General features: G+C 40.3%; 2 protein-coding genes across 2 annotated transcripts; both read left to right on the top strand.

Annotated features, from left to right (window-relative positions):
- The first annotated feature begins 7,353 nt into the window (after nt 1–7,353).
- Nucleotides 7,354–28,745, top strand: RIPK2 (receptor interacting serine/threonine kinase 2). The gene is made up of 11 exons (XM_082307149.1): nt 7,354–7,580; nt 10,953–11,106; nt 12,281–12,436; nt 15,328–15,485; nt 18,393–18,442; nt 18,793–18,954; nt 22,096–22,181; nt 22,352–22,441; nt 23,057–23,162; nt 26,613–26,789; nt 28,021–28,745. The coding sequence occupies exons 1-11, from the start codon at nt 7,393–7,395 to the stop codon at nt 28,344–28,346; spliced, it is 1,653 nt and encodes a 550-aa protein (XP_082163275.1). The 5' UTR covers nt 7,354–7,392; the 3' UTR covers nt 28,347–28,745.
- Nucleotides 28,746–33,806: 5,061 nt separating this feature from the next.
- Nucleotides 33,807–58,279, top strand: LOC309589277 (Y+L amino acid transporter 2-like). The gene is made up of 12 exons (XM_082309254.1): nt 33,807–34,132; nt 35,725–35,959; nt 36,037–36,125; nt 42,598–43,117; nt 46,198–46,323; nt 49,116–49,260; nt 50,217–50,340; nt 51,107–51,210; nt 51,512–51,608; nt 53,028–53,177; nt 55,052–55,235; nt 55,972–58,279. Exons 4-12 carry the CDS (start codon nt 42,616–42,618, stop codon nt 56,061–56,063), a joined length of 1,524 nt encoding a protein of 507 aa, XP_082165380.1. The 5' UTR covers nt 33,807–34,132; nt 35,725–35,959; nt 36,037–36,125; nt 42,598–42,615; the 3' UTR covers nt 56,064–58,279.
- The last annotated feature ends 13,810 nt before the right edge of the window (nt 58,280–72,089 follow it).

Below are 72,089 nucleotides of genomic sequence, written 5' to 3'. Positions count from 1 at the left end.
AATGATTCAAGCGTGGTATGGCTTGGTTAAACTGCTAGTGCTGAAAGGAAACATCATTTGCCTTCAAGAGAGCACCAGAGTTTATCCTGACATTATACTCACGACGTGTCATCACCACATGGGCACCACCACAGCTGTAGCACACGATGGAAATAAAATCCCAAGTGACTCAGAAGTATTGTACTCCCAAGCGCTCCCTCCAAACTGCTAGAAAAGCTCCTAGCAGCTCTGCCCCTTCATTCAGTCAGCTGGGTAGTGTCAACATGTTCCAATAGCTGCATACAAGTACTTTCACGCAGATCTCTTAATGCAAATTTGTGTTAACAGTCATCTAAAATAATAGGTAATAATTTCGAAAAGAATTCAGATGTTCAGGAACAGCCCAGCTAGTGTGTGGCACACGCTAATAAGGAGGGGTTGGTTAAGGTTGGCAGGAGACTACACAGATAATTGCAAAGGGTGTTGGTTTCCACGATGCTCCTCCGTTGTAGCCTTCATTATCATTAGATCTGAGCAAGTGTATTATTATATCGCCAGGGTGGCAGCAGGCAAAACAGGATCTCAGCCAGAATCTAAACATCTGACTTTTTTTTTTTTTTCCCCGGAAAATATCAGGACTGGAAACGATTTCTCACTAGTAAGAACAAGCACAATTGAAGAGGTTACTACCAAACTTCTTCATTCCTGGTCTGTAGATAGTACAAAATATTCAGACAAAATATCCCTTTTAAAAAAGGTATTATAAACCAAATATCCATTATCATTTCATTTAAAAGCTTGGAAAATCCACAACAAAAGCAAGGGCAAAGGCATTGTGATTACCGAATAAAAACTCATTTTCTAAAACAGGTCCTTTATACAACTCCAATATACAAATAAAATTCAGGGACTATCAAGAGTTAAGTGATGTCTTTTCCCCAAATGTTTCAGAATGTTTAATAGGTAACAGGCTCTGACATGTTTACGTCCAACAGAAAAAAATATAGTAAAGCTGTACGAGAGGTATAACGGCTAAATACGTAAGTCCATGTTCTGACTATTGCCATGCTTTTCTATTACTTCATATGACAATGTAAATAGTTTCATCTAAGTGATACAGATTAGTGTATTTAAGATTAGCATTTTCCTGTCCTCAGGTTAGTCATATCCAGTAAATCTTGATAATGGATATTAAATCTTGTATGTTCATAGAAAATTATATTAGTGACCTGAACAAATGTTCAATTATCTTTACAAGACATAACCACTTCCTGTTTTTGATTTTAATCACTTACCATTTGCTTTTTCACTACCTTGCTAAAAATATGGCAGCTTGCTATACAGTCCTCCCCAAATTTTGCAAGCAAGATAACAACTCCATTTTGCTGGGCCTGTCATTTTAAATCCTGCCATAAAAATGATCCTACTTGCCAAATACCTGTAAATATCACCAAGAAGAAAAAAAAAGTAGTCTAAAAATCCAAGGAAGGGCTCTGACAGAGCCCAAGTAAGTCTATACTTATGAGGCAGTTCAGATGGCGACCATCACAGCCCTGGTGCCACTGTTTGGAGGGAGCTATGGGTAACTGTCCTCTCTGAATATTGCATCACTTTGTATGGGAAGCACAGCACAAGAAGATGAGGCAACTGAGGAGGGAGAATACAATGCAGAGGCAGATCTTCCAGCTCTTTTCCAGACGGGTCACAGCTAGGTGCCACATCCAGACTGAGATCCACCCTCAATCTCAACACACAGTCATAGCCTAAGTGTTTGATATAGCCCACTGGTTTTGATAGCCCTCCAGCTATTGAGATCACAGAGGATCATTCCATTGTGGTCTCTGATTTTCAGTGTAATTCCAGCTGTTCCATTAAACCCAGATATATTTATAAAACAAATCACCAAAAATGCCAGACGTAAGGCACATAGGCAGGATAAATTACACTTTCACAACTGAGAACAAACCAGAAAGATATTCTTTCTAAAAACTGGCATACAAGGAGAAACTGAACTGAAAGGAACGTATGTGAAACCATGACAAATTGAACCTGATTTATTTAGGGAGAAAATTACCCCTCTTTGGCTAGGATTAAATGAGGTTTTAAAATTGCATCATGAAACCATAGCTTCCTTAAATCTGAACATCTTGCCTCAACAACAAAGAGATCTGCACAACTTTCTGTGCTCTTGGGGAAACACAGTCAATCTGGTGAATTTTAAAAACAACACAACTGGATTTGGTGTTTATTGTCCATAAAAATGAAGGCACTAAAATTCTTCTGGATGGAGGGACAAGGCTGCAACAAATTATGTCAGAAGAACAAGTCTTTCTATTAGTAAAGACATGCATTTAGTATGCATGTTTATACACATAGATATGAATATAAAAGGGTGCATGCACATCTATACATGGAAGACCTGTCTCTTAGAGAGCGATGAGTTCCCCAGATGCACACTTCTCAGAAAAAAAAGCACCTTTCTGTATTTTATACCCTCTTCTCAACATCTGTGTGAATACCTGTTTACAGCAGAAAACTAAAAGCTCTTTCCAGCCTATGCTGCCCACAGGGAAGAATGTCAGAAAGCAAATACCACCTCAGTCTGGAAAATGTGTTTAATTTTAGTTGTTATTTTAGTTGATCTTTTGTACAGAGATACAAGACGTGAAAAGCATTTCACAAGTCCATAGCATCATGTACTGAACACACAGTAGCTGCACTCCTGGATTTTGCAAGCTGAAGACTAAGCTCATCAACAGAGCTGCCACACTTTCAAAACCAGTTTTGCCAAAGACTTCTTAAATTCAAGAAAGATAATTACATTCATTACAACACTAATCAAACCACGAGGAATATTACACACAAAAAAATATCCTCTTTGCTGTGGACCTTTGCTTATCTCATTATCAACATGGACCTCCAGAAGATTCCCAGGTGAAGGGAAGAGTCAGACCAAAGACTTCTTAACCATTATGGAAAGGTCAATGTGGGAATTCTCACAAGTTAAAAAATCAAAGAAGAAACCAAGAGGCAGCTGTTTATCTGCCACATCGTCTAAAAACCGTTTCCATCATTCAGAAACGGTATTTAACAAAAGCTTTCGTTTTACCAAAAGCCTGATCTACCTTAGGAAGCCCACATGAAGAGGGATCTTGTCTACAATCATAATGAAGGACTTTGAAACTTCTCTTTGAGTATGAAGGGTACTTTTTTATTCTTCTGTCCATTAGATAACAAGCAATGTGAAAGGCACAGCTTTCTGTACCAGGTCGTTTAGCACCTGACACAGTGAGACAGATGGCAAATTACAGATTACATCACCTGCTCCTTCAAAGGTAGCAGCAGCACTGTCAGAAACAGCATGGACTTAATTAGGCCCCAAAAAAGTTTATTGCATAAATAACACATTAAAGGTGATTATCAGATATTCTACCCATTGTTTTTATTAGTATACTATGCATCTTCTCTATTGTCAACTGCACATTTTCAAAGTTTAACAGGTGTGTGCTTTGCTAAAGGGCTCTGCAATAACAAGCAAAGCTGTTCTGACGTGGTCTGACAGCCAGCCCCAGGAACAGGAAGAAAACACAAACCTACTCTTCTTCCCCAGTCCTCTGCTCAGGCCCTGGGACCTAGATTCTGGTTTTCTGACTCGTATTCTTTCTTTATCCCAGGATTATTCAGGTAGAAATAATCAAGTTCCTTTATCCAGAAAGTCTACTTCCTCTCTGCTTTAGAAGTTCCTACAGATTTAACCCTTCAACGTGATTCCAGAAAACTGGGGTGGAAAATGTGCTTTGAGACACAGATATGCTCAGGTTTCTTCCAGGTGACCATTGTGCCCCACTAACGCCACCAGACAGGAACGCACAAACTTGCACTGGCACAAGCAGCTTTGCTACACATTGTCTTCATCACTCTTCTCTTCTCGTAACTGATACCATAGTTCCAAGTATTAGGCTGCAGAATAAGGCATGTATTGTCCTATTCAGTAGATAAGAGAAAGATACATGGCTAGGACAACCTTGTTTCTAGAAACTATGTAAGCTTCAGCAAGTTTTAACCAGTTCTGAGGATTTGCAAGAGTTGCCAAGCATACAGAAGTTAATTGAGTCTGCACAGAAACAGGGTTCAATCAAAGGACAGTGTGAGGAAGACTACTGAAGACCACCAGAGGACCCCCGAAGACCACCCAGAGAGTCAACTGCGTATGCGAATCACTTATCAGTTTATATGTAAACAAGTTTTTGGAAAAGCAATGAATATGTAAATAATTTACGAGAAGTTATATGAATATACATGTTCTGAGTGTATATATGTTGAATCAACAAGGCGCTCGGCATGCACGTTAGGTGGAGATATCCCCTGTGCATCCAGTGCTGCAGTAAAGAATGCCTGCTTTTTAAAACTCCAAAACGAGTCTTAGAGAGTCTTGTCTAACCGTTTTGCAGTACCATAACGACCACACCTTTAGGAAGTCCATCACGTACTCTTCGCTGATGAGGGAGCTGCACGTCCTCTGTGAGCGAAGTTCGAGGTGTCACCATGATTGCATAGACAAATAGAGGGAGTTTTACAAGAAAATGCTTCTTTTCTCCATCTTCAGCATACTGAAAGCGTAAAAACTAATCAGAGTTCACCATTTAGTCACTGATGATCCTTAAATCTGCTACTGATTTTTCCTGCAGGTCACTTTGCACTTATGACAAGAAGGGATCCTCCTTACATTTAGAGATACCAAAAGGATTTTAAGTAAAAATCAGTAACACTGAGAACAATAAAGTTTAGATTTTTTTTACATGTGGTCAACTGCTGAAACAAGTTATGTCTTATACTAATTGAGAAATACACTTATGAAGGTATTTCTCAAAAATTGTTAAAAGCAATTAAAAAGAAAATCAGCTGCATGCCCAATGAATAAGTGTAATACTCAGATATGAGACTGTGACCCAATTTACAGTTGGAAACAGAAAGTCAAAAGGTGGTGTTACATGGCTTTCCTGAACGCCATGACAGCATTGATTTAAAGCCAGTTATAGTTGATCTAAAAATCAGAACACCACATATAATACTTCAACTGATGTCATGTCGTATTTGAGTTTTACAACAGTTAGCACTTTCAACACAATCTCAAAGTAATATTTTAAACTTTAATTTGCACTGCAATGACTTTGTATTTTAGCTGCAGTTGATGCCAGATAACTTCAACAAGGAAACCTTAAGCCAACTGTGATGCCACTTATGTCATTTGAGAGAATGTCTTTTAATATACTAATGAAAAAACAGGGGGGGTTTCCAGAAGCAGGAATGATTTACTCTATTTTTTTCCCTCGGAAGCCCCTCTTTGTCTTGGGAACTCCAAGTCACCGATTTATCTTTTTGGAACTTCCGTTTTCGTGTGCCAACAAAGCACGCGGCTTACCACGGCATTACAGCCACAGAACTCAGATCAAATGGAGCATTCCTCTTCCCTTTCCACCCATACTAGCAAGCTTGCCTTCAAACTCTGACAAAATTCCTAAAGATCTGTAGAAAGCAGCAACTAACTATGTATCCCTATTACTCATCCTGTACTCCCTTAATATGATGAAAATGGCAATATTGCTTCCACTCAGCTAGCAGAAACTGGCCCAGTGCTGTCTTAGCGTGGTCCAAAACCCACTGACATCAACAGAAATGGACAGGCTCTTTAGATAATATATAAGGTTTGAAGCCACTAAACCTCTCTACCTTTTATAACAAAACAATTACTTAAATAAAAGACTGTCATAATACTTTTGACACTGTTACCAATCTGCCACTTTTTATAATCACAATAGTTTGCTTGGTTTTTAAGTTAGTATACTTAAAATTATAAATATGCATGAAATCAACACAACACATGGCAATGAGATGCACAAATAACTTCTTGTACAGCATCTTAAAATTTTTAGTATAGTGGCATTCATAATCTCTTAATGGGAAATACCATGAGTACACATTTACACAGTGGGTTTGTAGTACATGCTCACTGTGTACGTCCATTGCATATTATTTTCTTTAGGAAACAGAATCTTTCTTATATAGCAAAGTTGAAACGGTATGACAAACAGTACTACCGACATGGTAAATACAGAGAGGGATATGCATAAACGGACACCCAAAACCTGCATATTGCAAACACTGCATCAACATTACACTTCTGGGAAACAACCTAGTGTGTCTGACGAACACGGGCTACATGACAACTGAAAACAGAGTAAGCCAGCACCTGCTTTATATGGCTGCTCAGTACGTTAGCAATGCTGCAGCCTTTGGAGGATATAGATCGTGCAAGATCGAAGAAAATGGGAAAAACATAGCAAAGCTGTCTAAAGTGCCAGCACCTAGCCAGAACTGAAAAATTAATTGCCATGCTTTAAAACACATGCTGTGAAATATCGCATAAGATCACATTCTGAAAACTTAGCTCCTTTCCCTCATTCTCCGGTCCCTGGCCACTGCTGGGAGAAGAGAGGAGAGGTGAACATCCACAGACGTTTAGCCCAAGATCCATACACATGGAAAGGCGGGGGATTTGCTCCGTTTACCTCCGTTTCCTCCTGCAGAATGTCACTCCTTGTGGAAAGCTACAGACTTCTAACTTTAAACTAAAGCATTCTGCTAGTCTAGGAGAACTTGACTCGGTGAACAGGCCTTGCAAAACCTTCCCGCCTAACCCTCACGTAAAGCTATCATAAACACATCAGCAGCCCATCAGGCAGCTTGCCCGGAGTGGGGGCAAGGGCGAACTTGCACTTTCTGGAGATTTCGAAATTACCTTTTCGAAACGCCGCTATCCTGAAAAACCTTCCCGTGACAGACACGGAGGAGCGAAGCGAGCGCAGGAGCTCGCTCTCCTCTCACCTCACCCGCGCAATGAACGCACGCCCGCAAACGCACAAACCACAGCTCCGGAGGGCGGCGGGCGGCGCTCCCGGCCGGGCTCGGCCCCGGCAGCCCGCCTCGTCTTTCGGGAACAGAAGGACCAAACACATCCCCCGCCCGCCTCCCGGACGGAGGGGGATGCTTCTCCCCTCTCCCCCACCCCCGGCCCGGGGGATGCCTCCCGGCACCACGCCCGGGCTCCCCCGAAGGAGGAGGCTGCCGCCCCGCCACAGCTGCCCCGGGGGACCGCTGGGACCGGCGCCGCGCTGCCCCGGCTCCCTCCCGGCTTCCTTCCTCATGGCGGCGGCTCCGCCTTCCCCGTCCCGGGAACCGGCGGGAGGCGGCTTTCCGCGGGGAAGGGCAGTCGCTCCTCCGTGGGGCTGAAGGAGGAGCAGGCTGCCGGCGGCCCGGAGAGGAGGCGGGCCCGGGAGCTGGTGGGGAAGAGGCGGGGAAGGAGGGCGAGAGGAGCGGCGCTCTGGGACCCGTCCCCGGCGGCGGAGTGCGAGAATGAGCGGCGGGGACGGGGGAGGCCGGGCGGGCGCCATCAGCTACGCCCTTCCCTCCATCCCCTCCAACAAACTCCCGGACTTGCGTTTTCTCAGCCGTGGCGCTTACGGTACCGTGTCCGCCGCTCGCCACGCTGACTGGAGGGTCCCGGTGGCCCTCAAATGCCTGCAGGGGCCGCTGCTAGACAGGTAACGGGGGTGAGGAGGGGGAGCGCCGGGATGGGGCATCGCGGAGGGGGGCGATGGTCCCCCCGTCACCCGGCAGCCGCGCCGCCCCCATCATCCCCCCCCCGCCCCGGGCCGCCGCCGTGGGGAAGGGCTGAACTGAACCCGCCTTTCCCCTGCACCAGGAGAGGGGTCGCAGGCTCCCTCCTTGCCCGGGCCACTCCGTGGGTACGTCCCGTCGGTGGGTAAAGCGGCCGCGGGTGGTGGAGCCCGGGCTGTGCCGGGCGTGGGGCGAGCGAAGGTGCCGGCGTGGGCTTCTCAGGGCGGGGGATCAGGGTGGGGGTCTTGCTGGGCAGCGCTGCTTTAAATGCAAGGGCAAAGGAGGTCCCACGAAGCCGGATTCAGCTTGAGCCATGAGAAAGCCCGTAGCGGCCGCGGAGCTTCTGCTCTTTCGGGCATTGGAAATGGGTGGTTTCAGTTTCAGCCTGGCAGAGACTAAGCAGGTTGCCTCTTTTGAAGGTTGCACAGTTCAGCTTCTTTCTGGGTCTGTTGGTTGCCAACCGTTTTGCTGAAGTAGCAGTGGGATATTAAAATACAGGGACTACTATAGATTTACTATAGAGTCATCATTTAGAGAGAGAGACAGAGAGACTGTAGAGATTGCTTCTGGGTCCTAGAAGCAGCTTCCCTGAGACAATGTGCGGTTGATTTTTTCTTTTTTTGCCCCAGATCTGAGAGAAGCGAATTTAAAATACTAGGCTTGTAGTCCCCCATGTACAACTGACATTTTCCATTTGCTCTTCAACTTGTAGCAGTTATGGTTCCCCATTTTCCTGGGGCCCAAGTGACAGCATGTTTTTTGCAGGAGCTGTCACTCCATGTAAGGGTGCAGTGGGTAATAATTTTTCATCCATCTCTGCCTCATTGACTCTCTCTAGTGCAAATTTTTTATCCTATCAATGCAAATCTGTCTCTTCTTAGGCTTCTGAAGCCTGCCTGACTGTAAACCTGCCTCTTGTGTCTTACATAGGTGTCTTCAATCTTTACTGCCTCAGGTTTGGTCTAGTATTAGGCATTTAGGCAGAATAGCTTCACTCAAAATAACAAGGCTTCTAGTCTTGTGACCCAAAATGCTAGAATATGAGCTAAATTGTTTTAAGCTGTCTCACCTCTTATTCCCCAGGTGTGTATACACAGGCTTTATCTCTGAAATCTTGCCAGAATGAAATGGAATCTCAGTTATGTTTTTAAGCAGGAATATTGTGTTTTCTGAGAAGTTTATTGTTGGGGTTTCTTTCTTTAATTTAAATCTCTGCTTAAATCTCTGCTAATCAGCAATACAGTGCTTGTCCTCTGAGCTCAGTTGGGAGAAAACAACAAATATTATTTTTAGCCTTGCAAGGATGTAGATTAGTGTGACATCTAACCTGTGAAATTATGATGAAAAGGGCAACTGAGGTAATCAAAACAATTCCACCACCTACCATATATCATGCAAAACTTGGAAATGCTATTAGAAGACCGAAAGCTGTAAGTAATCTGTTCTACCCAAGTCTCTGCAGCAAGTGGTTTGTAAGTTGTATAGTAGGCAACATAAAATGCCATTCTGTAAATGCTGTCAAGAAAAGGGAATAGTTCACGGTGCAGTTAGTTCCTCAAAGAGGAAGCCTGCGCTGTGTGTCCCAGCACTTGGTGTGTAACCAGGCAAACAGCAAAGCCAGGTTGGAAGCTGTTGTGGGCTTGTACTAATTTAGGCATTACTCAATGCCCTTCTGGTATGGAGAAGACAAAGGTGAATTGACTTACAGACACAGGAATAGACCTCGATGTGTTGCAACTTGTTTCCCGGCTACAGCTGAATCCCATGCAGATGTGCCTCACAGTCTGGGAAAACCCCTAGCTTTCTCAAACCTAGTCTTTTCTGGAGAGAGGGAGGAAGGGAGGGAGGTGTGTCTTTTGTCCCATGCTTTTCTTGAAGGCTGCCTTTTTACTTTCATCATTTCCTAGAGCTTCCTGTAATAGAAGCCTTTTTCCATCACATAAATAAGGACTAGCAATTGCCCTTAATTTCACATCCCTCTAAATTCGAAGTTTTCCTGTTGTAAAAGCAGCAGGCTTTAGTTCTTCAGGCTTTCTCTTTTCCCGATATACTCGGAGGGCCTTTTCTTTGTGAGGGCTACATCTACGTGGATGGGTCCAGACTGACATGAGCTCTGCAGTGTGTGCCCTGAGATTGATGGACGCAAGCCGGCTCTCACCCGGGAGCTGTATAGCCACATTAACATGGCGCTGTGCTGAGCAAATCGTGATGGGCATAGCCCTGGCTTCTACGCAGCCGTGCCTCAGCACAGCTGTATTGCTTCTGAATCAGACTGGCTCACATCCAAAGGATCAGTCTTAGATGTGCTGTAAAAGTCCTGTATTTGGATATCCTAGTCACATACTTGTACCTGTACCAGTCTCCGCTGATATAACATCTAAATCTTTTTTCCTTAGAGTTATCCTTCATGGTCCAAGTATGCTCACTGTCAACAAACCCATTTTTTTCCAGAACATTTGCGATATAAGGCATACCAAAAGGTTTCTCATTGTTAAGGGCAGAAGCATAGTCATTCTTAACTAAAAGTTGAGCTTCTCGAATCCACGTGCTGCAACATCTGAATTTGTAAAGATGCATCAAATTCACATTTCTGAGGAGGTTTGATGTCACAGAGAGCATTCACACAGCCAAATTCAGGTGTCCAAACATCATGAGCCTGATCCCTTCCTGCTTCCTGTGCAGCCAGGGAATGTTTTTTCCAGAGGGTGATTCAAGGCAGGGGCCCAATTTGAAGGAAGAATTTATGTGAAAACAAAACATATTTGGTCATTCCTTTTCCTTCAGAAACTGAAGGTGCATTCCTTTAACCCATATTATTTTAGTGCACGTCAATGTCCACTAAATGTAAATGATTGGAGAATTGTGAATATTAAAATTTCCACTCTGTAGGAGATTAATATTGGGCCTCAGTGAAAACTCAGAGTTTGAAGCTGGGCAGTAAAATAGGACAAATGTAGTTGGTAATAACCATTATGGTGATACAGGATGGTGAAAAGTTGGAGTTCTGACTGTATCTTTATTTACTGGAAACATGGATGAAATGTGGGATGGAAACAGAGAGATTTGTGTGGTATAACAAAACTGGGGAAGCTATCTTGTATTTGCATTTGCAGATTCTCATTTGTCTTACAGTATCTTATCAAAATAGCGTAGTAGGAAACAAATGGTGAAAGGTGGTGGCACTGCATATAGCTACATAATTTTTTTAAGAGACTATAGGGAACCTAACATTTGCTTGGAGTTTCCTAGTATTGGTATGGTAACCTTTTTTGTTTGTTTGCTTTCTTTTCTTTAAGTGATAGAAACCACCTTCTGAAAGAAGCAGAGATATTACACAAAGCCAGGTTTAGTTACATTCTGCCAATTTTGGGAATTTGCAACGAGCCTGAATTCCTGGGGATAGTAACAGAATACATGACAAATGGGTCATTAAACCAGCTTTTACATGGGGTAAGTGCACTTACAGTCTTTAAATACAATCCCTGGTTGTTTCAAATAGATTGTGATTTCCATACTTAAGGGAAGCAGTACAGTAAAGTGTATTATTAGTAATATTTCAGATTAAAGGACAGTCATTCTCACTAGTAGTTTTTGGTGCTCAGACAGACGTCCTGTGTCCCAAAAAGACAACCAAACTCAGCAGACTTTAGTTTTATTTCACTTTTCCCTTTAATGTTGTGATCTATAACTGGCTTCATGTTGAATTATTATATACAATAACTTTAAAAATCTCTGTTATTCTCTAATTAGAAGCTGAAATACTTATGTTTATTTCAGCCTGGGTGTCAGAATTATTGCCAATGTAAATATCACACAAGGATGAGGGCTTTTTCCTGAATCTGAATCTTTATTAAAAAATTGAAGATTTTGACTTTAGTTTATATAAGTCAATATTGGTAATCTAAACAGATATGGATATTTCTACCAGATCTTACTCTCAGGAGTAAGTTCTCCTGTGCTGAACTCTCAGCTGCTCCCAGTAGCTTGGTCTGAGCACCCAGTGCTGCTACTGTAAAGCTACTGCAGATGTGTCTCAACAGCACTGCAGTCTTGTGTGTACCTTTACTCAGTACATATCTCATGCCTTAGAGAGCTCAGCTGTTTGTTTTTTGTAAAGGCATTTGTGTCAATGTAACTTTTAAGATTTCAGTTGAGTTTTACAGCCTTTTTCTTGGTGTATTAATATTTATAAAGGTAGTATTTTGTGCTTAGTTTCACGACAGCTTTTTTTTTTCCCCAGTTTCAATTGAAGATATAATTCTTGCCTTCCTTTGTGTAGTACTTATAATCTCTGGGTTGCAAGTTTCATACAGGAGTTCATCTGTAAATCATATTTCCATATGAATGAGTAATATAGTAAATGGCCTACATCATGTATACCAGTCATGAACTATTATGTGAATGCTAGGGAACAGGAGCATAACACTGCATGGTTAACATTATATATTTGTTTTAACAGCTAACAAGTCTTAATGTTCAGATACAATTTTTTAAGGAGTTAATGTATGTTTTAAAAGATTACTGCTTGTCCAAGTCACCTTCTTCTTATTATGGAAGTCTTTGTGTTGTGCTGTTAGATCAGAACAGAGGATTATATTCTGGTTTTGTGGTTTTATTTCGGCAGAAAGATGTATATCCTGACATTCCCTGGTGCCTGAGATTCCGCATGCTTTATGAAATCGCTTTGGGAGTAAACTATTTGCACAACATGAATCCTCCATTGCTGCACCATGACTTGAAAACTCAGAATATTTTGCTGGATGATGAGTTTCATGTCAAGGTAAATTATTTAATTCTTATGTTCATCAGCATCCAGAATGAGTGAAAGTGTTTTAATTATTGTAGAGGAGGAAGAGTGAGGATGTGGCCATACAGAGAGGACATAATTGTATGCCAGATGTTTTCTTCTGTCCTTGCAGACAGAACTTATCGACTTCTTTTGAAAACTCTGCTTTGCTCAAGTGTGGATTTGATCCATCTGAAAAGACCAGAAAGCCAGAATTCGGGCTGTTTGTGCTATAGCAGTAGCTCATACTCAATAGTAGTGACGTTCTCATATGGCAACATTCCAAGGATAGCTACGTCTGGCCCTTTCTGAGGAGAAAGTAGAAAATGTTCCTGTCTGGGATGCTCAGACAAGTTACTTCTGGAAGACAGTAGATCAAATTCAAACGTTAATACCCCATTTGGTATTTGTCATGTAATATGTACATATATGTTCTGTTAGTGTAGTATGAGCACATGTAAAACGTAACTGCGAAATCTGAACATGTTGGAAGATGGTTTTTGTGAAGCTCCTTAGAGCAAGCAAACATACATAGAGAAGTAATATCAGTCTAAAACTTTAATTCTGCCTTTTAAAATATCACTGCCATGATGTAAAAAAGAGACTAAGAGTACTTCTGACAAAATAGTTAGGTGCTTCCATAATTGCAAGAGTTGGGTTTTTTTTTTTTTGTAAAAGATCCTCTGTATTTAAAATTGGTAGACTATACTGTTCAAGTAAATGAGAAATAAGAGATATTTTTTGCATTTAATTTATACTTGAATGGCGAACGCTTCAGTTGTTACCATGAGATGAATCTTTTTGTGCAAAGATCAAAGATCCAGTTCTGATTTCTTCTTTCTCCATTGCAAAGACATTTTTCTTGGCAGCAAGGCACCTTACACAGCTTTGTCTCTGCTCACACCCTCAGCAGGTCATACCTCCTCCCACTCAGTTGTGCTGGTATTGCCATCTCTCGAGCTTCCTGATAAACCTGACTGGGGAACTGGTCCGAGTAATTTTTTTATCCACTCTTTTTTTAATCCCTAACAGCATTGGTGTGGTCTGGTGCTCTGCCTGACCACATCTAAACAGTTGCTTTGCTGGAGCAATAGAAGGGAAGAGTTTAACTCTTGCATACCTGTCCTGCCTCCTGTAAGGAGTGTCTGGAAAACTGTCCTAGGGATTTTTAAGTATGCTTTTGGGGTGAAGCAAGATTCTCTAGATTAGGACAGCTGGCAGGAAATGCAAGGAAGGTTATCATGCATGCCAAATAGAAGAAGTATTGCGTATGTATAAAAGTAGCACCATTCATAGGGTGCTTCTTGCTGTCCCAGATTTACTGAATGAGCAAGATAATGCAACCAGTTACAGTGAGGAAGGCTTGATGAGAGTGAGTTGTAGAGAAAAAAAGATTATTTTTTCACTGTGGATTTTGACTGTATGCTCTTCAGAAAGCTTATTTCTGTTATCTTAGTTGCCACGGTGCTCGCATAGGCATCTTTGTTGAAAATGTTTTTGCTCTTATGCAAATGCTGGACAAGTGGAGAGCTGCTAGCTGGCTGCTTATCTTTCTCCCTTGTATGCCAACACTCTGCAGCTCAGCCAGCAAGCTTATTCTAATGGCTGTTTGTCTCTCTACCCATAACCTAGTCTTACATCTTGCTTCCTGGCTCGTGGATGTCTGGGAATGTAAACTGAAGTCAATTAAGTCTTTATGTAGATGTACTGTAAACTCTATAGGAAGGGACAAGGCCCCAGAGTGCACAGTAAACAAAATATTCAGAAACTTTTTGCAGCACAGAATTTCAGAATTTCAAATTTATTAATTCAAGATTAATATTTCATAGTTTCAGGGGTGAGGTGGAGTGCCCTAAAATTTTTCTGTGAGACTGTTGTGGTTTAACCCCAGCCGGCAACTAAGCACCACACAGCCGCTCGCTCACAACCCCGCAGTGGGACGGGGGAGAGAATCGGAAAGGTAAAAGGGAGAAAACTCATGGGCTGAGATAAACACAGTTTAATAGGTAAAGCCACAGCTGCGCACAGAAGCAAAGTGAAACAAGGAATTCATTCACTACTTCCCATCGGCAGGCAGGTGTTCAGCCATCTCCAGGAAAGCAGGGCTCCGTCACACATAGCAGTTACTTGGGAAGACAAACACCATCACTCCGAACATCCCCCACTTCCTTCTTCTTCCCCCAGCTTTATATTCTGAGCGTTATGTCATATGGTATGGAATAGCCCTTGGGCCAGCCTGGGTCAGCTGTCCTGGCTGTGCCCCCTCCCAGCTTCTTGTGCACCTGGCAGAGCAGGGGAAGCTGAAAAGTCCTTGACCAGTGTGAGCACTAAGCAACAGCTAAAACATCAGTGTGTTATCAACATTATTCTCATCCTGAATCCAAAACACAGCACTATACCAGCTACTAAGAAGAAAATTAACTCTATCCCAGCTGAAACCAAGACAGAGACCAACTGTCTTGGGATATCTGCAAGCTAAGTTACATAGAGCTGTTATGATTTATACTAAATTTGTGCTTTCTTCACAACCAGGGAGTTAGAAGTACTCAATGGTTTTTTGTTTGCTTTTTTTAACCAAAGAAAGCGATTTTCTTCATACAGGACAGATTCCTATAGCAGATTCTTCAGCCATAGAGTATATGAGTCCTTCCTTAAAAGAACAACAGGATAGGGCAGTGCTACAGGGATAGCATGAGTCATGACCTGGGAATGCTTTCCGAACTGGAGCTAGTGTTTCCTGTTGCTAGGACAACCGCGTGCTTTTTGTGCGTCATGTCAAGGACTTTTAGTGACCCGTTCTTTCAGGCATATTTCAGGAATTTCTAACAACGGTCAGCAGATAAATCCAGCTTTTCTTCTCAGAACAACTGATTTGTCCTTTCCAGATTGCAGATTTTGGCATGTCAAAATGGCGTGTCATATCCATGTCGCAATCACGAAGTGAAACCTCTTTGCCAGAAGGAGGGACGATTATCTACATGCCACCTGAAAATTACAATCCCAGTCAGAAAACCCGTGCAAGTGTAAAACACGATATCTACAGGTAACTCATGTTGTTCTCAAGTGGGCTTTGCAATCTGAATTCAAATTTGATTTACTGAACTTAGACTTTAACATATTTTCAGGAATTTCATTATTTTCAGAAGTGTCACAAGTGCATAAGCAAAATGAATGAGGAAAAATAGAATTGAGTGGTAGCTGTATTTGATCACCTGTTTCTTTAGGAAACACTGTGACAAGTGTAATGCTCCAGAAATTAAGCTAGAACTACAGAAACAGACAGAGGAGACTGGTTTCTACAAATGAGTGTACACATAGAGACAATGTAGGGAGGGGAAAAACTGTTCACACCATTATCTCAATGCACATACCCTTATAAGTTGTGCACATCATTTAACATCATTTGCAGAATGTACTGGGGGGAAGAAGAAAACATATTTTTGGAAAGGCGTTAGGAAAAAAACAGGGTAATGGGGTTGGAGGAAGTATTTAGAGAGGTGTCCTTAAGGGATAACTTACTTTATGAAAGCTGAGGTAGATTTGCGTCAGTCAGTTCTGAGTAGAAGTAATAGAATAGGAAGTAGTAGAGTGGTGGCGACCCATATAATAAAACAGCAATTGCTCTTAGGATATTAGAGTTACAATTAGCTAATCTGAAAAGGCTTGGAGAGCTCAAAGATTATTTGAATGATCGTGGAGGGAATTGTCATGTGTAAATGGAGACTGAGGAGGCATGAAGAGGCATATCACTGTGACAAAGTCCATCTCTCTTTTGCACTCTACCACCTTTACCTTCAGCTATTTTTAACAGGGTTGTATTTTGGTGAGAGATGAATCAGTCTCAGAGAGTCTTACTGACTTCCAGGGAGACCACTATTTCTCTCAATTATCCCTTACCCTTAAGGGGCACACGAAGTTCCTTGACATTCCTGTCCAAAGAATAGAGATGGTAACATACCTGCTTTCCTCACCCTTTGATGAGAAAATCTGGACTAGGAAGACATTGAAAAGGAATAATGGTATATTATGGGGAAAGAAGTAGCAGAGTGACATTATCCCCTCTGGCTTCTGATTTTAGGGGATTTGAAAGTGTGGCTGGTGGCTTACTGAGTGAGTAGAGATGAGGAAGACAAATGTTTGTTAGAAAGAAAAAAAAACTGTGCAGAGGAATAAAAACCAAATTGGAGAAAATAAGAGAGAAAAGATCAGCAGAGGAGCTTAGAAAACTGATAAATTAGGAAGGAAAGAGATTATGTTGTTGAGATATTGAAGCTAATTTGTGAGGAAGGATCTTTCTTAAAGAAACAAATCATTTAAACAACACTCAAGCAGCATTAACTTTTACAAGAGGAACAATTTGCCACGCCAGAAAAATCGGCCTGCATGAATTTCTCAGGAATGCATCAAAAGCAGGCTTTCTAACAGGGAGGACTGCTTTTATTAAAAGTTACTTGAATAAATTTTATCATTGATGAATGCTAAAATGTGAACAGAATAAGTAGTTAGGAAAGCTCAATTTATATGATTGATTTTAAGCATCAGTTACTTTATTCTTACTTAATTTTTTTGATTCTTCCTCATTGGTATCTGTTAGATGATATAATGCTTAGAGGCAGTTAAATGTAACCTGTGTGCAAAATTTGGTACTTCTTAGTGATGTAGGAAAATACTGTCTTTGTGTACAGTTATTTGAATACTTGAGCAAACATTTATTCTGATAAGGTTAATTCTTCTTTAGCAAAAAAATAATTCTTTGCATAGTTTCATTTTTATTGCTTCAGTGGAAATTAGATTTCAGGGGGTTTTTAAGTAACATTTTAAAAACTTTTCAATCCATTTTTAAATTTATTTACTGAAAAAATAAAGGGGTAGAGGTAAGTTTATAAGGATATGTTTGACATTGGAAATTAGGTTCTTACGCAGTGAAATATTCTTGCTTTCTCATTTTAGGTTTAGAGCTACTATATTTATTCCTCACACCAAATTCCTATTCTTAAATAGGAAAACCCAATTTGCGGTTTTTACATTATTTTGTTTTCTTTTATTTGCTTTAACTGCATTGATTATTTTTTTATAAATTAAGTGAATGCTTCATTTAAATGAAATAATCTAAACCAAATTAAATTACAAACTTGTTTAAAGTTACCTCTTTTTTAATATATCCTGATGATTGAAGAGAGTGACTAGTCTACTAAAGATGGAGCAGATTTGTATTCACTGAGCCACTTCCCTTCGTGTTGATGTGAATGGAAAAAAATTTCACCAGGTTGAGTAAGCAGATGTGTGTTCAGTCTGCTGGATGTAGTTCAGGATGGTCTTCCTGAGAGTTTCTTTCATAAAATGAATCTTGTGTGTAAAAATGACATCTCTCCCTATAAGAAAAGATTGCATATGTTGAAAGTATGTATGTCCGGGGGGGAAGCTGGAGCATACTTCCCAGATGCAAGTCTGTACTTTACCCGACTCTGACTTTGCGTTGAGATAGAGGTGTGGGTGAACACCGTCCTCCCTGCTAGCACCCTGCTTCCCATGGGAATGTCAGAGAGTGTCGAGCCAGACTGGGGAGATGCCTCAGTGTTGCAGTTAGGACAGAGCAGTTAGGACTCTGGGGCTCACTTTAATTAGCGTACTGAGATTTAAACTACATGTATGTAATTCACAGTGTATAAGTAAAGCAGAGCTAATACAGATTTGGAACAGGAGTTGATAGGCCATGTACCTTTTCTGTGTTTAATATTATTAACTAGTTCTAGTTGAAGTCACTTGTTAAAATTCCTGCTAGTGTTCATATGTTCAGGTGATCGTTGTAGTTAGCTATAGTCAGTCCCATGTGTGCATGTGGGATCATTTTAGCGAAATGTTTTTAATAAAATGTAAAGCTGAACGCATTGTGTTATTAAGTGTTGGTAACCTAAAATAACATCTTCCATACTTTTTATACTTTAAACAGTTATGCAATTATTATGTGGGAAGTGATGTCAAGGAAACAGCCATTTGAAGGTAAGGCCATGTCTTCCTTTAATTTATTTTTCCAGCCTTACGTAAGGCTAAAGCTGAGACCTGGGTACCTGGGGACTTCATTTTAGGGGTTACTTTTTAATAATTCAACTTGTAAGCTTGTTGAAGAACACTTTGAGTTACTTTTCAAATTAGACTCTTTTTCTATATTTTTTTTTTTTAAATTACAGTGTTGTTTGATAAATTAAAAATCCATTTTTCTGTAAAAAAAGAAATTTAATCTTATTTTGGTGAACTATAAACACTATGTCTGCAAACTAAATTATTCCTCCTATAGTAAGCTATTTATATTGCATATATTTCTAATGAATGCACGATGTCTATTTTGACAGAAGTTATAAACCCCTTGCAGATAATGTATAGTGTGTCACAAGGACAGCGACTAGACTTAAGTGAAGAAAGTTTATCAATGGACATTCCTCATCGAGTGCTTATCATAAGACTGATAGGAAGTGGATGGGCACAAAACCCAGATGAAAGACCATCGTTCTTAAGTGAGTTTACCTTGCATAATGAGAAAAGATTTTTTAAATTGCCAGATTTCTGTTGAACATGGTACTTACAGAGCAAGGTTATAGTCGCAAAAGGGAAATGGTAAAGATGTCAAGAGATACGTGTGCTCAGTCTTGTTGCATATAATAAGGTGCTTGCCTGCTTCCGCCATGTCTGTAAACAAACTTTTATGAATGCAACTATGTGTGTGCCATAAAACCAAGTTGTTAGTTGGAGTCTTTTGCATTTTCCATCTCTAATTTACCTGTAAAAAAGCAGCATGTTTTGTTTAACTACTTGCACTTGGATTTTTTTGTTTATTGTTGAAGGGAAGTGAAGTGTATAATGACTACTGTGGGATTTATGAGCAAGCTGGCAAACACACCAACAAATCATTGCACATCAGATAAGCTATAGTGACTTCACCTTGTGTTTGCATCTCAGTATAAATCTTTTTCACTGAAACTTTCTTTGACTGTTCCACCTCCCAGATTGAACAGGAACTGGTTGAACCTACACACTTAACTTTCTCTTTCTATCTGTCCTTTGTTCAGCTTTTTGTCTATGAGACCAAATATAGATACTTTCAGCCTTTTTACAGTGGATTACAGAATTTAGAGAATAAGACTGAAGTGTGAGCTTCTAGACATGAGAGTGGCATAATGTGAACTGGAAAAGTTTTGTTTTGATTTTTGCAAACCTGTGTTTGTCGCACTTAACCGACATACTTGGTGTGTGTTGAGTCCAAGTTTATCCCCCATAACAATTTCTCCTTAACATGATTAATTTTGTGGTGACTCTTGGCTCTCATTTGGCCGTTGTGTAAAGGTAATTCCATCAAAATTAGCAGAAAGTTATTACCTGTTTTCAGCTGCAAAATTTGCCCTTGCGAGTGTTGCTGTGGTCACATATGTCAGTGTGGTGAAGCCAACAGTGGTTCCTGCAGCTGCCTCATTGTGCTTGTTTAATTTGAGTGTGCTTTAAAAACTTCCTTCCTACACCTTTAGAAAACATGATCCTAATTCTGTAGGGAAAGCTGAATCACCTTGGCAAAAATGTAGAATAAGAGAGTTACCGAAAGTATTAAAATGTAGAACAGTACAAAGAGCTCTGGCTTAAACAATTCTACATTTTAAGTTTCTCACTGGTTAGGTTGAGGATGCAATGACTCAAACCTGAAACACTAGTTTTTTTTTCTGGTGGGTTTTGGTTTTAGGTTTTTTTTTTTTTTAATATTACAAGAAGAGAGGTCCGCAATCTTAATGTTTCATTTGTAGCTTCTGTGAACAGAATTCTGTTTATTATTTTGAGAACCTTTATAGGCATACTTCCTTTGAGCTGAAAGTTGCTGTTCAGATAGCTTAGAAAGAAATGTTCATAACTTCATTTTTTTGGATCAGTTTGGCAGAGGACAAAATGAGGACACCCAAAGACATACAGCATCTTCATGTTCAATTTACAGTCCAAAATGAATTACATGACCTTTTTTGAGGCATTCTTATTTTTGCATTAGGAACATTTTGAAATGTCAGGTTATTTTGGCATCAGTCTGGTTTGTATGATTGTAAATTGTGGATTTTTTTTTCCAAGCAAGGAAATGTATCTATTTATAATATTTTTTAAATCAAAAAGAATAGACACATCATGATATTTCCTTATGTATTCTTATTTTCCTATGTCAATTAACCAAAACAAAATAGCATTCAAAGTCTATGGTCATGCTGAAGGGATAATTACCTGAGATACGAACTAAAGTGTGAGCTAACTTGGGTTCTGTTATTAGAGCCGTGTCTGTAGTAAGATGGTCTTTGAATAAAACATGCATTGCTTTTTCCCCTACTTTACTATCATAAAAAGAAAGAGGAAGTTGCAAAACTGTTGCAAAATTAAGGGAAGTAAAGCTCACTGATTGGGAAATTTTGCAATTACCATAGCACGGAGTGGGGGGAAACCAAAACACCCAAACCTCCTTTTTGTTAAATAAACTCTAAATAGAAAAGCTCGGTTAACCTGTCTGTTCCCCTTATAAAGAAAGAATTAAGACTACTTATCACCAAGTTTCTACATGTACTTGGAATGTGTACCTACAATTTAATTATAATCAAGAAAAATTAACAGTGCTAGTATTTCAGTGTGCAAAATGGAATGCCAAACCTGTAAAACTCTGGTTTAGCTGATGCAAGAAAATAAGAATCCCAATATTGAATGTTTGTCTTGAAAATGCTAGTGGAAAAAAGTTAATATGGGAGAACTGTGATAAAATTATAGTAAAAAATAAAAAAATATGTTAATAAGGATGCAGTGTCATGGATTGCTAGTACAGTAAATGGGTCTTGCTGAATGACTGGAGTCCATAGAAATGCAGTACAATTGTGATATGCCATCATCCTTTCCTGAGGTTTTGTTGTACTTGTGCACAGTTTCAAAGAGACATTTTTATAATATAGTCATCCCAAAATTTGAAATACTTAGTTTTGTAAACCTTTCAGTATTGGAAAGCAAGGGAGCATAGCACAGGTTGTCACTTGCTTACTGGATTGTTGTGTGTCTCCCTATGTGATCAGATTATTTTAGCTTCTTTGACTCGCTGCCTTTGGTGAGCATGAGGACACTATCATTTGGATTCACTGGATGTGATAGGTCAGTGCCTTGACTACCACCATCTTCTCTGGCCCTGCTGCAGAGCATCTATTGTGGATTTTGCTGTGGTGGGGGGTTGTTTGTTTATTTTTCTCATATAAATCTTTAACACCTCTGCTGGAGTGGGAAGACAGCGACCCACTCTGAGGTCTTGTGCTGTTTGGTCCCTTTTAGCAAACCAGGCTTGTTGGGTCTATCTTGAAATATAGCAAACCCACCAATCTATCCATTCCAGGAATGCAAGACTTGTGGTCAGGCACAGTCCTGGATCTCTTTTGATACAGAGTGCTGAGGTGGCCAGATCAGGACAGGGTTTGCTTTGGTGGTGTGAAACTGTTGTGTTTGTAACAGGTGAAAGCAAGAAACTTCTGTTGAGCAGCGTAAGTAGTTTGATATGTGTTAATAAACAAATTACTTTTTTAAATGTAAGGCAGTAGCTTCAGCAAAATTAAAACTTAATTTCCACCTTAAATCCTTCAGCAAAGTACTCTTTCTTTGTTTAGAATGCTTAATAGACCTTGAGCCAGTCCTGCGCACATTTGATGAAATAGCTATGCTGGAAGCAGTAATTCTGTTAAAGAGATCAAAGGTAAGTGGCTTTTGTTACAGTCATGAGTTGGTCAAATAAGTTGGTAACTTTTACTTGCTAAAAGAAATCTCATTTAACTAATCTTGTATCTGGCTGAAGCATGTGTTGGTACGGAGCTGTCATCTTGTCTTATAGCAGAAATTTAATACAGATAAATATGTCTCTTCCAGTCACTATATGAATCACGATGTATTTACAAAAGTGGAAAGAAAGCAGATGTGGAGCAGATATCTCTAAATATACCTCTGAATCCCCAAGAGGTAAATATTTACATATTGCATTTTGTATGTCGGCATCATTAAAGATCCTGAAAGCTTTAAAGGGGAGTTAACTAGTAAGGGGGAACTGTTCTGCAGTTTACTTTTCTATGCAGTCAGGAAAGGCGTAAAATGCATTAGTTGAGCCGGGGTGTAACAAATGCATAGCCATATAGGTGAAGATAGTAAAGGGTGGGTAAGCAGAAATAAGAAGGGCATGTTTGGTATATCCTCTAGGTGTGGGAAAGCCAGTCCCTCAAGGAGGAATGCAGCACACAGTGTCTACAACTTCTAAGAGACTGTCTTCTGCTCCCTTACACCTCTAGGGAGCTTGCTTATATAGGGTCATAGAGATTTGCTTTTACATTTTGATTCTTAATGCTTCTTCTTTTGATTCTTACTAATAATTAAACTTACATACAAAATTGCTGTCAGCTTTGGAAAAACACAAGTATTAGGTTTACATAGATTTATTCTGTTTTACTGCATTTTAATCTTGCTGTCTATTGAGCATTTAGATAGTAGGGAAAAGACAGTGATGGGAAAGTACTCTGTAAATCATTGCAACTTTGTATTTATTTAATGTGCATTTTCATTATACAACTGGAATCATTTCAGGAAACATATTCTGGCTCCATACAATGTGATGCACTTCCCCTTCGGAGCATCTCTCCAGATATATCAAGACTCAAGTCTATTCCCGCATGTAATATCCTCTCATCAGGTAGAGATAATAATGACTTCATATAAATTTAAGTTGCCGTCACAACCTTACACTCCCACTGTAACATTGCATTTGCATAGTAGATAGTTGGATCTCTGTGTATGTCAGAAAAGAGATGTGTTTTGTAAACTTAGTGCTCTGGGTAAAAAAATAGAGTATTTTAGTTCTGATTTTCTGTTCCTGTCACTTGAGAAATCCCCAAGCTCACAGCTTCAGTTTTCCTGTTCAGGGTCGCGAGTGCAGAGATAGCATTTACTTGTCCCTCCAGACTCTTGGCAGTTTAGTTAATCATTTGTGAACTACTTCTAAAGATAAAAAGGCTAAACATTTTGAGGCATTCCTAAAGCTGAGTAAACTGAAAGTTTCTAATGCAGCCTAACCTCTCGATCATTTTTGATTCAATAAATAAGACGGCTTTAATAAATAGATTGCCTTGCAAAAGTATCTGCAAAACTATCTGTAGCTGTCACCTTTTCTGAATAAAAGTTGGCAAAATTCCCAGACAAAACTCAATTTTGAGATTTTGCTGACATCAGAAGCCAGAAAAATGCGATGGGACCCAGGTGGAATAGCAATACATTGTGAAACTAAAACTGCACTTGAGCTTCTTCTGTTGAAAGAATGCAAACACATATTTCCAAATAATGGAGCATGCTTTGGTGTGAAAGCAGGCAAGACGATTGGCTTCACTGATATAAAGTAGGGCATTAAAAAGTGTGCTGAGGTGCTGCAAAACTGGAGATATTCTGGAAGAGGTAGGAGGGCACAGGCAGTTTCTTTTCCAGCTCCTGTTTGAATACATCCACAATTTTGGGCTTGTACTCAATGTACTAGAAAGATACAAATACAGCAGGAATTCCAGGGAAAATAAATTACAGGAGGCTTAAGGAATTTTAGTTACTGGGGAAAATGGCAAAAAGCAAATGTAGTGTAGTTTGGCTGTACCTCAACCCAAGCATTTATCTATACACATAAGATAAAGGTCTTGAAGATGAAGAACAACTTGTGGTTACCAAGCTTAATAGGAATGTTGTGATGAATTTTAGAAAATGGAATATTAGACTGAAGATGAGCATGGACTATAAGTGTAATCAGATAAGATAATGATAAATGTCAGCCCGTCTTGCTGCTGGTTCCTGTTAAAAATTATCATATCTGCCTGTGGAGGTCATTGATGAGATTGTGGTCGTACTATTAATCTGATTGATCAGTTGGTGGTCCTTTACAGAGTCACTGCTTAGACTTTGTTGCGTGTATGTATAGATACTGTAAAGCCTGTGAAAATAGTGTCTACAAAACTGTACTACAGCAGAAGCGTTTGTTATTACTTTGCCAATATCTGCATCGGGTAGTTTTATAATGGAAAGCAAGATTGACATTCTTCTTACTTTGCCAAAATTAGGTGCAATTGTTTCAGGTGAAAATCTGTTCCCAGGTAACTGTTGGCAAGAGATGAGTTTGGCATGGCACCAAGGCAGAAGTTAACGACTATAGATTTTAGTTGAGTTGTTTCTTCCACCAATACAATTAGAAGATTTTTTTCATAAACTTGCTCTTTCACAGTTAGGAGCCGTGTTCTAACTTTCAGGCTCTTTAATTTTTCTTCCCTAGCCAGCTTATACACACACTTATTCTTGGGCATTGCTTTAAGCTTTTCCTTCTTTTCCCATTCTATTTCTGATATAGAGAGTAGTCCTTTAATACACTTTGTTTTGCTAGACAAACAGGATATGCTCTTTTGAAGTCCATTTGTAAAATAAGCTTCTTCATTCTCCTGGTATCCTACTAGTCCTCCTTGTGAATGTTCTAACTTAAGTCATTGAACTAAGGCTACCAGACATCTGTACTTAGTATTATGAAAGAGGCGTGACAAATGTTTTCTGTCTGAAAAAAAATGTTTACTTAATATACTTTAGAATTTTATTTTTCCTTTCTCACAAGATCCTTTGTTACAGAATAGTCTGCTTAGGGTTTTTTTTCCCCGTCATCTCAATTCCAAATCATTAGCCCCGGCTTGAAGCAGAAAGTCTAGATTTCATATTTTTGCTACTGAATTTCCATTTCTATTACTCCAGTCTTCTAGGTCAACTAGGTTCTTTCTGAATAACCTGGGTCAACGCATTCTTTCTGAATAACATCTGAATAACACACAAATTTCATTAGCATGTTTCTATTTTTTATGCTATGGTCACTGGTCAAGGTCATTCTCATACTACTACAATCCCAATAGTTTTGTCTCTCATGTTATTAAAGGTCTGTGTGTGCCTAGAGGTCTATAACAATATATCCCAGCAGAGCTGTTTAAAATCCTTTTCTAAAATGATCTTTCACTCACACTGGTTGTGTCCTAATCCTTTCTCATTCATGCAGTAGATAACATCTGCTGCTTCATGCTACATAGCTCTGCCCAGCTTACTTTCTCTCTCTTTAATGAAATGAAATGCTAGTTACTATGAGTACTAGTCCACCATTTTTTAAATAATGAGAATGTAATTTCTTTCACATTTTCCTATTCCTGCTCCTTGTACTTATAGCCATATTCTTCCACAGGTCAACACTCTGATCTAGGAATACACCTTCAAATACCCCCATTGGATGGGTATCTATAAATCCTTCGCTGTCCAGGGGGCTACCTGTTCTTATTATATCTTTAAATGTTCATCTGAATTCTTACATCTGCATCTCTGGTTCTTATTTAGCATCTCTGAAGCTCTTTATCAAGTGGCACCACGAAAGTCTGTATTGAAAACTGTACACAGAATTAGTCATATGCCCTGTAATTGGTTTCTCATCAGCTATTTGTCATCTCTTCTTTGAGTCATTCCTGCTGCTGGTTTCATATCCTTTATCTTTTTCTGCCATAAAAAATCCTAAAAATAGAATCTATTAAGCTTTCCACTGATAAGCCCCCTTTTTTCCCCCTTTCTTTGCAAATGTTTACAGGAAGCTTTCTTGAAGTCATATGCTATTTTGACGGACTACCAAAAGCTTCCATTGGCTTCCCACTGAATGTCACCATAGGTCATGTTCTTTCCCTCCACCTGAATCTTTCTTTCAATCTTTCCACCTTTATTACGCTGCCAAACTTCATCAAAATAAATTAGTCAGCTTTCATGCTGAGTCCTAGCTACCTCTCCAAACACTTGAAGGAGTTATTTTGTTCTTCCAGTCCCTACAAAAATTTTCTGTCAAACAGAGCTTTTTTAAAGTTCACATCCACCTGAGTTATTCTCTCAATGTTCTTTTAAAAGAAAACAAGACCCTGGTAAAAGATAAGGGACATAAATGTACTCAGAACCTGAGTGTAAGGAATAATGTGTTGTATTTGCAGTGAATTTAGGTTGTTTATGACTTGGTTTATGGAATTGTTCTAAATAGTCTAAAATAGTCTCTGATGGCTGTATTTTATTTGAACATAGAAGTAATACAGCTCGCTTTTTTTTTTTTAAGATGGAAATTCTGGGGGTCACTCTCTCAGCAGTCAGAGCACGGATGAAAATATCTCTGTAACTCAGGGTGCCAAACTTCTTGTGCATCCATACAGTTATTGTCCCTCACCTAACAAGAGTATTTCAGATGCCTCAAATTCTGCACCATGTATGCTGCGGTCATCACCAATTCCTTCAGGTACAGCAAACACTGATTTCATTCCAAGACCCACAATAAGTGTCCTAATATCAAATATATGTGTGTATGAAATGGAAACTGTAACTGTTGTTCACCTGTAAAATGAAAACAAAGCATTCTACAAATTAAGAATGCAAGTAATTCTGTCCTTGTAGCCTTATATTATAAAGTAAGTAAAACCAATGTAAAATGTGACCTAGTGCATGTACCTGTAGCTCCTAGCTTTTTGGTCTCCTTTTAAGCAAACTTAATTCCTGCTGCCTTGGGTCAACTTTATCCCATTCTCTTTGCTCATATTATTTCTCCTTTCTCCTACTGCTGTAGCAGTGCTGCAATCCAGCAGAACAGGAACAAAAGTTAGCTCGAGCTTAACTCATCTTGTTGCCTGTCACTTCTCCTCACTTCTTAGGCTTGTCAGTCTTCTTCCTAGTAATGGTGGGGCAAAGAGAAGCAGCAGCTGTGTCAGCATCTAACCTTTAATGATCTTCTGTGTTAGCTGAGAGCCCACTGCATGATATTCCTAAGCATCAAATAATTGTTAAAAGTGTGCTTCCAAAAATATGATAACAAAAAGAAAGATTAATGCATGATGAATTATTCAAAGATTTTTTTTTTACGGGCCACACAATAACATGCAACTTTATAAAGATCTGCTGTATCATCCCTCTTCTGGAAATATGAGAATCGGTACCTTTTCACTGTATGAATCGTCAGCTTGAGGAAAATATGCAGGAAACTACAGGGATGTTTTCAGTAAACTTCAATAAAAATCCCACTGGAAAGTGAAGTTACCACCTCTCTCTTTTTAGTACCAGGTGAGGTTGAACACTGGAACAGGCTGCCCACAGAGGCTGTAGAATCCCATCACTTGGAGATGCTCAAAATTCAGCTGGACAAGGCCCTGAGCAACCTGAGTTATCCCTGAAGTTGGCCCAGCTCTGAGCAGGCCATTAGACCAGATGAGACCTCCTTGAGGGCTGCTTCCAACCTAAATTATTCCATGATTCAGATAAAATAAATACTCTAACCACCAAATCTGACAAATGGGTACATTTTAAATGTGGAATAAAATAGTGAAATGTTAAAAGCATGTTTAGTTGTCTAGTGTATTTCTGACCAAAACTGAGTTTTAAACAGCTCTTTCCCAGCTTGTTCTTTGTTCTATGGCACTGTTTATTGACAGATAGTTACAATGCTAATTTTTTTTTTTTTTAATCCTCTCCAATCTCAGATTTTGTTTTGGAAACCGTACAACAGAATGTAGCTCATCAATGGATCCAAAGTAAAAGAGAAGAAATTATTGATCAGATGACTGAAGCATGTTTGAATCAGTCACTGGATGCTCTTCTGTCAAGATTTTTACTCATGAAAGAAGACTATGAACTCATAAGCACCAAACCTACAAGGACATCAAAAGTCCGACAACTTCTTGATACCTCAGATAGCCAAGGAGAGGAATTTGCCAGAATTATAATACAAAAGTTGAAAGATAACAAACAACTAGGACTTCAACCTTATCCAGACACTGCATCTAATTCTCTAAGACAGCATCTTTAAATTTATTCTTTCTGTATGAAGCCATGTGAATATTTCTTACAACCGGATTCTTGTTTCTATATAGTAGTTTTATATATGTACTGCTTTGTCTTTACTGTGCCTTTGCAGAGTCTCAGAAATGACACTGTGTTCATCTAGACTGCATTTGGTGAGTTACAAATTAATCAGTTGGAGTGCAGTCATAAAGCCAAACACTTGACACTTACTGACTGAATTCATACAAGTATTTTGTTTATACATGACAAAGAAAAAACATTAAATGTTCCCTGTTTTACGTATTTTCCTTTTATACATATCCTTTCCTTTCACCTCACAGGACTGAGGCAACCCATCTCAACTTGGCATATTGGTTTTTCTCCCTCAGTCTGGTCATTCCCATAGAGGGAGAAAAAAATCTAGGTGCTCTATTTCGGGGCTTGTATGCTGTGTTTATAATAAATTTTCTTCTTTCAGCCATACTGGTTACTCTTCCTGAGATGCCTGAGAAGAGTGATAGGTGGGAGGAAGTTTACATTGCAGTTTTACAGGATTTTTATTATGTTTTGTTTTGGTTTTCCCATTTTGTTGCCAGGGAAAGTGCTTCAGACCACTGCATAAGAAGAACATCAGTTCAAAAAGGAGCCTGGGAGCAAGGAGGACATTCTTTGTTCTGCTAAGAACTGATACATTAGAAAGGGTGCAGCTATAGCCTATTACATTATTTGGTTACACTCACTTAAATTCCTCTTGAAATTGTAGTATGATGAGCTTAAAGAAGGGAACCCTCAGTTAATGTCTGTTTTACATTTCCTTAGTTAATGCCTCCCTTACCTTTGTCATCTGCCATAAATACTTCTCATGTTATGTTGCTGGATCAAGCTTCTAATTCAATTTTATTTTTAGTATTTGCATGGTGAGCAGTAGTTGGGGTCTGTACAAAGATCAAGCATGCACTGTCCTGCCAGGTTGGAAGTGATGTGCATGCGTCTCTCCTGCCATGACCTGCCTTAACCTTCTCTGGAAGACATCACTGCCATCCTTTTTTGTCTGAAGGATGGTGCTAACAGGTTGACGCACAAATGGGGCCATCTGAGAGTAAAAGGTATGTGGTATTGGTTTTTTTAGCTCATTTCAGAAAGCCTTAGTGATTTTACCTAGGTGGCTTTAAACCCAGTAAAGAAATTACTGATTTTAATTTGTCAGAAAACAGCACAGGCAAATTATTTTCACAAGCACTAATAAATAATTACAAATTCTATTAATGCTATCTAAAATTTGGGAAAGTCCAAACTTCTGATACAAGAAAGCTGAAATCTACCTAAGCTGCTATATAAAAAGGAGCAGATAAATGAGAAATCCTAAGTGATGTCTGTTTGGAAACCAATGGAGATGTGAGATCTGCTCCATTTCAATGATTCAAGCTGCAGCTTGCTTAAAGATTCAAGCAACAGCTTAATTTTTTCAATATGTCTTAACTTATTTTGTGAACTGAATCACAAGAATACAGTGTATAATTTATTGAATACAAAAGGGTTATGTTTATTTTTTTAAAGTAAGTTTTTGGCATAAACTGGGAATTTGAATTTTATACTGCTTCTCTCTGAAGGCTGTAAAATTCAAACTAGATATCTGAGACCAGGGCAATGGTTCAATGTATGGCTGTGCTTTTTGTAGAGCAGACCTGAAGGTGTCTAGCAGGGACAGGCTCTGGGAAAAGCTGCCAGCCTTGCCAGTGGGAGTTTGGTGCCAGAACTGTGTGTTTCACTGCATGTCACATTTTAAGCTACATTTGTTCATTATTACTAGTGCCTAAAGAAAGATTTGTGTCATGCAAGGTAGGAAAATCACATTTCTTAGACCTGTGTCCCAAATTCATCATGTATTAAGAGCTTTCCTGAATTGTGGCTTTAGTAACTAGAAGAACAGAGGCTTCTTTAGGGGTATCCTTTTACCAGCTGATATGTTGTTCTTGTCAGGTCTGCATGAGTTGCAAACTTTGTAATTTATTACTTTAAATTAGATGTAAGAAGGTAAAGGCAGTCCTGCTATGTGGAAAAAAAAAAGAAAAAAGGAGGAAAAAAAAAAAAAGGCTGAGGGTGGTCATTGGCCTGCCAGGTGGCATCTGATGCCTCATGTCTGGGGGTCTGCACCTTCTTCCTATTTCCCAACTCACTGAAAGCAACTTCTGCCCTAGAGCAAACAGAACTTCAGCACAGCACAGATGCTATGCCTCCTAGCTCTACGTGCTGTGCACAGTACATGATGATGCCTGTACAGGCTGGCAGGCTCTGTTCTTTATTTGTGATTTGTGCTGTTGATCCTTCCTGATGCTGCTGCTGCACCTTTGCACTCACTTGCCTCTGACATGTTCTGCAGCCTGCCAGTATGCCTGCTGCAGCTTTTCTGCCAGTGCCCCATGAGCTGCTGTTCCCCAGAGGTCGTGTGGATGGGTGAAGGAGGCCTGGGGACCAGATGGGACAGATCCCAGAGTTGTTCCAGGTGCCGCCAAGGCAACTGTGGTAGTTGCCCACCCTCCAGTCTCTTCATAGAGGAGAGGAAATTTTGGATATAAAAGATGAGGACCCACTGGTAGGACACCCAGCTGAGGGAAAAGAGTGTCCTGCTGCTTTCTGAAGTCTTTCTGCTGACTCTTGCCTGTCAGTAGGGAACTAGCTTGGGGTCAGTTAATAATAATAATGTTAATGATAAAGCTGGCCTGCAGAGTCACATTCAGGAATGGTGCTGTAACACTACTGCAATCACAATGGGCTGCCCATCTTCATCTGCCATAACCCAGAGGTGGCCCAGCTGCAGGAAAAGTAATTTTCTACTCCCAGTCCTGAATACACATGCATCTGTAAGGCCATGAGTGTTGTTCTAGCCAAAGTTCAGCCCTCCAAGGAGACCCCGAGGCCACTTGGTAGAAGAACTCAGTCCTATCTGCTTCTTCTTTCCTTGGACCCTGAGCATCCCTCCATGAGGTAGTAGAATCCATAAACCTGCCCTCTCCAACATGTTAAGCATGCACAGATTTCCTCAAGACTGAAATCGAGGAGGGGGCAGCTGCACTCAGGACTTGAGTGATACAGAAGAGGGGGGTAAGGAGAAAGCTTTGGGGTAGGCATGGGGAAAGGGAGGTGGAGGCTGTGTGCCTGAGCCACTGTTTTGGGTTTGCGTGGCAAGGTTTTGGTGGCAGTGGGGGCTACAGGGTGGCTTCTGTGAGAAGATGCCAGAAGCTTCTCCTATGTCTCGACAGAGCCAATGCCAGCTGGCTCCATGACAGACCCGCCACTGGCCAAGGCCAAGCCCATCAGCAATGGTGGTAGCGCCTCTGTGATGACATATTTATAAGAAGGGTGAAAAAAAAATGTGGCACAGCAGCCAGAGGAGAGGAGCGAGAACATAGAATCATAGAATCGTTAAGGTTGGAAAAGACCCTTAAGATCATTGAGTCCAACCGTTAACATAGCACTGCCAAGTCCACCACTAAACCATGTCCTCGAGCACCACGTCTACCTGTCTTTTAAATACCTCCAGGGATGGAGACTCAACCACTTCCCTGGGCAGCCTGTTCCAGTGCCTGACTGCCCTTTTGGTGAAGAAGTTTTTCCTAATATCCAACCTAAACTTCCCCTGGCGCAGCTTGAGGCTGTTTGTGAGAGAAACAACCCTGCAGACACCCAGGTCAGTGAAGAAGGAGGGGGAGGAGGTGCTCCAGGTGCTGGAGCAGAGATTCCCCTGCAGCCCGTGATGAAGACCATGGTGAGGCAGGCTGTTCCCCTGCAGCCCATGGAGGTTAACAGTGGAGCCAATATCCACCTGCAGCCCGTGGAGGATCCCACACAAGAGCAGGTGGATGACCGAAGGAGGCTGTGACCCCGTGGGAAGCCTGCGCTGGAGCAGGCTCCTGGCAGGACCTGTGGACCCCTGGAGAGAGGAGCCCAGGCTGGAGCAGGTTTGCTGGCAGGACTTGTGACCCCGTGGGGGACCCACGCTGGAGCAGTCTGTTCCTGAAGGACTGCACCCCATGGAAGGGACCCACGCTGGAGCAGTTGGTGAAGAACTGCAGCCCATGGGAAAGACTCGCGATGGAGAAGTTGGTGGAGGACTGTCTCCCGTGGGAGGGACCCCCTGCTGGAGCAGGGGAAGGGTGTGAGGAGTCCTCCCCGTGAGGAGGAAGGAGCAGCAGAGTCAGTGTGTAATGAACTGACCGCAACCCCCATTCCCCATCCCTCTGCACCGCTTGGAAGGAGGAGGCAGAGAAATCAGGAGTAAAGCTAAGCCTGGGAAGAAGAGAGGGGTGAGGGGAAGATTTTAAGATTTGGTTTTATTTTTCATTACCCTACTCGGATGTGATTGGTAATAAATGAAACTAATTTCCCCAAGTCAAGTCTGTTTTGCCCATGACAGTAATTAGTGAATGATCTCTCCCTGTCCTTATCTCGACCCGTGAGCCTCTCATGGTCCCCCTTTTCTCTCCCCTGTCCATCTGAGGAGGGGAGTTACAGTGCAGCTTTGGTGGGCACCTGGTGTCCAGCCAAGGTCAACCCACCACAGCCACACAGGGTGTGTGAAGTGTGTGTGCAGGTGACAATTAGACAGATGAGCCAATATGTCAAAGTCTGATGCTTCTGTTGTTTACCTCCAGTACTATGAAAGAGGAAGAGAGTTTCTGTGCAACTGGAACACTCAGCACTGATTTTGACTGTGGCAGCAAGTCCAGGGCCAGCCAGGACAGTCAGGCACGGTCATGCAGTTCATGCACAACTTTCCTCTGTCAGGAAGTCCAAGTCTGGGGTGTCTGCTACAGTCATGCCCCATCTGCGGCTGTGGCAGGTGGGACCCTGCTCTCCGAGAGAAAGGTTTGCGAGCACTCGGGAAGACTACCGTTTGAAAAGCTGATTGATTTGTTTCTGCCCTCCCCACCTTCCAATGCACAGCTGTATTTTGTGCACTCCTCACTTATTCATTAGGAATTCCTAACAGATTTTTCAGCTTTTTCACTCCAAGGAGGAATGCTGCTGATGTTTCGGAGCACTGTCCTTGCTGACAATAAGAGCTTTTCTCTGAGTTGTAATAACTTGAGAGCCTTTTAAAATGTACACGTAAAAATGTCTTTTTACATGTACATGGGGAAAAATATAAATATAGGACTATTTATATTTATTTTATTATATATTTAAATATATATTTAATATAGTATATTCTATTATAAATACATAAACATATAAATATATAAATATCTAATATATTTACTTATATATAATATACATTATTATATATTGACATATATAAATATTTATATATTTATCTTTATTATTTGTAATAATGTACTATATTATTTTGCACTTATTACCATTAGATTTCATATGCCATTTTAGCACGTAGTCACTTAGTAGTGTAACTGCTGCAAGTATTTGTAATCATCTTTAATTTTGACTACACTGAATATCTTGTGTCATTAGGTTATTATTCACCCTCTTTACTATGCTCATCCTGCTTCACAGCACCTGGAAGCCATCTGGTCTTGGTGACATGCTGCTACTCTTCAAAAAGAAAACTTTAGAAATACTCTGCACTAGTGCCAACCTAAACTGGTATGTGCACATAATGATAAGCAAGCCCGACCAGAGCTCAGTCCTGCATGTGTTGTTGCCACACTGACCAGCTATGGAGTTCATTGCTGTATGTGCAGTGCCTTGCTGATCCTCATGTTCTGCTTCCATATCTTGAGTTAACGTGGTTGGTAGAGGTTCCTTGACATGGTCTGTGCGCTATGCTCTGTCCTGCATCAACTTCATGGGAAAGTAAGTAAAGATCTGATTTTAACAAGACAACACAAATGGTGGCCTTTGTCATTCAGACTCTGGCAGCTAATGGCAGAGAGTGTTTGGCAGTATCTTTTCAATCAGGGTTAATTGTAAGTGCATCTGTTGTAGACAAGAACTGTAGGAGCCTGTGCTGGCTGAGCACTAAGATGCAGGGGGTAGAGGTAAGGAACAGGAGGAAGCAGAGGACTTGGCAGAGGTGCAGCTGAACCGTTTGCTGCATCTGGGCGATGGTATGAATGAAGAGGGCTCTGGAAATAATTGAAGTACTCTTGTTTCCAGTGCAGAGTATGAAAAGCCTTCCTGAGCAGTAACGGAAGTGTAGGCAAGAAACCAGAAAATGTCACAGGCTTATTCAGGCAAGTGTACTTCACTTTGGCTGTTCCACAAGCAAATGTGTATATGTGTAGCTATAACACGCAGAATTGCTATGAGCAGTAAGTTGGCACAGGAGAATTCTCACTACAGAAATGCTAGTCAAATTCTGCAAGACTGTAAAAATGAACGAGAAATGTATCTTATAAAGGAAGTCACATTCACTTCTTCACATTATCCATCCTGGTTACTTGAAATGCAAGTAAGTGTAATCTTCCTTTGCAAAGGAACTAGACTTTGTGTTTCCAGAATAAATGTTCAAGAAATAAATGGTTTTCATGCATGCTGCATGCTCTGTGATTGCTCAATGCTGTTTTATGTGTGGGAAATGTTGAGTAGGACATAACCATCAGGGTCAGACCAATAGCAATATGGGAAGCGTTGATGAAAAAAATGTTTTGTTTCTTGTTCCAACATGCAGCCTCTACAGAATTAAAACAAAGGGCTGAAGCTGGCTTAGGAGGGGGATATATGAACAATATAAACGTGCTTTCCAGCTCTAAGAGGGGGCAAATATCTGATGACAGAGTCCCTCAGCATAGCACGCAATCAAAAACCAGTTTGGTGTCCCAAATCAGAAACAGGACAAACTGAAGTTCAAATTTCAGAGTGAAAGTAATTATGTATTCTTGAAAATATGCATTCTGGTTTTTAGGCTATAGTTTTTTTGACACTGCCCTGACAGAAGAAAAAGATTTTAAGACGATAGAGGCCCTGATTAAAGAATGTGGCGCTCAGCCTCTCTTCTCTTCCAGCAGCGGACAACATCCCTGCAAAACAATTTCCTTGCCAAAATGTTGCTTGATATATTATAGTGTACGTAACCACAGACTTGCAGGCAGCTGGAATTGTGCAATCTTTTCAGGCAGATTTAGAGAGCTCTCAGGGATAAATAACTGTCCTTCATAGATAAAAATAAAGCAACTTGGAGGCTGTTTATTCAAAATACTTGTCACATACCTGCTTTGAATGGCATTTTAAAAAAGCACAGCCATTTCTGTGTAAACGTTAGCTGTAGACCTGTCTCATCTACCACAGAAAGCATGTTTTTACAAGATGTTACTTTAAAAGGAAGAAATGGGAGGAGCACTGACTTATGATAGAAAGATTTGGATTGGTTTTGTTAGTCCTTTGGGTCACTGTGGGTTACAGTATGGAACATGCAACATGATGCAACTCTCCTACTTGTTTTCCAGTTGGATTACTGAGGCTGATTGGAGGGATATCTGTGTTTGAATTCAATTGTTTCACTTTCCTGTGTGGATTAGTAGCCCATTCTGATGAAGTCCTGTTACCTGGTGCCTCAGGTCAGTCCAGTGACCTAAGACTCTCGACCTGCTGGATCAGCTCCTTCCAGAAATGCCCTTTGACACAAGTACAAATTTTTGGCTTACTATTGGCCTTGTCATTCATGGAAAACAAAAATTCCAGGTTAGTGCTCTTGCATTCATTAACTTTTTGCTCTGCCCAGAAGACTTTATTTTCTGGATGTTTACTTGTTTTGGTAGATATTGAGCTGTATACCATACTGGCTTTCTGAAAGTACTTCATAGACGGGGCAACATATTGTTTCAGAAGACAAAGCTGAATACATTAGGTAAGTAGTTTCTTTCTTTGTTTATTTTTTTATCTTAGATTTTTTTTAAAGCTTATTTAATAATTCAAATAAGATCTTAACACCAGATCAGCCTGTTTTGTGTATCATGCATCATGTCATAAATTATTAGAAAAGCCACAGATGTATAATTCTCCAGTTAAGAAAAATAACTGAGTTAATTGATAAATATTTAACACTGAGTAGATTAAATTTAAAAGAAAATATATTAAAAAAAGTAAAAGAAAAACATTAGGTTGTTTGAAATGAAATAATACCTATGATTTTCAGTTAACTACCATTCTTTGATAGTCTCCCCACTCTGAAAATCTTTCTGTTTCGGCAGGTTATGCCACAAGAATAAACGTCGTCTTTGTGTACAGTGTTAGTAAAAAGTCTCATTGTGACTTTCTAAATTAACAGGAAGGAATTAGACTGCATTGGTTTCACATTAACATCTGGGAGAATGTTGTTCTTGGTTTCAGTGACACATGGATGAAGGTTTTTTGAATTTTTTTTTCCCAACCTTCCTTTTGTCTTATTTCTATCCCACCTTTCTAAGGAATAGAGAGCCGCTGATATTTAAGCTGCCTGTGTCTGCCTGCTAATGACCTCAGTTGAGGTTGTTTGGAGAAACCACATTCCAGGAGAGTCTGGGGTCTTCTTTCTTGAAAGCTCTCGTTGATTTTAGTATTCATGCTACTGTAATAAAAATAGCAGCTAAAGGCAAGGTTAAACCAAGAGTGAGAGGCTATTCATATTAGTGTTAACTTACCCGTCCTGGTGAAACAGATGTGTGCTTATTTAGAGCAGCAGCTAGAGAGTCACTATTCAGTTACAGTAGCCTTTCTGCTAAAGGAAGCAAGCATATCACCTACCCTCTGGTAAGCTGCTGCCTTCTCTTTTTAATGCCTTTCTTAGATTTGGACAACAGTAGCTTCTCTCTCAAATATCCCCTGCGATTTGCTTTGGGGTGGGAATGGAGTACTGGGGGTGGAGCAAGTCCTTCCTACAGGAAAGCCGGCCTCTGACCACAGTAATGTAATCAGAGCATGTGAAGCATTAATTCACTGAGTATTTTTATAAATATAAAATTTAAAAAACAAAAGGAAATCTGCTCGTTTCCTATTGAGTGGGATATGTTTTCTTCAGAGGAGATCAAAGTGGATTTGTTGTTGTTGTTGTTTGGGTTTTTATTATTATTGCTAAGCGTGTTTTATTTTATGCTGTTCCTTCATAATGCATAATCTTGTGTTGTTTGCTTGATCTCCTCTCACACTGGAAAATGTTCAACAGCCTAATCTGCCAGGAATACTCCCTTTAAGACCTGTTGATGCTTATGCTCAGCAACAGTGTTTTGAAGTTTGATCTAGACATTCTTGGCCATGTTGAAAACTGCTGTCTCATCTGATTTCATGCTCCAATAGCTATGAATATAAATGTATATGGTTGGGGGGGGGTTTATTATTTTTGATCAATATCTGCTACATGCAGGAAAAAATTACCCAGAGTGTACTTGGAGAAAATAAGAGATTGCTCATGACTTTTAAAATGGCTTTCTACACATATATTGATTTCTAATACAAACATAATTAAAGTATGCTTTGTTTTTAAGTGTCATCCTTAATGTCATTCATTTTCTAACTGAAACTAGAAAATATTGGGGTTTTATCAGTTTCATTGCCTGGTTTGACTTTGCTGTGTTCATTGATGGCATAGCAGGCTTTCATTACTGAGAAATTATGTGGCAGTAGACAACAATCACCTAAAGAAAAGGCCATGAAACTACCTGAAATAATATTAAGGAGTAAATTTGATGTCCAGCATGTTCCACCATCTTTGATAGGAGATAACTTTCTAAATGCCCTCAGTTTCCAAGGGAATCTGCTGAAGGGAATGATATTTAGTCTCTGAGAGACACCCTCTGATTTATTTACTAGTATTTCTTGAATTAAAAGCTGAGAATTTCAAAATGTCCTAACAAATAGAGGCAGCTTGGTCCCTCTGGAAATCTGTGGAGCAGCTCTTCAGATGTCACACTTCCATAACCCCTGACCAAGCCTTGCTTAATCATTTGGCAAAGGTTAATTACCTCCTCAAGAAGGAGGCAATCACTCATGAGGCTGTAGATCCCTGAGGGATGGGAAGTGTCTGAGAAAATCCTGCCCTGCCAAACCAGTCCTGCACTAATTTATGGAAGAACTGTCTTTGATTTCAACTTTGGTTTTCAAGTACTATCAAGCTGTCCCTTCTTCCTTCACTTTTCTGCATGACTTCTGGCAGTGGCTTGACTAAAAAATGAGCTATTGAGAATTACCTGTATATGGTGTTATTGTTTTCCTTAATTTCTCAGGTGTTGGTCTACAAGTTCCTTTCTGTTGATCTTTGTGCATACAGCTGGGAGGTAAACATGAGAGTGCAAAGGATTTAGGGCCATTATGCCTGTCCGTGCTCTCAAGGCTTTTTCTCTGAGAGGAAAATTTTCCTCCATTTGTTGAGGGAGCCCCTAAGGAAGAGCAGGACCTGCATGAAAACAGGGTTCTGAAGTTCTGTAGTAGAGATCACTTGCTGACACAAAGCACAGGCAAATGTTTACAGCTGTTTCATTTAGCCTGCTGCAGCCTCTGAGGCACATCGGCATGTTGATGCCTGTCTGAATCTCTGATTTTCAGAGAGCGATAGCTCTTTCTGCTTGTCACAGTCCATGGGGACCAAGAAAGCAGGGACCTTCCTTCATGTCAGGAAGCTCTTATGTCTTGCTCTTCAAACTTCAGACACGAGCTACTAAAATAACTGTACTTATAGTTTTGATGCCATAAAGTTTTATTATTGCAGTAGAGTTAGCCTTTAAATACTCAGCCCTGCTAAAGCAGAATGCCACAGTGCAAAGAACCTCCCTTTTTTAATTACTGCATAAATTAAATCTTTCCATTCTCAGGAAGCCACTCTGAATTCCTCTCTGCTAGAGGGTTCACCGTAAGGATTTGTTACCTATTATAATACAGGATTTTCCAACTGAAAATGGCCACCTCCCTGTAAGAAGTCAACTTGTTACAGCTCTGATGGTTATCCCCAGCATGCAAGCCCTCCCAGACCTTAGTTAGTACTGGCTCTCACTTGGATTATGTGCACCCTCAAAATGTGACCTACAGAGATGCCCAAGTGACAGAGAAGAGTCATGCTTGAACAGCTAGGCTTCTTAGCTTAAGCTTTTTGGCACATCAATTCGAGGCAGAAGCAGCAGTGATGGTCCCAGAAAAGGGAGACGGTAGGATGAGGATGAAGTGACAGTGATGACAGTAAGGCAGGACTATGGGCCAGGTTCAGTAGGAACAAAATAGCAGAAGCTATAAATGAGGGAAAGGACTATGGCAACAGACATTGGGCATATCATCAAATTGTTTTCATCACTGCCTGGATACCAACAGCAGTAAATTCTTTACACATTTTACAAAAAATTCTTCTCCTTTTGCTATTATACGGGAAGATCTGTACAGGAGACTGTTTCCTATATTCCACTAATTTTCTTAATAGCATGAAGACTTTGCTAAGAACTACCATGAGGATTGCCTCAGTCAAACCTTGTTTATTAAAGGAAGACAAAGTCCTGAATAAAGAAATCAGTAACAACTTCAACATTGTAACCCCACTGAATGAAATCAGTGCACTGTCAAAGCTAGTGGTAATATTGCTTTTGGCTTGGGTGGGGGCAGGGGGGGACAGGACAGGCAGAAGGTGTTTAAAAGATTTTGTTCTCAAATTGCTACTTTCTTGCAGATTTTCAGCTGACATAAATTGGGGTAACTTAACTACAGTGAAGTTACACATCTTGGTTATGGAAACTGAATCTCTTATCCTTTGATTCTCAGGCAGTTCAGGGTCTGGTTAAAAGTTTTGCTAGTGTGACATCTCTCAAAGTAGAGAAGTCTGAACTGTTTCTTCTTGTAATTGTTTTTCTTTCAAAATGGTTTCATCCACAGTCACTTATTTATGAAAGAAATATTTCCCTACGCAGCTCTGGTTACACATTTTTAGAGATCTGAAATAATCTTTTGTTAGCACAAGAGAGCAGAAAAAATGTGCAAAACATTGTATTACTTAAGAAAATAATTTAATCTTTACCTTTGTGCTCTTATGAAAGCTACAGATTGTAAAAGTTCTACTAAACTCAAGTAGCATTGCCAGTTTAAATGCTCAAATTCCCTTTAGCTACCGGGTCATCCACACTAGACATCAAAGTTCAGGTTTGATATCATGTATGCAAGTTACCTGTACTAGTGACAACCTAGCAATTGCATTATGTATCCTACTTTACAGGAAAATCACTTTATCTCATTTATCAGTTGGACTTCATTTCAGGAAAACTGATAGCCATTGGTTTTGATCACTACTTGCGTCGCTCCACATTAACATCACCTCAGGAACAGCTGCATTTTAAATTCTCACTCCCTTTGAGCTGTACCCACTTAAACATTTGTGCATTTTGGCTCAGAGCCTGAGCTCTGAATGACCCACATTTAAAAATTAAAACAAAATTAAAAAAAAAAATTCCCAGATCAGGCACAAAAAGCACAAGGTGATTTTAAACCAGCTTTGCTGCCACAGTGGTATTAATACAGAGTTCTGCCAAAATTTCTAGCATGCTGCTGTCCTGATGGGTTATCCGGACAGCTGCCATCACGGGAGGGAGTTTCTGCCAACATTTCACATAGCCATGGAGAGCAGAAACGGAGCCAGGAGGTTCTGGAAGTATTAGCTCGTATTTCAGTGGGGGGGGGAGGTGACTTTGTTTCCCCTCCTTTCTTTCACACAATCAGAAAAATTGTGTTACTGGTAGGAAACTCGGAACGCTTATCAGGAATTTTAAGGAAGATACATGACTGGTGTATTGGATGCCTGAAATTCCTCCCCTCCCCCAGACCAAGGTGACGTTTTTTATTCTTACAGGCACAGAGTGAGAAGTAAGAGGAGTCACTCATGTGTGAAGAGGAGGTCAGCAAAAGATGGGAGGCTCAGCAGTCACGCTTGAACACCTATGGCAAAAATTAATATTTAACTTTACTCCAGTGTTCCCACAGTGCTCCTGTGGTTAGAGAAAGTGCCATTGGGATGAGAAAAACATTTAATCTTTAAAGAGAGTTTGAGATCTTTTAATCTTTAATCCTCATCAGGCCTCATTAGTTATTTGATCAACTAGGAAACTGAGTTGCACCAAAAAAGCTGGAAAAGAACACAAATAATTATAAACTATTCAGGGCTGCTAAAATATACATAGTTTACAATGGAAAACAAACCTTTGGGGAATTTTGGGGACGGCAGGTTGTTTGTTTTAAACTGGCCATTGAGCCACATTTTAACAACATAAATTTGTCATCAAATGTTTTTGGCCAGTGTTGCGTGGAGGAGCTTTGTTCTACTCAGAGAACTCGGCTTTAGTTCATAGGATTTTGAGGAAGTTTTCTTTGGAAGCGTTTTAGAGTGTGTGTGGAGGGGGGGAAGGGAAAGAGAAATAAATTTCTTTTGAGACAGGCACCAAAAAAGTCATTGTTCTAAGTAAGCATCGTTATTAGTCAGCAGAAACAAAGAATTGAGACAATCGCTGCGGTCCCACCTGTTACATTTCCCTTCCCCTTCCATGAGGACCTCAGCCCCAGGGGGTGCGATGTGTGCACAAGGCTGATTTATCCGCGCAGCTATGCAGTTACGTCATTTTTCCCAGCTCCCAGCATACTTGGATCCTGCCCTGCAAGCACCAGAGTGGGAAGCTTTTATAGTCGTGTTTTGTTGGGCTCCCTTTTACAAAAGCGTTCCAGGAACAGGGTGTTCAAACTCAATCCATGCTAGTGGCTTCTACCCAGAAGTCAAGTGAGGTTAATAACTAAACAAGCTGCATTATTCACTGCAGCAGCAATCTCATCCCTAGGAACAGCTAAATCTCTTTTCTTTATCCTCACATTAATGTTAACCTCCTGAGGCTGGAGTTCTTTAGTATCTTTTTCTCTCTTTTCTCTTGTGTTCTTCAGCAGATAATTTTCAGATGGATGTGATTTGATGAAACAAATAATAATGAAGTTCTTCCTGCAATGAGAGCAAAATTCAGGGAGTGGTATACCTGTGTGGGACACTCCAGCAGTATTAGAACATGTTTCCAGGGGTGCAGTGTCTCTTTCTTTCCTAAGATAACTTCAATAACATAATGTAGAATTACAATTCAAGATAAATAATAAAAGTGAACTCGGAGTTCATGAAAGATTCCAAATCTATAACCAAAGACAGTGGCCTCACATTTATCCATTAAAAAGATACGAAACAGTGAAAGTTAAGAAAATCCGCTAGTATGTGGTTTCTGGACTCCAACATAAAAACAGGCAAAATAATTGCTCTTTGTACCATTTATGCCTTGCATGTTAATTATCTTATATGTGTCTCTGATAGCATGTGCATTAAAAAAGATGTTCTCTCCTCTTGTTTTCAGGTTACATGATAGTTGAGGATGCCAGCCCCCTGGCGAACATGCTGCAATAAAAAATCCAAAACTAAGAATGGAAAAGCTGAAATGGACAATATGGCAGACACGAGTGAAAAAATGCAGATGAAAAAAGAAATCACGTTACTAAATGGAGTTTCTTTAATTGTAGGGAACATGATTGGCTCTGGGATATTCGTATCACCCAGAGGTGTTTTAATGTACAGTGCTTCCTATGGACTCTCTCTAGTCATCTGGGCGCTTGGTGGGATGTTTTCGCTGTTCGGAGCTTTGTGTTACGCTGAATTGGGAACATCCATCGTTAAATCTGGAGCCAGTTATGCCTATATCCTGGAAGCATTTGGTGCCTTTGTGGCCTTCATCAGACTGTGGTCTTCCTTGCTAATTATCGAACCAACAACCCAGGCAGTGATAGCAATTACGTTTGCTAACTATATTGTTCAACCAATTTTTCCTCATTGTGAGCCGCCGTATGATGCAGTCAGGTTGATTGCAGCTGCTTGTATTTGTAAGTAAAGTTATGATTCCTAGAAGTTAAGAACTACAATAATAGGTGCCCAGAGGATTTTTCTGAATTTCTATTCCTTCACCTTTTGTGAAAATAATTACTGCCTCTCTAAAACATGTTCTTAGGAACTAATAATCTTTTTATTCAGATTGATTTTATTTGGGGCTAGAATTATTAGAGCAGAGAGGAGAATTAGAATAATTTGGCTGGGGGAAACTATGACTGCTAATTAAAGATACATATATCTCTATGGATCATTGACCTAATTCGCAGCCTGCATTTGGTCCATGTCCTCTTTCCCCTATTTCTTGCAAATCACAAAAACTGAACAAAAATCTCAAAATTCATATGGAATTAAAAATGCTCTGCCTAATATGATTTTTGTTTCTAGAAAAATTGTGTAGTGTAATCAGACATTCCACAGAGTTGACTTTGTCGTGACTGTATGTCTTAGGTGACCACAGGGATAAGCGTGGTCATCCTTCAAATCTATCCTCCGGTATATGAACTGCACTCAGATTCTTTTCCTTAAAAATGTGGATTTGTGAAGGTGGAGTATGTGTTCCTTTTAGGCTGTGCTATAGCATGATCTTTTAGAATGGTTTAAATTGCACAACTCATCAAAAGCTTCCAAAAGGATAAGTAACTTTAACTTAGGATAATATAATGTATACTGACAATTCTGAGAAGATGCTTTCTCTGTAGCCCTGACTCTTGCCACTGTGGTTCAGAGGAAGTTCACTTCTGGAAAAGGCTCCATAGTAGAACTTGAGACCATCATGACTACTCATCAGTCTAAAAGGCAACTAACCCTATTCCAAAAGACTTTATCAGCTGAAATTCTCCACTTGCACAGGAAAGCAGTTATTTATTAGATCAAAAATTTCTTTTCCTGGTGTTCTAGGTGCACCTCATGAAATCCTAACACTTAAGAGAAGCAGTCTTCAAATGCTGATGTTTCTTTAAGTCTTCATTTTCTTAGTTATTCTTGCTGAGGTCTTCATGTGAATCAGCTGTGTGCTCTAGCACCTCTGATTTCTGAGCTGATGCCCCAGGTGTGGCTGGCAGCTACTGCTTTCTCATACAGCAAATTAGTTGCCTCACCACTAACTAGGCTTAGCATTTTGAGTAACAGCCCAGATTGCAGGGAAAATTACAGTGTATTATATTAACTGTGATACGCAATTTAGCAGTGTCAGACAGCAAATTTATTCCTAGCTTACAATTTTGATAAGGCTCAGGAGTGTGGATTTAATTGGCACTTCACCAGCATAGTGGAGATAACATTTAAATATATATATTTACTAGAATTTATTGGGAATTCCATGGCAAGATCCCATTGCCTTGAATCTAATTACACTCTACAGCACGTGATACCTGTTATGTGTTACATGCACATGCAGTAAACATATCCTTTGCAGTGTTTCAAATAGCACTTTACAGCATCACAAATGACTCCTAAATGTTCAGTATTAAAAACTTCAGTCAACACTTACTTTATAATTTTCAAGACATAGACCTATAATTCTAACAGCTACTGATATATACTACTGTACTTTCAAGAAAGAGGTATATGGTTAAGTTCTACTAAGGAGATTTTTTGAACTATAGAGCATAAAATCTTATTTCTATGTATATGCCACATTTACTAGAGCAAGGTTTACAGAAGTTATTATTTACAGACAGGTTTAAAATTATATTCAAACCTGACACTAGGCACGAACAATCATTATATAACCTTTTGGGTTTTTTTTTAATACCAGAATAAAAACAAAGTTCTGTCCCCATTGATCAACATTGGCATATTAATAGGAAATATTGGGGGCAAATCGGGTCCTGTTTCTGTAAATAGGTCTATTATTACCTTGACAGCTGACAGGACACTCTGTCAAATATGCAGAGTTGCTTGTAATAATGAAGGCAAGAAATTCGGGGAGCATCTGTGGTTGGATGCTAATTTCCTTACTATATAGAAAGGTTTCTAAATAGTTTTCATTTTAAGCATTAGAAAACCCTTTTTCTTCCTTTCAAAACTGCAGTGTAGATTATAGGCAGGTCAAAGAAACATAAGGAAAGACCAACAAGACTGCTAGAGAATAGCCTATTCTGATCCATGCTTGAGAGCGGTCTGGACCACCCATGCCACATTTGGCCTACTGTCTTCTCCAGCAGCTGGGCTTTGTACCTGGTACCAATGCATACCTTTTCCTTTCCTCGTCTACCTCTGTTTTGAATTATGGAGTTGCAAGAGAGATAAGTCGCCCGTGATGCTGTGTGTGTGTGTTCTAGAGCGAGAGGAGGTGGGCACACAGCTCAGCCCCTGGCTGGACCTGCCACTGCCCAAGCAGCAGCGCTAGTCACAGCACTTTATCCACTCATCAGGGTCTAACTTCTGCAACAAAACTGAATGCAAAGAATACGGCAGAAGGAGGAAGGGAGAATTAATTGATCCCACCCACTCTCTGCAACCACACTACTTTGTTATTTCTATTAGATTCTGTCAAAATTGAGGCTTGAGAGAACTCTGTAAGTACTTCTGTAATCTTCAGACTTGGGGTCAAAGCATGAATGGCGCAGCTACTAAGCCATGGGCACAGAGTAACAGCATGCCGGCCTGGCTCGATTCAGTATCTTGTCAACCGCATCCAAACTTTTTGGTGCAGAAGCTGTCCTTACTCTGTATGTAGACTAGAGCTCAAATCAGCAGGGAGAGCTTCACGAAAAACTTCAGCGCAAATAAAAGATTTAGAGAAATCTCACATTCTGTATGTAAGCAACTCTGCTGGCTTTAATAAAATTTAATTATTTAAAAGGAGCAGGAGTTAGTCCTAAAATTAAAAATCTGATGTGTTTTGTCTTACCTACTGTCATGAAAATAGTCTCCTCCAAAAAACTATTGTGTAACTTTTAAATCAGGTATTTCATTCATTTTAATAAATCTAGGTGGTCCTGAAATGGTGAAATTTGATTCTGTTTTATTTCTTGAAAGGGGGGTGGCATCTGGAAGAATGTATTTGAAATGTGTTTTATGTGATATAAAATATCGGTGCTCCTCTCATGCATATTCTTTTTCTTTACAGGTTCCTTAACATTTATTAATTGTGTTAATGTGAAGTGGGGAACCCGTGTACAAGATGTTTTCACATATGCGAAAGTTATGGCTCTTATCTTGGTGATATCTGTTGGCCTTTATAAAATTGGTAAAGGTAAGAATATTTTTCATTTACTTAAATTCTTAAAAATGAATCATATATGAGTTTCAAAATCTGTGCAGGAAGATCAGACTCCTTAAGACTTACATATGAAGTGTTATTTATTCTGGAAAAAAACTGTCTGCCATAGGAAGATTAGAGGAATTTTATGGCTTGTTAAGCAATGGGGGTTTAATTATTCTTCTACCCTTAGTGTGGCAAACCAACACACACAAAGCTCTGCGTTGCTCAGGCTGAATAGCAAATAGCAGCTGAATTAACATCAGTTTAGTGCTAACTAGTTTGAAGTCAGCCGCAGTGTCTCTGACTCATGCTTGTTAAAGGCTAGCATTGCCACTTGTCCTGTGACAGGACAGCACAGCAGAAATTGCCGGACGTGCCTTTCGCATCGTTCCTCACCCCCCGCTCTCCCTGCCCTGCCCATGGCAGAGAGCCGCCGCGGTGTCCTGTGAGGGGAGAGGATGAGGAGGGAGGAACCCGTCCTTTCCTGCATTGGTGAGAGGGCGTGCTTGGTCCTAGAAACAAGGGAAGAGACTGTAACACTGCGGTCCTATGAATCACTGTGGTACCGTAAGACATCACAGGACAGATGAGCCACCCTGTACAGCAGTAACTGGACTGAACTGAATACACTGAAAAGCTGGAGACTAGTTTATTCTGGTGTTAGCTCTGATTTTTGCATATGACAATAGATTTGATTTTACTAATTTGGGTCTCTGGTACAATGAAGTCTCTTCCAACTCTAGCTCTGTTGCTTAGTTACTAGGGTTTCTTCATTTTCCTTCCCCATGAAATTCCTAAACAGCCATTGTATCTTTATGCAGTTAAAATAAAGGTGGTTTTCCCTCTTTGGTTTAGGAAATGTCTTTTTTTCCTGCTGAAACTAGCTTATAAAACCTAATGAGCATGCTTGCTTTTCCGTGTTTGGTGGCCTTCTCCTTTCCTTGGCTGCAGTTCTAATGCATCAGCTGTTATCATAGAATCATAGAATGGCTGGGGCTGGAAGGGACCTTAAAGATCATCTAACTCCATGCTGTAAAGCTACACCAGACTTTAAGAGAGCTTTTGTGTTTAGCCATTATCTGTGCATGTCAGTTGTCACTGGTTTGTTCAAGTCAAAAGAAACCTGAACAAACCAACCCAGTCCTAAGGGCAGGAATGTGAAGATGCAGAGGGAAAGCATTGCGTAAGGGCCACAGTTACATGAAGGAGTAGTTCCCCTCATAAAGCTGCTGCAGTTTTACAAAGGTGTGAGCCCATGATATCACCCTTATAGCAGCTTTGCCCTGTCCCCACAGTCACAAATTTACCCATGCTTTCAAATTGACTCCTTCAAAGCGCCCAGCCCGCTTACTGGCATGCAGCTGCCACAGTGCGGTTTGGCCCAGGGGTCATTCCCTCTGCTCATGCATCCACATAACCCATGCTGCGTCCTTTGCATCGCTCCAAGGGCTCAGGAAGGGTAAAGGCAGAGAGGAAACATTATTGTGAGGAACTCAAAATGCTGAGGGCTTTTACTGGTAGCAAAGGTCTCATCTCTGCTTTGTTTAAGCAGAACCGAGCATTTAAATACAGAAAGGACTGGGAGGAGGAATGATGTAGACTTCTGGAGGAAGCTGTGAATGGGTCAATGCACTCTTTTAAACTCAGCAGCTGTTTTAATGAAAAGAATGGTTATGACATTTTAGCCCTGCTGTATTCCTTCCAATGTGCTCAGATACACCTCTTGTTTTAAAACGCTGTGAATGTATCTGATTCTGAATATGAGCTGTCTTTAGTAAAAAAAGCTTTTGTTGGTCCTTTTGGATTTTTCTTTTTTTTTTCTTCCAACCATTTTCTTCCCCAAAGTGTGTGTACATCCCGTAGCTTCACCCTCCTCCGTTCAAATAGCCTCCTGGTAGTTACTGCTCTTCAAAGATTGAATTACTTTTGTGGTATCTATAAACTCCTTAGTTTAACCACAGAGTGAAGTTCTTTCATTTTATAACAAAGACCTTTCTTTCTTCCCTAATAGAGGTTTCAGCATGTTGCTGTCTTCCTTAATACTTAAACCCACTTCCATTTATATTAGATAGTTGACTTTCCTTCTGCAAACTCAGTAAGGCCCTTCTTCCCCTTTCCAGAATTGCAATGAAGGCTCACGCAGTTTTGTTAACATTTTGTCTGTTTTGCAGCATTCTCCAGGTTGATGTCTCAACTGATTGAGCTAAACTAGAGGAGAATTTTGAAAGGAAAGATTTTTCAAGTCTCCTCTCTTAATTTTGGGGAACACCTTTCTGGGACAGAGCATCCCACTGAGAACCATGCCTCTAGGAGTTCCCCCTGCATTGGCCACTAATTCATCTGGTGAAAATGAAATCAAAGATATGAGGAAGAAATAGGAGACAGATTCAGGAATTGAAATTGGGTTTCCCAGCGGCCTCTGCCTGGCTGACAGGGTATAGCATGACCTCAGTACAGCTCCCTCCTTTGGTAGGCTAGACGGCAATGCCAGGAGATGAGGATGCCATGAATTCTGGTAGAATTACACAAGTCACATCCAAATAACAAACATGGGAAAACATCTCCTGCTGTCTCCCTGTACAAGTGTAGCTGTCTGAATGTCTAACTGAAACTTTTCTATTTGTCAAGTGAAAATATAAGCTGTGCACTTTTAGAAATAGTAATGAAACCTGGATGCAGTGGGGTTTTATTTCCTTTTGGTTAGCTGAGACTTTTAGTGTAATGTCCTTCTACATTGTAATCCTTGAAATGTAACAGGCAATTGGTACCTGCCATTTGTACAGGAGAAACGGAAAACCTGAGATCCCCGTTCGAGGGCTCAGCGACAAACCCAGGGATGATCGCGCTGGCTCTCTACTCTGCCCTCTTCTCCTACTCGGGATGGGACACGCTCAACTATGTCACCGAGGAAATGCAGAACCCCGAGAGGTAAACGAGTGTTTTTCCTTTGAATCGCTGAAGTGTCCTTGTAAGACAGGTGATGGCAGGACAAGCTGCTCTGTATTTGTTTTTGATTGGAAATTAGTGAAACTATTTTTTCTGCAAAAACCTTCTTTTCCAGAGAAGTAGTAAGTATACAAACTCTTCCTGAATATTGTCCTCTCTCACCAATTGTATCACACTAATAAATCACTTGTCTGCATATACGTATTTTAAACCTTCTGCTTAAGGCCAGAATTTATAAAGGAGGAGAACAAATCCTTGCTGAAAGCAGGGAAAAGCATAGTTCCATCTAGCTCTCTAAAATTCCCTATTCCTTTTCAGTCAGATGATAGAACAGTTATTTTATTTTCCACCAGTAGAGTAAGACTGTTTCAGGTTTATGCCTGTTTTATCATGTGATCTTCAGCACTACTGTTTATGGGAAAAATGTTTAACTTTACTAAAGATGAAAGGTTAAGTAAAAAATAAAGAAGTCCACAGTAGCAGTGGAAATATCATCTCCTCCCCTCTGTAGGGATGTCCACCCTGTGGGAGTGGTGTGCCTCACCTACTCAGTCTGAGTCTACCTTGGTTTGGGACATACACAGGTTATGAGTCAGGAAAAAAGTGCTACGATCACGAAAACACCTAAATGTGCTTTAAATGTCATTGCTTAAGCGCTCTCTAAAATTGCTTCATAGAAAAGACAGTATATAAAATTGACAGGTATAAATGTACGTTTTTTCTCTAAAACTTGTAACAGACCCACAAGCAGCCACCTGCTTATGGAATTGGTCTACACATGGCTGCATGTTATTTTGTAACTCCATGGTTACAAAATGATGGATTACAAAAAGTGATGGAGATATCCGTTCACAAATATTTGAATTTGGGAACAATCTTCTATTTAAATATTCGTTATTCAAAGAACATGAAATAATTTTGCCATTTTCCTTTTGCAGGAATCTACCTCTTTCTATTGCAATTTCAATGCCTATTGTGACTATTATTTACTTGCTGACTAATATAGCATACTATGTAGTGTTGGACATGTCAGCTCTCCTCACAAGTGATGCAGTGGCTGTGGTAAGTTGTATAAAATAATTAAACCAAAAGTTACTGTATGGATGACACTGCAGAAGAATCTCAGGTAGCATACTTCTTGGCAAAACAATTGAAATATTTCCATGCTGAAGATTGTTGTTTTGTTTTACACTTTGTTTTCATGTAAGAGTACCCGTATATTAGAAGGTGCATATAAAGAATATATCCAATAAATCTGTGCTTGTAAAATTCTCTTACATACTCTGTAAATCCTGCTCCTAACACTACTTCATTGTAGAAGATGCTTTTGCCAGGGCCAGACAGAGAAAGAGCTATGGAAAGTCTGGGTGGTTTAAGAACCAGGGGTTTTTGCTGTCATTCTAATGTACAGTGTGTGATGTTTAATGCTGCAGGATCACAGCAATATTTTCAACACAAAAATGTGCAGTGAGATGCTTTTTAAAACCTTATCAATATTTTATACGAAAGTACAATTATAACTCATGGATTACTACAGTCAGGATTTGTCATAATACATTAAAGCCAATACATCCTCTTCTATTATCTCATTGACTTGATCTAGGCTTAGAAATTTGTTTTTAAAGCTTTTTTAAATGTATCTGTGATTTTTGTTTTGATACGGATCAGTTTTTCCAAATTCTAATTTCCCAAGTCATTATCGGATGTCATAAGAAAGCATGGGCTATGACACTATATTTGGGCTGGTGTGTTTTCATGAGAGGTTCTCAGGATTGTCCATATGCTTAATGTAATGGGCCTCACTATTATTTTTTTTTTTCTGTTACAGACGTTTGGCGGTGAAACCCTTAGTTATGCTAAGTGGATAATTCCTATAGCAGTGGCCATGTCTTGCTATAGTGGCTTAAACTCGTCAATAATTGCAGCATCTAGGTATAAAATATAAGATTTATTCTAAATAATTGAAAAGGAATCGTTTGCTATTAATATGCATTCTTTACTACTGTATTATAAAAGTGACATTGTTAATTTTTGCCAAGTTGTTCATTTATGATGGAAGGATTGTTACTATCTGACGTGTCTTCTCATGATCAACACCAATTGATAAACTAAAGCCACTTGAGAGCAGCATTTACAATAGAGTAATAAAGGAATTAATGCTGCCTTTGTCAGAAAGCAACAAGCTATTCCTTGGCTCACTGTCTGGTTGAGTTTTCTTTTTTGTTTTTTTCAGGCTTTTTTATGTTGGAGCCAGGGAAGGACACCTCCCTGACAGTCTGAGCTTGATTCATATAAAGTGCTACACACCAGTCCCTGCTCTCCTCTTCAATGTAAGTGACAGCCCGTCCCCGTGCCTGCCCTGGGCAGCCAGTGGTTTGGACCTGGGGAGTATAACACCTCACCTCTGGTGTTTCTCCCAAGCTTCTCCTGCACTGGAGACATCTTCCTCAAATGCCCACAATTTCTAAAACCCGTTGAGGGTGCTGGTGGTGGTGTTATTTATGGGTGCTGGTGGGTTTTTTTTCAGTGGAAAGAGAATGGCTTGATTCACGTTCATATGCTCTCCGAACAAAATTAGTGAAGAGTAGGTACAATAGCATTACTTAGAGAATGGCTAAATATGTAACAGTATAGATAGGAGTTAAGTCTTCAGGTGAGTTTTCAGAGTGTCACTGGAGAAGAATATGGCAGGAACATCTCTCAGACCCTGCCGTAGGCTGATTTTCTAGGACTTCGTTTGTAACAGGAATGACAAAGCACCTAAAACTGAATTCCTACCGTTTTATGCCTATAGCCATATTGACCTTTTCCTGCTGTCACTATACAAATAAATCTTGTGACACAAAATCGAGGAACCATAAGGTATAGAATCAGCGCAAATTATTTTAATAAATAATCCATAAATCTAACAGATTAAAATAAGGGGGAGGATATGCACAAACAGAGAAGGTGGAATTATTCAAAAGCATTTCACTGCTGTTTATTTGAACATGTATTTTATTTGGTGTTTTCCATTGCCCTGTGTTACATATGGTGTATGAATAGATTATCATACCGGTCCTGGCTGACATCAAATAATTTCCTAAAATTTATAATCTCATTATGAATACTCTTCTCAGAGGGATTCTGTTTGCACCAGTGAGATGAGCTATACTCCCTTAACACACTACCATTCACGTTTTTCACAGTGGAATTTTTTTTTGCTCATCTGCTAAAACAGACGTTAAACTCCTGGTATTTTAGGTCTTTCCATGCAGGCGGTATAGCATACCTGCATACCACAGAATTCACTCTAATGGTCTCAATGTATGAGTGGACTGTGAGAGCCTCCAACAGTGAAACTAAATTAGAAGTATGCTTTCCAACTGAAGCCAACCAGAACAGTAAAGTAAGCCGCTGCCTACAGAAAGTTTCTTAGCAGCCTTCTCCATAGTGCAGCAGAGTCTGGGGCTCCTCATCTGGCCTTCTTAGGAGGGGTTCCTGCTGCTGCTGAAAGAAAACTTCACATCACCTCTTCAGCCAAACGTGGTAGTCTCGCTGCTATGTTTAAGGAAGAGATACCAGCATGTTTCACACAGCATATTTGCAGATTTCTCAGAGTTTTAAGCACATTCTTCTTGCAAGGACCTGATCTCCTAACTACAGACAAATACATTGGAAACGAGCGTTTTATAACTTTAGTAGCTCTTTATTTTATAAGACATGTCTTTATTTTCACATTAAAAACTCTTTGTTTTTATTACCTCTAGGGCTTAATGACTTTGCTTTATCTCCTTGTGGAAGATGTTTTCCTCCTCATTAATTACTACTGCTTCAACTACTGGCTCTTTGTGGGTCTGTCTATTGCAGGACTGATATATTTGAGATACACTCAGCCACATAGACCACGGCCTATTAAAGTAAGTAAACAAGAGACGAAACAAGCCCTAAAAGCCAGCTACTGCACGTGTTTATGTAATCCTTAATACCATAACCATAACATTAGCAGTTTTGTTATAGACTATTTATCAGCCATAGAAATCCTTTCAACATACAAGATAAGAAATGAAGGAGCAAAACTCATTCAAGTTTCCACAAGAACATCTGTTCTGGTACTTTTGCTGTGAGGCTGAAATGATATTTACCATTTCTTTTTCCTTTCATTCAACTTTTATAATTATCTTTATTTCAAAATAAATAAGGAATAAATAAATGCTTGGGGTTCTTAGCCCATCCTGGAACAACCCCCTTTTATATTGTTCACAGCGGACCTCAGTAGAGCTAGTGATGGCAGCTCCAGAAAGGTTAACGCTCTGATCAAACTTACATGACTTAACAAATTTAGCAAAATCCTTCCAAAGCCCAAAAATGCCCAAAATTCTGCTCATGCAGAAGATCAAAAGCTTAAATAATCAAATATGTTTTGAGCGTTTCCTCCTACTACATAGTGGTCAGAGACAGTAAAATGCAAGTTTAATGACTGATTGCAGAAGAGCGTCTGGCTATCAGTTAGGAGAGGGAGACTGTACAGAAACAAAGCACACCTAAAACTTGTTTCTAGTTTTAATCCAGTGATTGTCCAGGAAGCAGGGATGGAAACCCACAGCTTCACCCAGGCACACAAAACCACGTGCTGGCTCGCGTTTCCCTGCGCTCTGTTGGCTCCATGACCTGCATTTCGGCTCTGCAGTGATGCAGTAAAAATTATGAGAAATCCAAATTAACACTATCTAAATATTTCTTCCTTGTCACTCACCCTCCTAACCTCCTGCACCATTTTTACCAACACATTTTTTTTTTCCCATTTAAGTGTAACATCCTGATTATGAAAAACATGGTTCAAACAAAGGAGTAAAATACCCTAAGCACCTATTGCTAGAAAACCTTCCAGTCTTCCAGAGCAGATCAATTTTTCCTGAAGCATATTCACATTTCATTTCCAAACTCTCCCCCAAAATATGTGGAAGATAAAATCTTGCCTTATTGGCAGTTTTGCTATTGACTCTATTAAAGCAAGGATTACAGTCAGATTATAGATAATGATTGTTTAATTCCTATCAGCATTTTCCAGTTTAGTCAATGTCACAACTCCACATACACTTTTTTCTTTTCTGAAACGTAGCAGTTGCTTTTCATTAACTTACATTTTTAACCTTTATAAGGAAAAAGAAATATTTATACCAGTAAACTCTCAGGAGTTTCACCTAGTATTCAAATGTCATCTCCTGGACTCTTGCGAAGGCTCATTACTACCACCAGTGAAAAACATTTTAGTGAAAAATAAATCCATAAAGAGGTTATTGCAACTTTCCTTATTTGTGGTATGATATTTGTTAAGCGCCCAGGCAAAATGGTTGTACATCAGTCCATTAGTTCTGTAGCATCAACATGGTAACTGAAAGTCTAGCAGAGTTAGCTCCCAATCAAACTTACAATTAAAAATTTGCAATTGAAGTTAGAGGGAAAACTAGCCATTGCTGCTCAGTTTTAAAGTACTGCTTTCAGAGATTGACCTCTTACTAATGTGGAAACGAACTGAGCTTGTGAAGGCCTGGAAACAACAAAATGGTCAGCTATTCAGGTGTGTACCAGATAAGAGGCTCTCAGCAGAATACACAGAAGCTAGCAAATTGTACTGACTGTAGGTAGTCAAAAGATTCAGTACATAGTAGTCATATAGTCAATAGTTATATTTTTATTATTGACTTGTCTAATTTTAATCTGCAAAGCCTGACAATAGAATATTTACTGCATCTTTTAATAAATGTTGGAATTTTCTTTTTTGTCTCCACAGCTTAACCTCTTCTTCCCTATAGTATACTGTTTATGTTCCCTTTTCCTGGTCATAGTTCCTCTCTACAGCGACACAATCAATTCCCTTATTGGCGTCGGTATTGCCCTCTCAGGCATTCCTGCATATTATTTGGGAGTCTATCTGCCAATTGAAAAACGACCTAAATGTCTACAGTGGCTCTCTGGTAAGCAACATCATCTTGTCCTAGTCCGTGTGCCAAAATCTTGAATGCTTGGTCGTAAGACAGAAAGCATAATTTTTCCTAGAATCCTTTTTCCTTATGAAGTTTTACTATGCTGTATATGGCATGTCTGAGATCATTTGCTTCATCACACGGTCCTGAAAACAAAGCCATGCATACCTGTACAAACCAGTCCAATATGTGGATATATATGGTCATCTAATATTTGTGGTGTTGAGCTGTTTCAAGATGTTGGCTCAATGAAAGCCATGTAGAATTATGAAGACTAAATGTATGCAGTTTGATACCCTGGAAGGCAGAAATCCTGGGACACCATTGCTTCACTTTCCACCCAAGGAGTGGAACATCTCAGTCAGAGAAGTCCATGAATTTTTGTAAATTATGAAAAAATGAATTATTGGCCTGAAGGATAGTTTCCACTCCTCAAATTCAGACAATCTTGAAAAGTAAAACTTAAATATTTTTATTCAGTTTGAACTCAGCTATCAATCTGACAATTCAGTGAAAATCTTGATGAAAGTTTGATTAAATGAGACTTTCTGTTTAATTATTGACCTCGTTTTGCCTTTAGCTATTTCTAACATGTGTTTAATCCAATTGATTAACGTGTTTTAAGATTTTCCTAATATCTGTGTAGTGCTTTCAAATCCTCAAAATCCATATATTTGTCTAAGATATATAATAACTTTGTCTCACACATTTTTGCTATGTATTACAGCTACAACAACAAAATATGTTCAAATGCTCTTCTACTGTGCTCTGTCGGACCTGGACATAGACATGGAACCTACAGCAGCTAAGAATAAATAGAGTTGCCTTGACATTGAGAGTTGCACCTTGACATTTTCTATCATCTGGAGCAATTATCATCATCTGAAGTTCTCCCCATGTGTTCAGTTATACTAAAGCACTAACCACTGTACTATGCATTAGTTTGATGTCTGTTAATTTGTGCTTGCTTTATAAACCACTCTGGTTTACAGGATTGTTTTTTTTATAAATGTTTGTTAATAGTGAGTTATCATGTAACACTTTGAAACTATAAAGCACTGTATGAACAAACATTTATTAGCAGATAAGTGCTAAATATTAGATTAATTGCAAAGTTGTAATAAAAAGTATTAGGTCTAGTCACAATCCTAAGAAATAAATTGATAAATCTAACAAAAGACAGACCAGATATTTGCAAGATTCAAAACCTGAGCTGGGAAGTAGAAGCCACAGTGAACTTCTAAAAATATAACTAAATTCTTAGCCAAAGTAAAAAGTATATAATTCAAACTGGTAGACATGCTTTGAGTCAATGTAGTATTAGTGGTAAACTATTCTAATGCATAATTCCCGGTATACATATTGTTCCAAAAAGAGAAAACCAAAGTTTTCAGTCATTTAAATTCTGTTAGAAATTCTCATTTGGCGATATCCCACATTCATTACCCTTTTGCAGAAGAGGTATTTTCAATGAACAAATTATACCATTGTAACTGAAGTACTTTTGCTTTCCAGCAGAACAACCTGCTGTGGAGCACTCTAAGGGACTGAGTCATGTTCCAGCTAGAGTATAATCAGGGAAAATACCTCACCTTTTCCTAGAGTCCATTCCTTGCCTAGAAGTATCAAAGGTGGGACCCCATGGATCATACTAATTTTTTCCACAGTGGAACTTATTTAAGGAATTCACAAGGAGAAATTAAAAACTATTGATGTTTACAAAATCCCTTGAGCCCCTGCCCAGCCCTTCATGCCTCACCAGTTCCTGCTGGCAAGGTAACCTGCAGGTCTCCTACTGAGCATGCAGAGAGCCTCCAGCACCGGCTGCCAGGTCTTCACATCACGTAGGTGGTGCGTGTTGCACAATATCTAGCACAGGCACGTCCACTGGACAAGTGCACTCACCAGTGGGTGCCATGAAAGCAAAGGGCAGTTAAGAACAAGGATCGTTATCTTAAACATTAAGTTTTTCAGTGTGGCACATCGGAATGTGCAACTAGTCCTAATTTTTAGTCTCCTGAAATGGAAGAGACAATAACTGTCATTAAAAAAAAGCCACCAGCCTTGTAACCTAGACCATAAAAACAGCTGCTCCAGCTCTAATATGCTTTGTTGATATGTAGTACAGTTTGTTATCCTTGTTGGCAAGTTGTACTTCCTTTCTGTAATTATATTTGAATATAACATACATTGTTTCTAATTTGAGTTTCATGAAGATATTACAGATGCATGTTTTGCTTTTTGGAAGCCACAGCTTTCAAGCACTAAAATCACTTAAGTATCACAATCATAAAACATGAAGAGGAAAGAAGACCCAGGGTCTAGCTTAGTTTGCCCAGCTCAGAACATGCCCGTGTACTCTTCACACACACAACACATGCCTCTGTTACAGTATAGCACCATTCTGATCCTGTTCTACAATTGTACGGAAATACTGTGGTTTTGCCCCATCTCTTACAAAGCACTGGTTAACAACAGAGCCACGGTCCCAGACTGTATCAGGGCACAAAGAGAGTACAAAGCCTACAAGTTGGTACCGCACTAAACGTGACAGTCTTTGCCTCCAAGAGTTCGAAGTCATGCTTGGTGCTGAGCTATGTGTCACATCAAGACAGGACTGTACCGTCCTCTGAAGTTTTTCCTTGCAGGACCAAAGTTCCTAAGTAATTTGAGACACCTGATGTGACCTCTCAGGTGGTAACAGATAGCAGGCACTACAGGTAGTGTAACGAGGGCTACGGACTAAGACCGTTTCCATAGAGAATTCTGAGCTGAGAAACTTCTTTCTTTGTTTTTTGCCAAAATCTGTTTTTACATGAATCCGTTAACTTTCTGGGCATGACGCACAAGCATTCATTTTCTTTCTTTCTGGACAGAAGGAAAGTACTAGTCAGATGCAAGGTTATAAGTGTGAATAATGTTACTGAAATTCTCTATGGACATCGGAATCTCAGAAATGTTAATGTGTTTGTTGATTTTTCACTCCTTACAAATAATACATGTAAGTTATTGTCAAATATCTAAAGCAAGTCATAGATGCTGAAGTATTTAAATAAACATATGATCCTTGGCAAATACTATAGTTGTTTGGTTTTAAAGATTAAAAATAGTATTGTGAATGAATTTGGCCTCAAGTTGCACCAGGAGAGGTTTAGACTGGATATTAGGAAAAATTTCTTCACCTTCACGAAAGGTTTGTCAGGCACTGGAACAGGCTGCCCAGAGAAGTTGTTGAGTTCCCATCCCTGGAGGTATTTAAAAGACGGGTTGATGTGGTGCTTAGGGACATGGTTTAGTGGTGGACTTGGCAGTGCTAGGTTAACAGTTGGAGTCGATGATCTTAAAGGTCTTTTCCAACCTAAACAATTCTACGATTCTATGATTCCACAAATTTGCCTTGCCTTACATCTCACAGGTTGGTTTCCCAGGAGAGCAATGAGACTCTCTTATTTGTGTTTTCTATAACACAACAAAATAAGCACTTATGGAAGGAAAAATTTCTGGTTACTCCAGGTGGGACTCTTTCTCACGGCAGCTGAGCAATTCTTTACCCACACACTTTCTTGTTCTAAGAGTAAACACTTTTTTTTACAATATTCACAGATGCTCAATTATGTAGTCAAACAAAAAACACTTTTACTTTTTTAAAGATGGTCTTGGCATCCAAGATAAGTATCTTGTCATTGCAAAATATAAGGAGTGGGCATCTAGTTTGTCAGCTGGCATCTCTGCAGTGGAAGGGACTGGGGTATGGATAACACTGGAAGCCCTTGGAAGACCTAGCCCATGCAGGTGCAGGCTGCACTGCAGTGCGTAATGGGAGCCTGGCAGGCTGCAGGGACAAGAGACCCTGGAGAACAGGCCGCCTGCAGAGCTGGGGAAGGGCCTTTCAGGGGCAAAAACTGGGGCAATACAGTACTTAGGAGTAGTATTAGCTCTTCTTTAGGTATCAAGAAAATACAGGATTCTTGGTTTTTTTGAAGAATCACAGTTCTCTGAATAACAACGGGAGAAGATACATCAGTATCAGACTGCATTTCTGTGTCAGAAAGAAAAGCAAAAGTTGTTGTTGATAGGGGAAAGACTAATTGTCAGCCACAGAAAGTCTGAAGAAGATGTCTGGGCTTTGCACGAGCCGTAAGGGCTGTCATGTGCTCCCTGGCTACAGAGGCAAAGAAATGCCTTCACACATTAGGTAGGATGAGGATATTGAAGTGTGAAACAACCTGAGATGCATGACCTGACAGTGGGCCTAATCATAGCTCTGTTCCAGGACAAAGTGCCTTCAGCCCATGTGTGACTTGAAACTGAAGACACTTCCTAAAAATCTTTTCTTAAAATTCACCTTCACTGTGTAACAGGAACTTTAGAAGTAGTATTGCACAATCTCTGAATCTGAAGCGCTAGATCTGTCAAGTCCCTGTTCTCTAGCTGATAAGCTATCAGGTTTTGTAAATCTTCCCATTTTTTTTTCTGCAGGATTCAGTTTTGACTTATGAGGAGTGGCAGCCAAGCAACTATGTGAAGTGCTATAATTTTGCAAGTGTCTCAAAAGCTCTAAAATGAAAAACAAAGAAAGGCGAATGAGGAAAATAAAATGCAAACCTAAGCAAGATGCCACACAATAACAGGAGAATAACTTCTTTATCTTGTACATCAGGAGCCTGGATTATAACCACAAGAAATTAGAAGTGCATATTGAGGAACACACATTTAATGTAATGGATGTCCCTGAAAAACAAGAGTGGGCTACTGAAATGTCTGGTTATTAGCTACCTAGAAAGGTTAGTATTAGAGTCAAAGGAAGGGACTGGAATTTGGTTTACATGACCATGGTTTTGAAACAGGAGAGGTCAACGTTAAAACGAATGATCATGAGTCAATGCTCTTCTAACAGGAAGAATAAATGAGAATGAATTGGTTCATGCATTCAATAAAAAACACAGTAGAAATTAGTAGGTGTTTAAAGAGCTGGTCACCCAAAATGTGCTGTGTGTCAAGTGATGGAACTGAATACACTTCAGCATACAAAGAGAACAAAGATTAATTCAGCAATATATTTACTTAGTGCTCGGAAATGTTCATTTCACAGAGCCAAAACCAACTGTGAGACACACCTAGTGGAGGGAGGGCAAAGAGAGTTTAAATTGGAAAAAAACCTGCTTGGGGCTGTTTAAGAACATTCTACCTACATGTAGAAACCAGAAAAAAAGAAAGGAACATGCTCGGATTTAAAACTGTACTAAATCCTTCCTCTTTAGAGAGGAAATGCAAAGAGTCATTTAGAAATAGAAAAAAAGGCAAATTTGATGGTAATGACCATAAGCTCAAGACAAGCTGCTGAACAAGATGCCTGCCCTACTAGATGTGCTTCTACAATAACACAAAAGAAGAATTTCAGAACTTGGTTGCAGTATGTGCTTGGATCAAAATATGCTCATTATGATGATATTACCTTATTTCTGATTAGCCATTGCTCTTGCCCATACCATGCCATCATATAAGGAAAGCTGCAAATTAAATTCACCTTTCTCTTTCTATTTCAGGAGTTAGGTCCTGTCTGGCTCAGCATCTATGTGGTCCTGCAAGCAGAATTTAAAATTGCCAGTGGAGTTACATTTGACTCCACAAGAGGGAGACTCCTTTGCTTGATGCTCTCATGAAAGGATGCCTGTTGTTGCAAGAACTGCTCAGAGCAGCTGAATCAGAGCAATGTGTATATTCCTGCCCACAGCAAAAGTCCTGAGAAGGGCAGGCTTAGTTCCCGTGAAGAGTGTCAGCTACATATTCTGAACAATGCTGTACAACAGCCTGATGCAAATTCAAATGAAATTGAGGTTAAAATTCAAACATTCCTCTTCACTTATAGGATTGCCTTCATGTCTGTATCAGAAGACAGATTTTCTCATAGTGGCTGTTTCCTATTTATAACAGCAAATAGGAATACCTAATTGAAAAGGATGATTAACATCCTTTTCAGAACTTCCACATTAAGCATAAATAATAAACAAGCTAATAATAGCTAATAGACAATAAATTAGCTATTTTATGGTAATAAATTAGCTACTCTATGGAAATGAAAAAAATTGTTCTGTTTGAATGTCTGAGCAGTTCTCCATCTCCATACTTTCCTTTTTTCTTCCTCATCTTTTTCTCAGATAAAACTTGTGAAATCTTCAAGTCCCTCTGCTGTTTGGTAGTGAAGAGCTATTTATAAAGACGCTCTTGGGAAAATACAGTGCTTAGGTGTATTGGGTTTGTGTGGCAAGGTTTTGGTAGCAGGGCGCTACAGGGGTGGCTTCTGTGAGAAGGTGCTAGAAGCTTCCCCTAAGTCCAACAGAGCCAATGCCACTGGCTCCATGACAGACCCACCGCTGCCCAAGGCCAAGCCCATCAGTGACAGTGGTAGCACCTCTGGGACGACATATTTAAGAAGAGGGGAAAAAAAGTTCCTATGCAACAGCAACTGCAGCTGGAGAGAGGAGTGAGAATATGAGAGGAACAACCCTGCAGACACCCAGGTCAGTGAAGAAGGAGAGGGAGGAGGCGCTCCAGGCACCGGAGCAGAGATTCCCCTGCAGCCTGTGGTGAAGACCATGGTGAGGCAGGCTGTGCCCCTGCAGCCCATGGAGGTTAACAGTGGAGCAGATATCCACCTGCAGCCCCTGGAGGGCCCCACACCAGAGCAGGTGGATGCCTGAAGGAGGCTGTGACCCTGTGGGAAGCCTGCGCTGGAGCAGGCTCCTGGCAGGACCTTTGATCCTGTGGGGGACCCACGCTGGAGCAGTCTGTTTCTGAAGGACTGCACCCCATAGAAGGGACCCACGCTGGAGCAGTTCACAAAGAACTGCAGCCCGTGGAAAGGACTCACGATGGAGAAGTTGGTGGAGGACTGTCTGCTGTGGGAGGGACCCCACGCTGGAGCAGGGGAAGAGTGTGACGAGTCCTCCCCCTGAGGAGGAAGGAGCGGCAGAGACGACCTGTGATGAACTGACCACAACCCCCATTCCCCGTCCCCCTGCGCTGCTTAGGGAGAAGAGGTAGAGAAAATCAGGAGTGAAGTTAAGCCCGGGAAGAAGGGAGGGGTGGGGGGGAAGGTGCTTTAAGATTTAGTTTTTAGTTCTCATTATCCAACTCTGATTTGACTGGTAATAAATTAAACTAATTTCCCCAAGTCGAGTCTGTTTTGCCCGTGATGGTAGTTAGCGAATGATCTCTCCCTGTCCTTATCTCGACCCACAAGCTTTTCTTTATATTTTCTCTCCCCTGTCCAGCTGAGGAGGGGAGCGATAGAGCAGCTTTGGTGGGCACCTGGCGTCCAGCCAGGGTCAACTCACCACACAGGATCAAATCAGTTGCCTGTTGACCTCTTGCCGATACGGTGTCAGTACATGGGCAGCTGTGACCTTTGTTCTATATATATATTTGTTATTTTTTCCGTATCACTGTGTTGAATTCACTTTGGCTTTAACTGCCATCTAGAGTAATCCCCTAGCACTGCCTGCTTAGTGGAATACCAAGCCATCCTTGCCTTTCATCTCAGCTTATGATATCCATCTGCTGCCAGTAATTCTCTCAATACCTTAAGGTACTCTGAATTATCTGCTGCCAGTAATAGCTGCAAGTGAATAATATGCACAGAGCAGGCAAGATCTCTATAAGCAGTTGCCAGCAAAAGGTAGAAAGTGGAGAAGGGTATGCAGGTTTCACATTCCTTTTTTCATTTTGCTTATTGTCTCAGGCAGAGCACCTGTATTGGTTGTAGTGCTTGCAACAAATCTGGACAGTAGAGAGATGTATATTGACCTACTGGCCTCACTCCATATATCTCAGCTGTTCATTCTCCAAAATGTAAGTAGTAGCAGACTTGACACTGTTCCCGCTTTCCATTCATTCCCTCGTTTGTCAGCTGTGCAGAGTTTCTGAGCGCTGTTAGGTTGCTCGCTAACAGCATGGTGGCACTTGGGTCATTTATGATAGTATCACTTTACACCCTTGCACTGCACGAGCTTCTTCTCCTCCTCCTTCTAAGGAGGAAACACCTAACTAAGGTGTTTCTGCTTTTCTGGGACAGTGCAGATATTACCAGACTTTATGTGTGTTTTGGTACAAGAGAAGTGATCTAACTTTCTAAGAGCTTTGAGGCCTTTTGGAGAGTAAGCTTTATTCAGTAATCTGTATAATCTATATAATCTGACTCTTGTTCCAGGTAAGAATTTGGCTGTACAACAAACTTTCAGAGACCATCGGGCCACTGTCAGGGTCTGACCAGCCTTAGATGTTGCTGTAAACCTCCTCTTTTGGGGGTCTCAGGAGCATCAAAGAATGAGAAGTGAGGAGATAAAAAGTCTCTAGAATTAAAAAAAAAAAAAAAAAAAAAAAGATGTTTATTCTATTCAGCAAACAGCAATTATTTTCTTCCATAAGAAAATGGTAAACCAAGAAAATCAACCAAGTACCTTGCACACTCAGGGCATAGGTTTATTTCTCCAAGAGACAGGACACTAGAAACCAGGTAAGACTGAATGGCCCAGGAGAGGTTCAGGGAATCACAAGGGGAAATGTGATCGTGATTTTATCCCCTCTCCTCTGATAGACTGACTTATCCTCCTACAATTTATCCAGACAAACTAGGTAAACATTTTGACTTTGAATGCAGAAAACATTTACTTTTACAAACAGTTTTACAAGTAATCTAGCTGCTGCCTGGGGACTAGTCATGTAGTAAATGACTGTCAAAACAGGTTTAAACTGTGGGAGTGTGAGGCAGAGAAAAGGACCCAGGAAACTATTTCTTTTTGCTTTAAGGCATTTCATGAGCTGACTACATGCAGTATCTGGTTTAGTGAGTCATTATGAGAAGCACGCTACCATAGTATTGGATGCAACCTGCAAATAAACAGTATAAAGATTGCTAAAAATCATGCTGGCTTTACTGGAACTATTCCAGACCTCTTCAGCCATGCATACTCTGAAAGTAACACTATTTTAGGTTAGGGGTGAACAGTGGTGAATTGATCCTCACATATCAATATGGCAAGATTTGGTCTGACCAATTCATAGTGGATGAAAAGTATTACGGTCAATGGAGATTTGTAATTAACATTACCTGAGGATTTATCCATCTTTCCTTGTTTTTATTTTACCAAAAAAATGGGCGTTTTTCCTAAGTCTTTCTGTGTTTATTAAATTATTTTCTAATGGACAGTAATAAAAGGAGAGTAAACAGCCCAGTATCTCTCTTGGAGAGCTTGGGCTTTTCTTACAGGCTGAAGGAATCTGTCACTGGTCTGTCACTCTCCCCAGTGGTGCAGTCCTGCCACCACATCTGGAATGAAAGTGCTGGTGCTCTCTGGCATGTCAGACATTTCAGGGGAGTGGTCTGTGTTTGTTCAGTTGTGTCTTGATTTTTTTAACAGGTCACCTCTTGATTCCCTCTGTTTTTTCTTAGTTCCTGAATGTCTCCTCGTTTCCTAGTAATATGGACTCAGCAAGCTTTCTAGCAAGTCCATCAACACCAGTCAAGCTGTTGATCAGAGAGAATTTCCTGAGAACTGCCGCCCCTTTCCTTTTACATCATAAGTGATGTTACACGGAAACAAAATGAGCATAGCTGGATCCAAGAGAAAGGGGTTCATAAACTGTATATGAGCTACATAGTGCAGCACTGAATGACTTTTGGTGGCTCCTCAAACAGCCCGTTCTGAACTCTCCAAGAAGACACTAACACACTTTCCCATATGTCTTAGATGCCCTGAGAGGTCCATTGGAAGAGTTCGATGCCTGTGCACCAGGAGCTGCTGTAGTTATCAGCCTAGAGAAAGGCAAATGAAAGGTTACAGTACGTGAGCCAGCAGTAAATGTCCACACACAGAACTACACAAAGCCAAATGTTAAAGGTTAAATACAGGAGCCAACCTGTTTAATTTCTATTTTAATGGACAGACTTCCACTTCCAAATGCCAATCTGATTTTAGATATGCCACTGAAAGCTGTGTCATATTTAAAAGACAAAAAGAAACATAACTGTTTTCAGGGCAGAACGAGGCATGAAGCGGAAAAGGAAGAGAAACAACACAGAGGAAATGCTGGGATTCACCAGTTTCATGACAGTTTGCTTGGAGTCTCCTCAGTACACCTAGAAACCAAACCCAGTCAGTTAATGGGGGTTTCTCAGAGATATAGTCCACCATAGAGAAACTGTTCCTGGATTTCAGTTATTTTCTTACTTTCCCTTCTCCTCAAGCCCCTGTCTCTTTATGTTGTATATATTATACTTCCACTGCAAACAGCATGCAAAAAGGATGAGGGCACAGCCTCAGGTATTGACTTCAATTTAATTTTCACCATAGTCACACCTGTATCGCCTTTCTTGCCGAAGCCCTATCATGGGCTTAGCCAGTTGTGCCTGTAAGGTCTGTGTTCGAGTTAAGGCTGAGTTTTCAACCAGCTCAGGCACACCCAAGCCACTGCAGGTGATTTTGATGCCTGGGGATCTGGCATGTAACCTGTGTGATGGCAAGCAAGTTATCTACCTCTTTCTAAGCCTCAGCTCTTTAAAATGGTGGTAACGGGAATTCTTCACAGCAAGATTGTTCAAGCACATACCTTAAAGATAGGATGACGTTTAAATACTTCAATAATAAGACTTTAATATGTGCTTTTTTTAGAGCTGCACAGTCTGTAATATATCAGCCAGAGTTTTCTAAACCTTCATGTAATATTAAGGATATAGCTTTGCATTAATTTTTCTGGCTACTGTCAGTTGTATTATGGAAAGGCTACAAATTCCACTTGATTTCAAAAGGTTTTTAGAATAGTAGCGGTCCTATTTTACACTGCAGAGTGTTTCTAGAAGGAACATGAGGTTTGCAATACCTAGAAAGGCAGCTGTAATTCAGTATGCACGCTTTTGGTACCCACGCTGCCTCTTTCTGTCACTAGGAGAAAGACATGAAAAGATATTTCTCAGTACAGAGACTAACACAGCATTTAAGGAAAAACGATCCCAAACCCAAAGCCTTTTCCCTTTTGAGGACATTTCGGCAGCAATCGCCTGGGCGATGCAGGGCAAGATGTGGGGAAAAGGCTGCTCCTCTGCAGGACAATGCTGCACTGCTGCAGCAGGGCTGGGACCGCAAAGGGGAGCTCGGGTGGGCTGCCTCCTCCTGCACCGCCGCCTGCAGCGCTTGGGCACATCCCTGGCCCCTCACACTGCTTTCACTTGACTTTAACTAAGTTTCCCTAATTACAATCCTCCCCCATTTCTCAGAAGGGGAAAGCGATGGAGGGGGCTAAACATCATCAGCTTACACCAACTGCAGTCATTGCAGGCCTACAATTTCTCAGAGCTCTCTGAAAATGCCAGCATTGCCATCTGGTACCTCCCATGTTGTAGGTTTTACATCCTGTTGACATCCGTGCCATTTCTAAAACAATCTGCCACTGTATTATTTAAATTCCAGGGCAGAGGGAGGATGGGGATAGACAGCAGTTCAGCCTCTCGTGACTGGGAAGGTGTATCAGCACAGACTAAGGCAGGGTAATGCAGCCTCCTGAATAGAGCGCAGGCAATGCATTTCTGCTAATGGTTCAGAAGAGGGTGCTTTTGCAAGATCAAGTCCCTAGAAAGAGGACCCAGGGCAAAAGCTTGTGACACTGAGTCACCTTCATGCCTCCAACACTCTGGCTCAAGCAATGCTCATTTTCAGTTGCCCTATGGCTCTATCACATTGCTTTAGCAGAATGAAAAAGGCTGTAACACAGACACGGTCACCAGGAAATAATCAACTGAGAATAATATCTCTGTGTGAAGTAGGGCCAGGATATATGTTTCTTGCCCCTAAGTCCACTATGGGGCGCTCAGAGAAAGGCTGTGCTCTGGCTACCAGAGCAGTCCTGTGGTGCCATGAGCATCTGAGGATAAAGGACAACGGCTTGAGCACGGCTGAAGATGATAGCTGGGCACACCAGGCAGCAGCTGTGCTGAGCATATGAAGGTGGACAGAAGTAGCCTTCTGCACAAATGGGACAGATACTCAGCATCCTACAGCCAGAACAAGAATATTCAGAGCCTGACATCTACCTGGATGTAAATAATCCTCATTAAGTAACTCCTGCATTGATAGACTGGAGGCTGACAGTCCTTAAGAGGTGAGAGCTTTGTGCTTGTGCTGTTCAGCTCTGAGAGAGTCAGCAGGGCTGGGCAGTGCCTGTGCGGGACAAGGGAGGACAGCAGTACTTTACTACTGGTATTGTTCAAAAGTCAGAAATCAGGCTCCCAAATCAATAAACCTGAAAAACCCTATGAGATCTAAAATAGCAGTGTTGAATCCTTTTTCTGTCAGGCCTTTTAGTTTTTCTGTTTATACTTTAGTTGCATTTCAAACTTTCCCCTGCAATAATGAGGCATGGAAAGGGTATTTGCTCAGGTAGGTTTGTTCTTTTATTAGTTGCTTTTTGATTTTAAAAGGAGAGAGTGCTACAGAATCAAGAGATCCAAGTTAGGTTTTAACCAAAAACATAGAACAGTTTAAAGTGAGAAATACGATTAACAGATTTTAATGAGTACCTTCATTGTGAAAGTCAGAAAGGAGGGCAATCAGAGCGCAGCTGTGGTCACCCTGCAGTTTCAGGTCTGGCTGATGGGCCGCTTCTGGCCGTACCTTCTCAGCACTGCCCTTCACCTCCTCATTAAGGTCCTTCCAAACGTTGTCACAGGAGCGCAGAGAGCCAACAGTAAATGAGCTGACGTGGAACCAGGGAAGAAAACAGCAATGGGTGTGCAAGGACAACGTCAACCTTTCTGCAACAGCCACTCTAGCAGAAAATATACATACGTTCATGAAAGCCATCTCGCTGTTTTTTCCTTTCTCCCTCCATATACCAACAGTTTACTTCTTTTCAATTTCTTTCCCTTGCTTTTTTCCCCTACTTCTCCTTTTTTTACCATTTCACTGCCACAATTAGATTCACTTGGGAGTGATTTTACTTTATACAACAATATTAAGGACAGCAATCTCTTTTCACTGCCTCCTTTTTCCTCTCCTCCAAAATTGCTGTAATGACTTGTCCTAATTAAGTTTGAAAAAATTCTTTATTATGTTCCCAGATTTTCTGTAGCATGATCACTTAACCTGCAAATTATAATTGCAGGTTTGGTGCCCATGCAGACTGATCATTATAATTGGTACCTGCTACCTGCCTTTTAGTTTTCATTATAGCTTTACACTCAAGGAAGCTAAGACAGTTCCATTTTAGGAATAAACAGGATACACTGTCCTGAAGGAAACATGTTTGTCTTCTAAATTCATATGGCTTTCATATAATGTGTTTAACTTTTAAAAAGAGGATCTGCTGAGTGATATCTGGGTAAGTGCAATAAGAATCAGACCACAGTTTGAAATAAAACCAGTACTTCTGAGCATATTAGAAATGGACCAAAAATCAAACCAATGTTTGTGGGGCCAAAATGAATTATTCTAGCTGAAAATTTGACCAAAGATATTTTCAAGAGGCAGTTCTGCCTCACCATTGCATTAGTAAATCTAGTCTTCTTCATTGAAAAGATGAATGATGGATGGTACAGATCTCTTTGCAGTAACTTAACTTCCTTGCAGCTTTCCATATAATGAAGAGAGCTGTTTGAGACCCAAGCTAAAGATTTGGTAGGAATGCCCTGCAATGCAGATAAAATTCAAAACCAATTTACCTGAGTTCGCTCTAGGAAGGAAAGGATAAGGAGAAAAGTGAAAGAAGGCTCCAGAACAGTCAAAACAGGCTCCAAAGGCCTGTGGCTTGTGTTTAGGAATGTGCATAAATCCTGGGTATGTATGCAAGCTTCTTGCCCCTGCAAGGCTGGCTGACCAACACTATTAAAAACTGCCACTTCCTTTTCAGAAAAATCATGCTTCTGTAAAAAGTTTCAGCCGTGAAAAATAAATCTAGTAATCTCCACAGAACTTGGTTTAAGTTTTAATTGGTAAGCATTTAAGATTTTTTTTTCCTTTGTTCACTCTGAAGTCAGGTAAAAGGGTAGAAGAAAAGTTACTGAATTAGAAAATTATTTTAAGCTGTGATATTTTTTAATTACCAGCACATCACTGATGCTGGATAAAAATAGAACCACATTTTCATCTGCTATAAATGGCAGAAGTTAATACAAATTGACACTGCTCTATTGCCACTTAATAGTCTGTATAACCAAGACATGAGGAAGTAATTTGCAACATTTTTTATTTTTGTCTTTGATTGCTTATAGTGTTTCTTGTGCATTTAACATTTCATTCCCAGTAGCACCTAGAAACCATATTAAAGGTTTTAATAGGTTATTGACTTAGTGTCTGTGCTTATAGTCCTTTATTGACCTAAGTCAATAGTCAGTAGACGTTCTGCTCTGATTTAATTCCAAACTTTTTTCTTTATCAGACCTAGCCTGACAATTTTGCTCTGCATTCTCATTCCTGAGAGTATGTCTGTATTTTATATTTCTGTCTGTATTCACTCTTACGAAGTGCCAACTTGCCAATGGAACGGAGAGTTGCAAAGGCCTCCTACAGCCCTCACCAACACATCGTTTCCAGCAGCACGACTCTCTTAGTTCTGCACAGGCTTGATTCATATGGGACTTTTCCTGCATACTGCTATTGAGAAAGGCAGTTAATCCTACTGGTGAAATAGTTCATGGTACCAGCACTAGCTCTGCCCTATGGCCATTTTATGTAGCGTATTCCCAGGGTAGTATAGCTTTCTCAGTGCAGTCACAACAGGGACATTCTGCAACTCGTCCAGCAGAGTCCAGCAAAGCAGTACTATTTTCTCCCTTCCACATTTCCTTTTCTCTTCAGCTATTCTCCTCCCTTCCTAGGGAGCTTGCAAGGAAACTTCTTTGCCCATTTTTCCTTCCATTCCCTTCCTGGTTTGCTAATTCCTCCTTGCTGCTGCCCTGATGATTGCCAGCTATCACACTATTCTCTCTCCTGCTGTATTTCAGCCTCCCTCTTCCCTTTCACCCAGTCTTGTTCATGAGCTCAGGGGGACATGGAAGTCTCATGTTCAGCATTTGCACAATGTATTGCACTTGTGATCGCTGGTGATTGTTGCAAGGCTGTTGTTTATAATGTATGCAGTCATCCTAAGCTATTCGCAAGTTCAAAAGTTCCCTATTTTATTGCATATTCACAACTTTCAGCTAGAAAGCATCCCTGACTGCTGTTGTAACCATGACTTCACAACAGAGAAATAACAAATGACCCCAATGGAGCAAACTGTTTCCACTGGTGATTATGCTACTTCAAAAGGATAGAGACCCTGTTGCATCACAGAATATGTCTAGATTGTCTAGATTAATTTAAAGCTGTAATAGTATAGACACTGTCAAGCCTTTCACAATGGCCAACATGCTAAAATAATAAAAATCAGAGTGGGGCGTGAGGTCTGCTGAAAAGTTTATTTTAGTTGTTGTTACCTAAGGGGCAGCCAGGTCCCAAGAACAGAAAACCTTCAGTGATGCTGGGGAGGGGGCCAAGTGGGGAAAGCCCAGCTGCCAGGGGAGAAGGGGAATCTGGGCTAGCAGGTCCCCACAAGTGAGCCACATGGCCATACTATCCCTTGTTGGAAATGGGTGGCTGCCCCAGTCCAGGTGAGAGCGTTCAGAATGGATCTACACCCTAAGAAGAGCCATGTTATTTAAAATGAATTAAAATATAAATTAATGAAGCCAGACTTGTGCCCATAAATGGTAAAAAAATGGCTAAGAAAGGCCTGATATCCATGTGTCTACAATACAGTTTCCTTCAGAAAGAAGTAGGCTGCTAGGTCATGGAGCTTGGTTTACTGATTGTATTGACACTGGCTTACTCAACTAATTAAAACCCTCATTAGTGATCTTAACTGAAAATCTGCAATTTTCAGGTCAGGCTTCTGCCTGTGTTCATTTGTCTGATCCTGGGGTTAAAGCGCAGGGGCTCAGCAGCAGAAAATAGCTCTTCCCAGCTACCTCACCCTCTTCTGGTGCGTCCTTGACAAGAGACTTGATCTGTTTGACTTTCTTTCCAGGTTGTAAATGTGAAGGCAAGAACTTCCCACTTGTCAGGCGCACAGAAGCCAATTTCTTAGTATTTGAAAAATAATGTGTCAGAGAAAAAGGGATTAGTTTTATTTATTCAAACATTGACATTAGTCTGAGCAGTTTGTGAGCATAAACAGGGTGACTGGGTACGTACCCAGAAGACTTTGTGTTGCAATAGATATTAAGCTGTATACACACAAGTGATACCCATGACTGAGGTACCTGGCAGTAACACTGTTGTGTGCAGGCAATACAGACTTGCTTGATTAAAAAAGGAGAGTGAAGGACTTGCACATGGAGGTGTACAGGACTGTATATGAATACTGTTGGAAGTCAAGTACTGAGTCACCATCTTCCCCTAAAGCACACTGATCAAATAAGTTTTCCTTGGCTTACTATGTCTTTAAAGCTCTGAACACACTTGTGTTCTTTAGGTAATCGGTTCACAGTATTGTGTTTCTGCAGTGCACTTCAGGATTTCTGCCTTTAAAGAGATTTTTCTGGGCCCTGTATACTAAATACAACTGCTAAGATTCATGCTGATTGAAATAGATGAATCTCCATTAAATAAGCTGAATGTGCCTACTTAAAACAGAAACGGTACATTAGAGTTTATACCATCTACCTCCTCCCCATTCTTTTATGAACAAAGTTTAAACTGGGACTAAGAATATTTGATAATTTTGTTTCTTTAGTGAAAACCTTACCTTGTTGTCTTGTCACCAAGGACGTTTTGCACTTTGTTTGACCCATATTTGAATATTTGTAGTCCACAG

The sequence above is a fragment of the Platalea leucorodia genome (genome assembly GCF_965183815.1).
Source record: "Platalea leucorodia genome assembly, chromosome: 1".
Lineage (NCBI taxonomy): Eukaryota > Metazoa > Chordata > Aves > Pelecaniformes > Threskiornithidae > Platalea > Platalea leucorodia.
Note: the sequence above shows the minus strand (reverse complement) of the source record. Positions and strands in the feature narration are given on the sequence as shown.

Excerpts from the sequence above, each read along its gene's own strand:
- RIPK2 (XM_082307149.1), top strand. The coding sequence starts at position 7,393 with ATGAGCGGCGGGGACGGGGGAGGCCGGGCGGGCGCCATCAGCTACGCC. Across the intron at positions 11,107-12,280 it reads TAAACCAGCTTTTACATGGG|AAAGATGTATATCCTGACAT; the intron begins GTAAGTGCACTT and ends TTATTTCGGCAG. Across the intron at positions 22,182-22,351 it reads TTCTGTTAAAGAGATCAAAG|TCACTATATGAATCACGATG; the intron begins GTAAGTGGCTTT and ends TGTCTCTTCCAG.
- LOC309589277 (XM_082309254.1), top strand. The coding sequence starts at position 42,616 with ATGCCAGCCCCCTGGCGAACATGCTGCAATAAAAAATCCAAAACTAAG. Across the intron at positions 49,261-50,216 it reads GAAATGCAGAACCCCGAGAG|GAATCTACCTCTTTCTATTG; the intron begins GTAAACGAGTGT and ends TTCCTTTTGCAG. Across the intron at positions 51,609-53,027 it reads TCCCTGCTCTCCTCTTCAAT|GGCTTAATGACTTTGCTTTA; the intron begins GTAAGTGACAGC and ends TATTACCTCTAG.